A 72,089-nucleotide genomic window follows, 5' to 3' on the forward strand; every position below is an offset into this window, starting at 1 on the left:
AACCACTAGAACCCCGCTAGTCCACACAGTGTAACCACTAGAACCCCACTAGTCCACACAGTGTAACCACTAGAACCCCGCTAGTCCACACAGTGTAACCACTAGAACCCCCCTAGTCAACACACAGTGTAACCACTAGAACCCCGCTAGTCCACACAGTGTAACCACTAGAACCCCGTTAGTCCACACGCTAATCCCACGGGTGTAAACCACTAGAACCCCGCTAGTCCACACAGTGTAACCACTAGAACCCCACTAGTCCACACAGTGTAACCACTAGAACCCCGCTAGTCAACACAGTGTAACCACTAGAACCCGCTAGTCCACGCACAGTGTTACCACTAGAACCCCGCTAGTCCACACGGTGTAACCACTAGAACCCCCTCCACACAGTAACCCCGCTAGTCCACACAGGTGCCAACCACACAAATTACCACTAGAACCCCAGTGTTGGTCCACACAGTGTAACCACTAGTCCCACACAGTGGAACCCCGCTAGTCCACACAGTGTAACCACGCTAGTCCACACAGTGTAACCACTAGAACCCCGCTAGTCCACACAGTGTAACCACTAGAACCCCGCTAGTCCACACAGTGTAACCACTAGAACCCCGCTAGTCCACACAGTGTAACCACTAGAACCCCGCTAGTCCACTAGAACCCCTAGAACCCCGCTAGTCCACACAGTGTAACCACTAGAACCCCTCTAGTCCACACAGTGTAACCACTAGAACCCCACTAGTCCACATAGTGAAACCATTAGAACCCCGCTAGTCCACACAGTGTAACCACTAGAACCCCGTTAGTCCGCTGTCAGGACAAACACTGGATAGATCAACATGAAGAAATGTTCTCCTCAAGGCAGCTGTAACATTGCGAGCTACGCTCTGTGTCTATGTTGTCCTATGTCGTTGTCAAACCTGGGTCTTTAGGCTCACAAGACAACGCCACTTCCACTAGGCTACCAAACAGTCATGCACTGACTTCTTTGAGTGGCATTTTAGAAGTTGGAAGATATATATGGATGACAACTTTTTTAATTATGGAGCACGATGTTTCGATACAGGTTCTTGTATCGTTTTCAAGTATGAATGGTACAGGGAGAGAACAGGTGATATATATACAACAGAAGACTAATTACAAGTTGGAGGCGAAATATGATGATACCGAATAAAGGAATAACAGGGGATAACAGTGGATAAAATAGTCATGTACTGGACAAGGTCACAGCACTGGACGTCAAGCCACATATGAGTTGATTAAAATATCTTCTCTTCTACACATTTGTAACTTGAGAATTGTCGTGTTAAATAGTTGTGTACTAAATGTGTGCCGAACAGTCTGTCTTTTTTATCTTTATGCTAAGCGCCAGGCTTTGAAACAAGCTTATAATCTTGCGTGCATCTTTTGAAATGACGAATTTGGGATTAAACAGCCGGTCTTTTGCAGTCAGGCAGACGCTGTATCAGCTAGGCCACTGAAGCCATCTGTTTGCATTTGTAGATGAAGTTAAACAGATCAGGTATCAATCCTGACGGGAGAACACCAGCAACTGACAGCCGAGATTCTCTTTCATAATGCTATCCAGCCATCTCCATAAGATAGAGCAACAGAGGGAGAAATGTCCACGCCGACTTGTTACATAGCTCATGTATTGCGAAGTACTGTGTATGATGTCCTGGTCAGTCGAACGATTTGTGAATGATCCGTACATTGATCAATAAATAATATTATCTCATTCTTTGTCAGCATTTGAATGAAACAGTAAACATCCCGTATAAATACTCTTCTTTCCGTGAACATGTTCAGGTGTCGACATGGCGGGCCACAGACTCGGAGTCCTGCTGTGGATCTGTGTCTGTGTGCTGGACGGTGTAGCAGGTAGGTGCTGGCGACTCTACAAGGAATGGTTCTTGAAAGTTAAACATGTAACGTGAAAAATAAGGTGGCTGGCTCATTGTCATATGGATAATCGGTCGTCTCAATCAGTCCTCAACGCCGATCATTTTCCGAATGTCAGTTATTCTTGTTAGACAATTATACAATAGATTCATCAGACTTTCTCACTTTTTATCTGGCAAAATGATTATGTACATGCTTGAGTGAGTGAGTTTTGGATTTATGCCGCTTTTAGCAATATTCCAGCAATATCACGGCGGGGAACACCAGAAATGGGCTTCACACATTGTACCCATGTGGGGAATCGAGCCCGGGTCTTCGGCGTGACGAGCGAACGCTTTAACCACTAGGCTACCCCACCGCCCCTCCTGCTTGAAATATATCTTGTAACAATATCAATATTAGTGGTTCCTTAAATATACCCTTGAAATCTTAGTATTTGAAAAGAAATTGAATTATTACAATGTTTGATAGGGCTGCACATATAGAAGAATGGTATTTTAAGTCGGTAGATTAAATTAGGGACTTAGATTGTTAGTGGCTGTATCCTCGAAGGGTGTTAAAGTATTGCAAAATTATTGTCCTCCTGAGACGTTACGTAAATCCCAAAACCTTCAAAGTAATGTAGGTCTACCAATCTTTTTTAATCGCAGAATATGTGTTGCTTTAAGTAATGGTTAAAACTTGCCAGCACCTGAAGGGATCGTGTAAATCTCACTAGCGTCCATGCAGCAAACGTCCTTATCGTCACTAGTATGGTTACCTACTTTTAGTTGATGGTGATACATAGTCCGTATTATATAGTGTATTGCCTGATTGAAATCCATTTTAGAGATGGATGCTAGTTTTAATTCTTGTTTCTGTGATATTCTAATTGGTTTAACTGTCGACATGTTTTTATAATTTAACTGCATCTATCATGAATTTATAAGTAATTTTAGGCATGATATGGCTGAAATTCCTCCGATGTGACTGTAAACTTTACCTCACTCACTAAGTATACCCTTGTTTCATGTGTAGTTTTTCATTCAACCATGACTTTTGAGAGTGCGTCATCATAGTTCTCCGAATAACAAATACCAGGATGGAAATTGGGGATGACTTCACATGATGTGCATGCATCAGTCCGATCTCAAAACATCAACAGTAGAACAGAAATCTACCACAATGTATTTTTGTAATATTTACACAGACTGATGTATGGCGGTCGTAGAGTTGTGTGCTCTGTTCACATTTTTTCAAATCGTATCACCGATATGATAAGTCAGTGAGCGGAAGGTTTTATAATACAAGCTCTTTGTTCGTGTTTTTCACTTGCAGTGTGACTTGTCGTCTGTTAGCGTAGTGTAGGAAAATATTTCATAGTGATAAGAGCCACAACATCCCGGTGGAAGTGGCCACAATGTATTGAATATATTCAGGAGGAAAATGACTGCGTGTTCATTGTACAGCTATCATTCAGCCTTTTATCATAGCCTATACACCTCGTTGATTCATCATTTCACATGTTCCGTGTTGACTGAATGGCACTGAGGACGATGCTATCCGCACGCCTTTAAACAGTTACATCTGTATAGACTATTGCCAGCACAATTGCTGTATGGATGCTCAATGCTTGCAACAGGCTTGTACATATATGTCATACAGACTGCTGTTTTCTTGATGGTAAAATATTTCTCAGGTATGAATTCTGTTTTGTAGCCTACAACTCCGTCTCAGTAGGGGCGAATGTCTGAGATGATAAATGGATATGCTTAAATGTCGTGAATCTAATACATCTGGAATTAAGAAAGAAAGAAAGACTGAGTGCTGCTTAATGTTGTAATATCCGGGTTCTTTCCTGACAACAGTGGTTTGTGGGAAAAGTAACTCTTCACTTCAACGAGGGCAGGGACACCGGCATTGCTTCGGCCTTTGATACACTTTACTGCGCATGCGCCTCAAACAAATGTGGTTGCTGCACTCTGACATACTCTCCATAATACTGCATGATAGAACTGATAGGAAAAATAAGAAACAGGTGGTGGTGTATGTATAATGAATTTGTTCAAGACACAAATCCAATGTTCTTTTCAACCTCAAAGAAACTTTTTAGTCCCATCTTTCCTGTTAAATACAAATAAAACAAAGCTAACTGCTATTGACATTCATTAACATCATTCATAGTCCTGGACGCAAACCGAATTCTTTAGGCGGATATGTGATCATATTAATGAGGATATAGATATATATTCCGAAGAGGAATTTGTCTGAATGAAAATGTTCTGTTTTGTTTTTTCTTACGGAGAAACAGAAACGACAAAACTCTTTTCACATCCATAAAAAACACTAATACAAAGACGCTCTTAACCATAACTTAAATAATCACGTTGAAAAGAAAATAGTCCAGGAGTCAATACGTTAACCAGCGACTTCTTATTCTTTATTTACTGTTGGGTGTAAATGAAAATGATTTAATGAAATTATACAATGAAACGTTTGATGCATATAGACACAGCTAAACGCTGTATATTACTATACAACAGTGTAATATATTGTCATAAACGTTTAAGTAGTATGGTGATCTACCTTAGTTGTTGGCAATCTATAGCCTGTTTTTATATTGTATTGTCATGTGTAGTTGAAATACTTTAGATTTAATTACTAGTTTTAAATCTGTGATAATCTAGTTGTTTTACTGTCCTTTGTTGACTGAATTTGATAATATACCTTTAATTATTGATATATCTATAACTTGATTTAGTCACGATATGGCTGAAATACAGCCGGTGGTACTTAAAATCTTAACTCACTCACTCACTCACTCCCATCCTGTCGTTGCAGGAGGAAACGCGATTCATCGCTGAACCATGCGTTCCCGGGTTTCATGCCCTTTTCCTGTTGCACCATTGGACACGTCGTTGTCGGTGTAGTCGTGTCGGGACAGGTCTAACGTTTGGTTGCTCGAATTCCCACACCTCCCAGACGATTTCTAATGGTTTGGTCGGAAATTCCTTGAAGAACAGGCACTCTTCCATTTTGGGGACGATATTGCGTTTCTTTGGGGGTTTTGTGTGTGTGTATGAATCTGGCATAGTACAGATCCTCATAAAATGTTTTAAGACTATATACGGGGTCAAGTGGAAACCTTTGTCATCTCATATTGCATCGAGCTAATGTTTTTATCCTGGTCCTAATTGTACAGCGTGGACTCAGTTGCTGAATTTACTGTAAACAATTGGTATATAACATAATATTCAATTGAATGTTATTTCCTATACTTTCATTTCACATTCATAATCCGTGCTTCTAAACTGAGTGAAGGTAACATACTATATACGCTGTATATTTGGAGGCTGGTTGTAAGCTTTGCAAAATGGGTCATGCTGATAAGCGTCTGTAACGAAACGTGATTGTTTTTATTCAACAGTATATGTCTTTATTTCCCTTTAATACATTAAGTTAAGTAATACAGAAGCTTAATATGCAAACAGTGGTATGTTTCCTTTCATCACAAAATTTAGATGGGATAATCTCTGGCCAGATATACGAAATGAATTGTGTTAAATGAAGACTTTAGCGCTTTTAATATTGTGACAGAGAAAACGAACTAAAGGTCAAACTATTTGGTCATGAATCTTGTTTTTGCAATAGTCGAGTTGACACAATGACTGTAAACATTGTTCCTGTGGAATGTCTTCCAGAGTGGGTTAAGTCAGTACGTGATGTTGTCATTGATAGAATGCACAAACTGAAAAAGAAGAAACAGCATTGGAACAACCCATTCTGTCCCAGACAGCTTTCATTCAAAGTCTGGCGGTCCAGCATGAAACGTTTATAGTTATTCCCACTGACAAGGCCTCAAATAACATAACCCTTATATGTAAACATCATTACATTAATCGTCTGATCAAAGAGCTTGGGATAGATGGTATATCAAATAATGACACATACAAGGCCAGTATGTTAACTGAGGAAGAAATCGGCCTAAACCATTCAACTGTGCTATCAACATATGGCTTGACTCCAAAACCTGAAGACATGTCCATTTCTTTTTTGTACTGGATTCCAAAAAAACCCGTACAAGGAGAGATATATTGCTGGTTCCAGCAAATGTACCAGCAAATCCCTGTCTCAAAGGTTAACCATAATCCTTAATGCTATATATGAAGAACTTTTTCGATATTCACAGAAGGTTCTTGAGACAAGTGGAATTAATACCATGTGGATTCTCAAAAAATCAATGGATTTGCTTACGTTTTTACAATCTCAGAAACAAACGAGTTCCGTTCTGTTATACATTTGATTTTTCAACATCGTATACCACTATCCAACATGACAAACCTACATATCTAGGTCGCGGAAAATTTGTCAAAAATGAAAGTTTACCGGGAAAGCAATTTATGAAATGCTGGACTTTCTCATTGATAACATCTATGGGAATTTTGGGGTAAAACTTTTCGCCAAGAAGTAGACATCCCCATGGGCACCGATTGTGCTCCCCTCCTTGCGCATCTGTTTCTTTATGCATATGAATAAGAATTTCTGCTTGGGTTGGCAAAATCAAAACAAGATAATTTCGACCAGAAGTTTAATTTAAGTTTCTGGTACATCTAATACCGCTCAATATCCAAAGGAATATGATTACCTGTTTGATAGAGAAAACCAAGAGATGCTATTTTGTTGAGCAGTTAAATGGAGCTTCTAATGTTAAAGAAGTTTATCGACTTTCAAACAAGCTCTTGTTCAAGAAAACAGATAAAGTTCGACCAACTTTTGATGCAAAGTACTTCAAAGAGAAAATTCAAGTTATAAGGACATGTTTGGAAAATCTCCATTCTGATACCTCGCCTGCATACAGCGAAGATATAGACTGTTGTGATTTTTCCCCACTGGCCTTTTCGGTGATACAACTGAAAAGAAGTGGATGAGATAATTAAGATGAGTCCGGGTAAATCATGTTCCCTAGACCCCGTGCCAACATGGTTCCTAAAGGAGTGCCTTGACTCTGTTGCTCTATCCTGATGCACACAATAAACACATCTTTCTCAGAAGGATCAGTGCCACTGTCAATGAAGGAAGCTCTTGTCAGTCCTCTCATAAAGAAGAGCCAGCTTGACTCTGAGATAATGAATAACTACAGGCCAGTGTCTAACCTGTCGTATTTCTCAAAACTCATGGAGCGTGTTGTTGCATCAAGACTCAAAGAGCACATGGAATCAAACTGCTTGTTTGAAGTTATGCAATCTGCATATCGGCAAGGGCACAGCACCGAGACAGCGCTAGTTCGTGTGCAGAATGACGTATTGTGTGCTGTTGATTCTACAGGAGGAGCCATCCTAGTCTTACTGGACCTATCCGCTGCGTTTGACACGGTAGACCACGGCATCTTAATCTCCATCCTTGAACGTAGGATCAGGGTCACTGGTCTAGCGTTAAAGTGGATCAGGTCGTACTTATCAAACCGACGCCAGTCAGTGTGTATTAATGGGACAATTTCGGAAAAGGAAGAACTTCAATTTGGAGTGCCTCAAGGGTCAGTCCTCGGTCCGATTCTGTTTGTCATTTATACATCACCACTTGGAGACATAGCCCGATCACACAACCTTGCTTTTCACTTGTACGCAGATGATACGCAGCTCTACCTAGGTTTCAAACCTCTGCAGTCGTCATCCTGCGATGCAGCATGTTGGGCAATTCAAAATTGTATTGCTGATATCCAAAAATGGATGACCAGACATTTCCTGAAGTTGAATCAAGACAAAACAGAAATGCTCATTATCTGTTCAAGTTCAACACGACAAAGGCTGTCTTCAATATCACTCAAAATTAATGAGCGTATCATTGAACCCACTGATCATGCTCGCAATCTTGGGGTGATATTTGACAGCACTATTAGCCTTGAAAAGCACGTCAATAAAATGTGCAAGAATGCCTACTATTTCATCCGCAACATAGGCTTAATCAGGAAGTACATCAACCAGCAAACTGCTGCAACATTGATGCAAGCATATGTAGTATCTCGGTTGGACTATTGCAATGCTCTGCTGCAGGGGATTCCAGAATATCTTCTGAGCAAGTTACAGAGAGTCCAGAACTCAGCTGCCCGAGTTGTGACACGCACAAAGAAGACAGAGCATATAACACCTGTTCTGATGACATTGCACTGGTTACCCATCCGACAACGTATCCATTACAAAATATTGGTATTGATGTTCAAAGCCTTGCACAACACGGCACCAGTTTATCTCTCAGACCTTGTGCAAGAATATCAACCAACACGCCATCTGAGGTCATCACAACAACACATGTGCCAGACAGTAGTCAGCCGGACCAAGACATTTGGTGAAAGGTCTTTTCAGGTTGTCGGCCCAGCTTTGTGGAACAAATTACCCCTCTCTCTTCGATCAGTACAGACATTCAGTACTTTCAAATCCAGATTAAAAACTCATTTGTTCAGCATTGCATACGGAGTTCAGCAGCGCTCTTGAGCAGTCTTCTCAAGATTGAATATTAGCGCTATATAAATGTATATCAATGTAATGTAATAACTGTCAAATAGCCAATTGCTTTCCACAGATTTACCCACCTAAACTTAATTAAGGAGACATGTGACATCGCCTCAACTGTTTCACATTTAGATCTATGCATAGAGATTCAGAGTGACAAAAAAAAACTCTCCCCAACGCTGTATGACAAAAAGGGGTGATTTCAACTTCCCAATAGTCAACTTCCCTTTCATGTCGAGCAATATTCCAACAACTCCAGCATTTGGTGTATATATTTCACAACTTTTGAGGTACAACCGAGTGTGCTCTATTTATCAAGATGTTAAAGAGCATCATAATAATCCTGCTCAGAAGTTGTTTGATCAAGGTTACAACATCCAAGGCAGAATGAAGGAAGGGGGAAATTTCAAAATTTGTTGCATCGGCGATAAAAATTATGCAATTCCCTATTTTGACTTATACCATACGTTCCCGAATCATTTCAGGTCAACAATTGACTAGGCATATGTTTATGACAGGTGTCACCGGTTGGGCAGGATATGCTCACCTTCCGCGAACACCTGGTATCATCACTATTTCATAGTGATTCATAAACACATGCATAGTGACAGTCACTGGATTCTCCAGACTCGATTTGTTTACAAACAACATTGGACAGCTCTAACACTGCTGAAACAAATATACTTATGACATAGTCACACTTGTACCATCGACTCTGCTTTTAGCAGAAATTTCTTATGGATGTGGGAAAGGTTTTGTCTCTTCTCTTCATGGATATAAACATGAGTTTGTCACTTTTACCCACACTTCATGGATGCACTAAAACTAATGCGTCCAGCTGGAGCCCCTGCCCCAGTCTCGTATTATGCAGATAAGGGAAAAGTGTCATCTCCAATGCAAGTCCCTTATACACTCTTCAAAACAAGAAACGCAAAACCCAAATATCAATGAAAATGTGGTGTTATTCAAGGACGGTGTAGATCAGCGGAAAACAAAGATACATGAATGAAATTTTGTGGAACAATGCATTGCTATCCTGGCCATATTTCATGAGAATAACAGTCATCACAGTCATTACTGCTGTCCACCAGGTGGTTTTGAAGTCAGTACCTCGTATGACCACCTCCAGCTGCTACCACTGCCCGACACCTCCTGGGTACAGATCGAATCAGTCGTTGGATGTTTTGTTGTGGAATCCTTCTCCATTCCTCCTGCAGCATGTGGAACAACTGTTGAAGTTTCTGTGGTGGAATACGACGTCGACGTACCCGTCTATCGATCTGATCCCAAAGGTGTTCGATTGGGTTTAGATCCGGGGATCTGGAGGGCCAGGTAGTCCACGGTGGCACGTGCTGTGTGGGGCCTGGCGTTGTCCTGTTGGAAGAGCTGCCGTTGACGGTCAACAAAGTGAAGGACGTGCGGACGGAGAATCTGGTCGATGTATCGATTGGCCGTCAGATTGCTTTGGACAAGCACAAGTTCCGATCTGCGGGTGTATGAGATCGCTCCCAACACCATAACACTCTCTCCACCGAATCTGTCCATCTGTCTGAAGCAGTTAGGAGCAAAACGTTCATGACGTCGTCTGTAGACACGGTCTCTACCATCACGTCGCCTGAGGAGATAACGGGATTCATCGCTAAACCATATGCGCCTCCAGTTTGCCAGGTTCCATGGCAGCACCGTGTTACACCATCTCACTCGTCGACGTCGATGTAGTCGTGTCAAGGAGGGGCAACTTTTGGACGTTTGGCACGTATTCCTACTTCTCGGAGACGGTTCCTGATTGTCTGATCGGACACTCTTCGGACTCCAAACTGTTCTTGTGCTGTGTCCCGGGCGGTACGATGGCGGTCACATAGGTGGGTTACCCGGATGTACCGATCTTGGGCAGGTGTGGTGACTCTAGGTCTTCCTGATCTTGGACGGTCATTTGTCGTATTTGTTTGACGAAATCGATCCCACAATCGAGTTATTGTGCTGGGATGAACGTTGGAGATCCTTGCCACCTCACTCTTTGATTCGCCAGCTTGCAATCGTGCAATTGCCTGATTTCGATCGGCAGCGTTGAGACGACCCATTTTCGTGTACAGTACTTGCAAAGATCGTGGATGAAATTGTGAGATTCATTTGGGTCTTTTATAGTCACATGCTGTACTCATGCTTTGCACGTGAGAAACAATCATTGTGCAGCTACCAGTGTCACTGTCTGTTGTGGATGCAGATCATTCACATTTATAATCTATTACAGGCAGCTGCCCAAGAGGTAGATACGGCAACAGGTGCAGCTGCCAGTGTCACTGTCTGTTGTGGATGCAGATCATTCACATATATAATCTATTACAGGCAGCTTCCCAGCAGGTAGAATACGGCTACAGGTGCAGCGACCAGTGTCACTATCTGTTGTTGATGCAGATCATTCACATATATAATCTATTACAGGCAGCTTCCCAGCAGGTAGATACGGCTACAGGTGCAGCTGCCAGTGTCACTGTATGTTGTTGATACAGATCATTTACATATTAAATCTATTACAGGCAACTGCCTAGCTTGTAGATACGGCTTCAGGTGCAGCTACCAGTGTCACTGTCTGTTGTTGATGCAGATCATTCACATATATTATCTATTACAGGCAACTGTTCAAGAGGTAGACACGGCTACAGGTGCAGCTGCCAGTGTCACTGTCTGTTGTGGATGCAGATCATTCACATATATAATCTATTACAAGCAGCTTCCCAAGAGTTAGATACGGCAACAGGTGCAGCTGCCAGTGTCACTGTCTGTTGTGGATGCAGATCATTTACATATATAATCTATTACAGGCAGCTGCTCAAAACGTAGATACAGCTAAAAGTGCAGCTACCAGTTTCACTGTCTGTTGTTGATATAGATCATTTACATATATAATCTATTACAGGCAACTGCCCAGCTTGTAGACACGGCTACAGGTGCAGCTACCAGTGTCACTGTCTGTTGTTGATGCAGATCATTTACATATATAATCTAATACAGGCAACTGCCTAGCTTGTAGATACGGCTACAGGTGCAGCTACCAGTGTCACTGTCTGTTGTTGATACAGATCATTTACATATATAATCTATTACAGGCAGCTTCCCAGCAGGTAGATACGGCTTCAGGTGCAGCTACCAGTGTCACTGTCTGTTGTTGATGCAGATCATTCACATATATTATATATTACAGGCAATTGTTCAAGAGGTAGACACGGCTACAGGTGCAGCTGCCAGTGCCACTGTCTGTTGTGGATGCAGATCATTCACATATATAATCTATTACAAGCAGCTTCCCAAGAGTTAGATACGGCAACAGGTGCAGCTGCCAGTGTCACTGTCTGTTGTGGATGCAGATCATTCACATATATAATCTATTACAGGCAGCTGCTCAAAACTTAGATACAGCTAAAAGTGCAGCTACCAGTGTCACTGTCTGTTGTTGATATAGATCATTTACATATATAATCTATTACAGGCAACTGCCCAGCTTGAAGACACGGCTACAGGTGCAGCTACCAGTGTCACTGTCTGTTGTTGATGCAGATCATTTACATATATAATCTAATACAGGCAACTGCCTAGCTTGTAGATACGGCTACAGGTGCAGCTACCAGTGTCACTGTCTGTTGTTGATACAGATCATTTACATATATAATCTATTACAGGCAACTGCCTAGCATGTAGATACGGCTACAGGTGCAGCTGCCAGTGTCACTGTATGTTGTTGATACAGATCATTTACATATTAAATCTATTACAGGCAACTGCCTAGCTTGTAGATACGGCTTCAGGTGCAGCTACCAGTGTCACTGTCTGTTGTTGATGCAGATCATTCACATATATTATCTATTACAGGCAACTGTTCAAGAGGTAGACACGGCTACAGGTGCAGCTGCCAGTGTCACTGTCTGTTGTTGATACAGATCATTTACATATATAATCTATTACAGGCAGCTTCCCAGCAGGTAGATACGGCTTCAGGTGCAGCTACCAGTGTCACTGTCTGTTGTTGATGCAGATCATTCACATATATAATCTATTACAGGCAATTGTTCAAGAGGTAGACACGGCTACAGGTGCAGCTGCCAGTGTCACTGTCTGTTGTTGATGCAGATCATTCACATATATAATCTATTACAGGCAGCTGCCCAAGAGTTAGATACGGCTACAGGTGCAGCTGCCAGTGTCACTATCTGTTGTTGATGCAGATCATTCACATATATAATCTATTACAGGCAGCTGCCCAAAAGGTAGATACGGCTACAGGTGCAGCTACCAGTGTCACTGTCTGTTGTTGATATAGATCATTCACATATATAATCTATTACAGGCAGCTGCCCAGCAGGTAGATACGGCTACAGGTGCAGCTACCAGTGTCACTGTCTGTTGTTGATGCAGATCATTTACATATATAATCTAATTACAGGCAGCTGCCCAGCAGGTAGATACGGCTACAGGTGCAGCTACCAGTGTCACTGTCTGTTGTTGATGCAGATCATTTACATATATAATCTATTACAGGCAGCTGCCCAGCAGGTAGATACGGCTACAGGTGCAGCTACCAGTGTCACTGTCTGTTGTTGATGCAGATCATTCACATATATAATCTATTATAGGCAGCTGCCCAGCAGGTAGATACGGCTACAGGTGCAGCTACCAGTGTCACTGTCTGTTGTTGATGCAGATCATTCACATATATAATCTATTACAGGCAGCTGCCCAGCAGGTTGTGGATACGGCTACAGGTGCAGCTACCAGTGTCACTGTCTGTTGTTGATTGCAGATCATTTCACATATATAATCTATTACAGGCAGCTGCCCAGTAGGTAGATACGGCTACAGGTGCAGCTACCAGTGTCACTGTCTGTTGTTGATGCAGATCATTCACATATATAATCTAAAACAGGCAGCTGTCCAGCAGGTGGACACGGCTACAGGTGCAGCTACCAGTGTCACTGTCTGTTGTTGATACAGATCATTTACATATATAATCTATTACAGGCAGCTGCCCCAGCAGGTAGATACGGCTACAGGTGCAGCTACCAGTGTGACTGTCTGTTGTTGATTGCAGATCATTCACATATATAATCTAATACAGGCAGCTGCCCAGCAGGTGGATACGGCTACAGGTGCAGCTACCAGTGTCACTGTCTGTTGTTGATTGCAGATCATTTCACATATATAATCTGTTACAGGCAGCTGCCCAGCAGGTAGATACGGCTACAGGTGCAGCTACCAGTGTCACTGTCTGTTGTTGATGCAGATCATTCACATATATAATCTATTACAGGCAGCTGCCCAGCAGGTAGATACGGCTACAGGTGCAGCTGCCAGTGTCACTGTCTGTTGTTGATACAGATCATTCACATATAAATCTATTACAGGCAGCTGCCCAGCAGGTAGATACGGCTACAGGTGCAGCTACCAGTGTCACTGTCTGTTGTTGATGCAGATCATTCACATATATTATCTATTACAGGCAATTGTTCAGCAGGTAGATACGGCTACAGGTGCAGCTGCCAGTGTCACTGTCTGTTGTGGATGCAGATCATTCACATATATAATCTATTACAGGCAGCTGCCCAGCAGGTAGATACGGCTACAGGTGCAGCTGCCAGTGTCACTGTCTGTTGTTGATGCAGATCATTCACATATATAATCTATTACAGGCAGCTGCTCAAAACAGGTAGATACGGCTAAAAGTGCAGCTACCAGTGTCACTGTCTGTTGTTGATGCAGATCATTCACATATATAATCTATTACAGGCAGCTGCCCAGCAGGTAGATACGGCTACAGGTGCAGCTACCAGTGTCACTGTCTGTTGTTGATTGCAGATCATTCACATATATAATCTATTACAGGCAGCTGCCCAGCTTGTAGATACGGCTACAGGTGCAGCTACCAGTGTCACTGTCTGTTGTTGATGCAGATCATTCACATATATAATCTATTACAGGCAGCTGCCCAGCAGGTAGATACGGCTACAGGTGCAGCTACCAGTGTCACTGTCTGTTGTTGATGCAGATCATTCACATATATAATCTATTACAGGCAGCTGCCCAGCAGGTAGATACGGCTACAGGTGCAGCTACCAGTGTCACTGTCTGTTGTTGATGCAGATCATTTACATATATAATCTATTACAGGCAGCTGCCCAGCAGGTAGATACGGCTACAGGTGCAGCTACCAGTGTCACTGTCTGTTGTTGATGCAGATCATTCACATATATAATCTATTACAGGCAGCTGCCCAGCAGGTAGATACGGCTACAGGTGCAGCTACCAGTGTCACTGTCTGTTGTTGATGCAGATCATTCACATATATAATCTGTTACAGGCAGCTGCCCAGCAGGTAGATACGGCTACAGGTGCAGCTACCAGTGTCACTGTCTGTTGTTGATGCAGATCATTCACATATATAATCTATTACAGGCAGCTGCCCAAGCAGGTAGATACGGCTACAGGTGCAGCTACCAGTGTCACTGTCTGTTGTTGATGCAGATCATTCACATATATAATCTATTACAGGCAGCTGCCCAGCAGGTAGATACGGCTACAGGTGCAGCTACCAGTGTCACTGTCTGTTGTTGATGCAGATCATTCACATATATAATCTGTTACAGGCAGCTGCCTAGCAGCAGGTAGATACGGCTACAGGTGCAGCTACCAGTGTCACTGTCTGTTGTTGATGCAGATCATTCACATATATAATCTATTACAGGCAGCTGCCCAGCAGGTAGATACGGCTACAGGTGCAGCTACCAGTGTCACTGTCTGTTGTTGATGCAGATCATTCACATATATAATCTATTACAGGCAGCTGCCCAGCAGGTAGATACGGCTACAGGTGCAGCTACCAGTGTCTCCTGTCTGTTGTTGATGCAGATCATTCACATATATAATCTATTACAGGCAGCTGCCCAGCAGGTAGATACGGCTACAGGTGCAGCTACCAGTGTCACTGTCTGTTGTTGATGCAGATCATTCACATATATAATCTATTACAGGCAGCTGCCCAGTAGGTAGATACGGCTACAGGTGCAGCTACCAGTGTCACTGTCTGTTGTTGATGCAGATCATTCACATATATAATCTGTTACAGGCAGCTGTCCAACAGGTAGATACGGCTACAGATGCAGCTACCAGTGTCACTGTCTGTTGTTGATAAAGATCATTCACATATATAATCTATTACAGGCAGCTGCCCAGCAGGTAGATACGGCTACAGGTGCAGCTACCAGTGTCACTGTCTGTTGTTGATGCAGATCATTCACATATATAATCTGTTACAGGCAGCTGCCCAGCAGGTAGATACGGCTACAGGTGCAGCTACCAGTGTCACTGTCTGTTGTTGATTGCAGATCATTTACATATATAATCTGTTAGAGGCAGCTGCCCAGTAGGTAGATACGGCTACAGGTGCAGCTACCAGTGTCACTGTCTGTTGTTGATGCAGATCATTCACATATATAATCTATTACAGGCAGCTGCCCAGCAGGTAGATACGGCTACAGGTGCAGCTGCCAGTGTCACTGTCTGTTGTTGATGCAGATCATTTTACATATTAAATCTGTTACAGGCAAGCTGCCTGAGCAGGTAGATACGGCTACAGGTGCAGCTACCAGTGTCACTGTCTGTTGTTGATTGCAGATCATTCACATATATTATCTATTACAGGCAATTGTTCAAGAGGTAGATACGGCTACAGGCGCAGCTGCCAGTGTCACTGTCTGTTGTTGATGCAGATCAGTCACATATATAATCTATTACAAGCAGCTGCCCAGCAGGTATATACGGCAACAGGTGCAGCTGCCAGTGTCACTGTCTGTTGTTGATGCAGATCATTCACATATATAATCTATTACAGGCAGCTGCTCAAAACGTAGATACAGCTAAAAGTGCAGCTACCAGTGTCACTGTCTGTTGTTGATATAGATCATTTACATATATAATCTATTACAGGCAGCTGCCCAGCAGGTAGATACGGCTACAGGTGCAGCTACCAGTGTCACTGTCTGTTGTTGATGCAGATCATTTACATATATAATCTAATACAGGCAGCTGCCTGAGCAGGTAGATACGGCTACAGGTGCAGCTACCAGTGTCACTGTCTGTTGTTGATACAGATCATTTACATATATAATCTATTACAGGCAACTGCCAGCATGTAGATACGGCTACAGGTGCAGCTACCAGTGTCACTGTCTGTTATTGATACAGATCATTCACATATATAATCTATTACAGGCAGCTGCCCAGCAGGTAGATACGGCTACAGGTACAGCTGCCAGTGTCACTGTCTGTTGTTGATGCAGATCATTTACATATATAATCTATTACAGGCAGCTGCCCAGCAGGTAGATACGGCTACAGGTGCAGCTACCAGTGTCACTGTCTGTTGTTGATTGCAGATCATTTACATATATAATCTAATACAGGCAGCTGCCCAGTAGGTAGATACGGCTACAGGTGCAGCTACCAGTGTCACTGTCTGTTGTTGATGCAGATCATTCACATATATAATCCAAAACAGGCAGCTGTCCAGCAGGTGGACACGGCTACAGGTGCAGCTACCAGTGTCACTGTATGTTGTTGATAAAGATCATTTACATATATAATCTATTACAGGCAGCAGCCCAGCAGGTAGATACGGCTACAGGTGCAGCTGCCAGTGTCACTGTCTGTTGTTGATACAGATCATTTACATATATAATCTATTACAGGCAACTGCCTAGCTTGTAGATACGGCTACAGGTGCAGCTACCAGTGTCACTGTCTGTTGTTGATTGCAGATCATTTACATATATAATCTAATACAGGCAGCTGGCCAGCAGGTAGATACGGCTACAGGTGCAGCTACCAGTGTCACTGTCTGTTGTTGATGCAGATCATTCACATATATAATCTAATACAGTCAGCTGCCTAGCAGGTAGATACGGCTACAGGTGCAGCTACCAGTGTCACTGTCTGTTGTTGATGTAGATCATTGACATATATAGTCTATTACAGGCAGCTGCCCAGCAGGTAGATACGGCTACAGGTGCAGCTACCAGTGTCACTGTCCACAGGTCAATTGTAACCCTACTTCCGGTTGTTATCCTATAAGTTGTTCCAGGGGATGGTCCGGGCCGACTTGTCAGAAACGTGAGCGTCAGATATTCTTTGATTCACTGAAGTTATCACAATAGTTTGTCTGTCAACCCAGTTTTTGTGAAATATCTTCCCAATAACAGCAACTGACCACATGCCATTAACGTATATCTTAATGATCCCCTTTGATGTCATAAGAAAAAAATAGTTTCAACTTTGTTGGTCACTTGGGGAAAAAGTTCCTTAAATAACTATCATAAAAATTTCTGTTTGTGTGGGTTTATATCTTTGCTCAACATGGGGAAATTATCCTGAGGTAACAAGTCACTTGTAATTATGACCCGGGGTCATGTACATGAGTTGCGCGTTGACCTAACCCATAAGCTGTTACGTTTACTGCGACTACACTCCGTCTCTTGACACCAAAATAAACAGAAATTTTAATGATAGCCTCTTAAGAAACTTCTTCCCCAAGTGACCAACAAAGTTAAAACTATTTTTCTTTTTACGTCAAATTGGAACATTCAGATATACGTTAATGGCATGTGGTCAGTTGCTGTTATTTGGAAGATATTTCACAAAAAGGATGTCCCAAAATTTTGGTTGACAGACTATACATGCTCTAACACCGCACACTGCGCATGAACTATCCATGAGTGCATATTCGTCAAGAGTTTGTGTACATTTTGATGAACGGTGACCAAGACAAATTTTAACACTATCCTCGTTTTGACTCATTATCCATATATAAATTACTGTCAATGACCTTTTGGCTCGTCTGAAAGCTGAAAGCTGAATGCCTGCATGATATACTCAGTATGCTACATAGAAATCACCCTTTTCATATGTCCCAGAAAACATTGCTCTAAACAAGACTACATCAGCCAGTGGTGTTTTCTGGGCATCATCAAACGCCGTAGATGGAGACAAAGGAGGAGTCAATAATGCCGGCAGTTGTTTTCATTCTGCTAATGATAACAACAGTATAACATCTGCCTGGTGGAGGGTGGATCTGGGACAGAAAACCCTGGTGCATGATGTCATCATTTATTTCAGAACTGACGGTGAGTAAAGTAATTTGACCAATATTTCTTTTAATGTAGTGATAAACTCAAGGATAAAAGGAACACCACCATGTATTTGACAACTCGCAAACAACACAAAATAAGTGCCTTAATATCGAGTGTGATCACTTCGAGCGTTGAAGCTCGCCCTAACACAACGTCATCTGACAGTTTGATCAGGGAGGCGACGCCGATTCCTCCTGTAGGGCCAGTGCGAACGGAGGCTGGTGAATGTTGTCGAATCCTACTTCCAGGATGATACCAGAGATGCCCTATCTATTACATGCCAATAGCGCATGCTGGCCATATCAGGACGTTTACAAAGTTCCTGGTGAGAACAGCTGTATCAGGGGGTGGAATTATCCCGTTAATGTTCCGTCGGGTGAATAGCAGTACAATAGGTCGCAAAGCATCATCAACATAACCGATAAGCTGTGAGACTCCCATTGATAATAACCTAAACGATCTTCTTGAGCAGTCTGTTCTTCAGGAGAAGCACCCAGAAATGACGCTCTTTTTGAAGAAGTTGTGACCCTTGGTCTTGCGGTCCTTGGCCTTTCTGCTGTTCGGTCAGTTAGTCGGTGTGATGTGACCAGTCTGGCGATAGTGCATTTTGCACATCCCATTATTCGTGCAACATTGTCCTGACCATCTACCACATTGCAGTTACTTCTCTTCTCTCTGAACTGAGTCTGGGCATGTTCGTTGTGTCAAACGGGTGGCAGTGAAATAGTACAGCGATGCACGTGTTTCATGCTCGATTCTCATAATGGTAGTTTTCTGCACTCGTTGTAAGTTTCAGTAAATAAATTAAGTTTATTCGATAAAATCGTGCAACCCGTGATTTTTTTTCGTTATGTTTGTGGCGCCCGTGACATGTATTACTCGCTAATATACGGGTTTATGACCATATGGTGGTGAATGAATACATAATTACTTCTGGTGGCATTTCTTTTGCAGTTTGTGTTGGGTATAAGATATTGCATCTATGTGGGGATTCGAACCCAAATATATTACACATTAGATAACTGCATGTCCTTACATGATTTTGAACCATAATGCTTTCATTGCGCGTTATATGACTTGGAAGAATTGAATGAATGAGTCGAACAGGATACGTTTCACTAACATCACGGCCTGTCAGGGTGATGTGGCGGAAAAGCCAGAAGTGATGCAGGTGTCAGTGTTTCGCGCGCATAAATCCACGACGACCAATTCTTTCCTTCGAATGTGGGTCACTGGAGACAAATATTTAAATTTGCCACCTTCTGATGAAAGGTGAAGAGTGTACTTTGTTTTACATACTGCATTATTTGATCCATCACTGTGACGTAAAATATTACGTTGTATACATTCAGATTAGTGCATTTTCACATGTAACAGTTAAAGTTCGTCGGAATGGTGTCCAGATCTACATAGCTGACACTGTCGCCTCCCCAACTGATGGAGTCAACTGCTACAACGTGACAGGGAACAGTGACGGGACAGACATACCCGATGTTCTGAATGTCACGTGTTCTGGTGAAGGTCGCTATCTGGTCCTGTACACAACAACTGTCAACAACGAAAAGAACGTACCTGTCATGGATTTCTGTGAGGTGGAGGTTAACGGTACGAAGACGTGTTTCATGTGTATTTTCTGTACCAAACTGACGTAGTGGGTTTGATATGAGTAATTTCTAGATCCCAAGTGAAATTATATTTCCTGGAGAAATCTTACACGTGGAAACGAGTTGGATTTGGTATAGGGATGGGTGAATTTCTTGGTAATGGGTACTCATTACCAGGCGACGCCCGGGTGGCTTGTTGTGGCGCAATTATCCCGCTATAGATCCGTCTCCCTTCGCTGCCAGTCTACGTTCCTTGAGGTTAGGTTTAGGGTGAGGCTATGGCTCCTTAGGGAGCTGGCACATCATTAGTGGCAAACAACCTTACGACTCTTGAAGAGGTAGGATTCACATGACTTTTGCAAATAAGCGGGGTCCTGGGGGATATGTCATCTTTTGATGACTCGTTACCATCCGCCATAAAATAGAAACAATATGTAGGACCATGTTTCATACGACCGTCACTAGTACTTCATTTCCAGACATGGTTAGACACGACAAAGACCTTTGATATAAAATGTCATACGCTGGAGATGGGAGTACCGTAATTGCGATGCTAGTACCGATCTCTAATAGAAACAAATCTCTAATAGACGGAAGTATGGGGACCGTGATACTCTTGAAATCCGTTTCACCCACCACTGACATGGTCGTGTCCCCATTGCGTAGATCGATGCACATGTTGCGGCGTAAAACTTAACTCACTCACTGATGTTCTCAAATTTCTTAATATATTCAGGTGCCTCCTACGTTTTCTTGTATTTGAAATATAAAGATAACAGCAATGAACGACATATATATTTTTGCTTTGACTCTTTAAAACGATGCCAATAACGTATGTCATATGCTATCTTGCCGTTTAAGTCTGTGGTCCTGGTACCTTCGGCGCTGACTGTGACAACTACTGCCACTGTGACGGTGATGTGTGCAACTACATAACAGGCGTCTGCCCCAGTGGAGTCTGTCTACCAGGCTGGCACCAAGAAACATGTCACACAGGTGAGAGGATGATTAAGCATAGGTTAGTAGCTTCAGCTCAAACATTATGACTTTCTTAACAACAAGAGTGGAGATTTTACCAACATGTTCAGGCTTTTATCGATTAAAGGTATATGGCCCCCACACACATACATACGCGCACATGCACACACACTCTTCAATATTATACTTTACGGATGCTTGCACAAACATTCATCAACATTCAAATCGTGCAGATAATTAAAAAAGATACATCAATGTTCGGGAGATAAGAACATGGGATGGAGTGGTCCGTGACAATAATGATAGCAGCAATTTCTTCAAGACATCACAGTGCAAACATGATCAAATTCCATCCATCCTGCAGCTACTATTACATTTCATTTGAATCCCCCGATGTCATAAACTACATGTCTGATGAGTATATTTAAGTGGAGTTCACGTACAGACATTTGAATAACCCGATGTCATGAACTACATGTCTGATGAGTATATTTAAGTGGAGTTCACGTACAGACATTTGAATCCCCCGATGTCATGAACTACATGTCTGATGAGTATATTTAAGTGGAGTTCACGTACAGACATTTGAATGCCCCGATGTCATAAACTACATGTCTGATGAGTATATTTAAGTGGAGTTCACGTACAGACATTTGAATCCCCCGATGTCATGAACTATATGTCTGATGAGTATATTTAAGTGGAGTTCACGTACAGACATTTGAATCCCCCGATGTCATGAACTACATGTTTGATGAGTATATTTAAGTGGAGTTCACGTACAGACATTTGAATCCCCCGATGTCATGAACTACATGTCTGATGAGTATATTTAAGTGGAGTTCACGTACAGACATTTGAATCCCCCGATGTCATAAACTACATGTCTGATGAGTATATTTAAGTGGAGTTCACGTACAGACATTTGAATCCCCCGATGTCATGAACTACATGTCTGATGAGTATATTTAAGTGGAGTTCACGTACAGACATTTGAATCCCCCGATGTCATAAACTACATGTCTGATGAGTATATTTAAGTGGAGTTCACGTACAGACAATTGAATCCCCTGATGTCATGAACTACATGTCTGATGAGTATATTTAAGTGGAGTTCACGTACAGACATTTGAATCCCCCGATGTCATGAACTACATGTCTGATGAGTATATGCAAGTGGAGTTCACGTACAGACATTTGAATCCCCCGATGTCATAAACTACATGTCTGATGAGTATATTTAAGTGGAGTTCACGTACAGACATTTGAATCCCCCGATGTCATGATCTACATGTCTGATGAGTATATTTAAGTGGAGTTCACGTACAGACATTTGAATAAGATGCACGAATGCTCGGGAGAGTACATGTGTTCGATGACGTTCATGGTTCATGTTTCAGCCTGTGGTCCTGGTACTTTCGACACCAACTGTAACAACTCCTGCCACTGTGACGGGGAGACGTGTGACCGCGTGACTGGGGTATGTTCAAGTGGAGTGTGTGTACCTGGTTGGCAGACAGAAACGTGTGGCACAGGTAGGTTGTATATAGTGCTTACATCCTTTACTGTAAGTAAGTAACAGGCTGTGTGAAGTAACACATATTAGACTATCAAGGATGGTCGCTAAGTGCCCAGAACGGAAGATCGGTGGTTCAATACCCTGCTTTCGTCACTGGTCAAGGTTTCAATTTGTAATCTGCCTGGCGCTGGATATCAAGGGGAATGCCAGCCATACCAAGTCGTCAAAGAACTGTTCAGCTTCTGATGGCATGTCGTAGTGCTGTCGCCGCCGTTGGATCTGTTCCGGAGGTGTTTGTGCCGGATGTAACGGTCTTCGGTCGGTGTCGTGACTCCTGGTGTTCCCGATCTTGGGCGGTCTTTGTCTGGCCTGTTTGCTGGTAGCCGTATATCAATTTGCTGATGGTGACCTGGTTGCAGTTGAAGGTTCCTGCCAGCTGACGTTGTGAAGCCCCAATATTGGCCATGTCTTGATGTACTTGGCGTAAGTCTTGACATGTTCGTGGTGGTTGTTTGGTTACTGCATGCTTGCTCTGTCCAACGTCGGTATTTATGCCACCATCATGTACGTGCACGTTCCACAATTACGTTTTTGCACGTTTCGAAAAATGCACGATTCGTACGAAGTTTTCGGACAGCTGCCTTGTTATCGGGACTATGTTTTAGCAAATGTTTTCTCTTTGGGTTCAAACCTGTACCAGCCTTTGTTCTTTTTATACAATTATTAACAAATTGATAACTTTCTTTTACCCCAATGCGTATGTGGTTCAGTCACGTTACATCATTCAAACAACTGCATACATATATTTTTGAAAACATTTCTTAAACATAAACATCATTTTAGAATCATGAGAACCTTGGAGAGTGCATGTGTTAGATGATATTCATGGTTGATGTTTCAGCCTGTGATGCTGGTTCTTTCGGCACCAACTGTAACAACACTTGTCACTGTGACGGAGAGACGTGTAACCACACGACTGGCGTCTGTCCAAGCGGAGTATGTCTACCTGGTTGGCAGACAGAAACGTGTGACACAGGCAGGTTATAAATAAAATATATGTCTTTTACGAAACTTCTACCAGCACCCATGTGACAGTGACGAGCTTCTGTTGCTTTAAGTCAGGATGGAGTGGAGCAAATTGTTTACAGGGAAATCGAATCTAATGATAAAATATATGAACACGATAAATGGAAGATATGTTACAGATATATTGACGACACGCATTTAAGCACTTACAAAAAAGGAATAGGCCAAAGAATTGCACTCAAATAATAAATAAATGTAACACTGTCTCCTTTATGTCAAACGATATTAATCATTTTGCTTGGCTAGCTGATAATAGCAGCTATGGATCTGACTGATCAAAGACAGGCAAGGGCGACAACTCTAGTTGTGATCATGTGACCGGGATGTGTAGGCTGTAGGACAGGGTGGGATGAGACAGAGCGTATACAGGGGGAGGATCACTGATCGGTATAAGTGTTTTGGTGTGTGAATAGGTTGTGTCTTGTTGATTATTATACACGGAGTACTCGGAAACACAACGTCCCTTTGTATGGCATATGTACCAAGTGCACAACAGACATATCTCACAAAATAACAACAAATTATCAATATCCGTACTGTTATCCTTCATTCCGATACGGCTTGGATTCCAACACCAAACAATATCCTTATCGGCCACTGATAAGACAAGGTGACGATCTAAGATCTGAGTCAAATGTGGATGTTCATTTTTCGACCTTTAACCGCTTGCAAGCAGGCCAAACTTTCAGAATAAATGATACATAATCTGTTACTAAAATAATTGAAATGTTCTAAGGCTAACAAAATTGCCCATGTGCTTCCGCTGTAAAACTGACACTTCTATTTGTTAGTCATGCAGCAGGTGATAACTTCGAGCTATGGGTGTATATACATGTATGATTGGGGTAAATACTGGATACCTGATACTGAAAAGAATGTGAACCAGCCATTCTCAGCTTCTTGATATCGAGATTGACACCAGGCTCTATACACTGCCATTAAATTTATAATTTAACATCATTAACATCATTGATATATTATATCATTCGAATACAAAGAGGTGAAATTGTAATTGGATTGTTGAGGTATAGGTCCAGATACTGGGGTCTAAAAACATTTTGGAAGCAGGAGAATCAGATGAAAGAACTTATTTTTAAACATTAAGGAAATAATGATGCTTGGCAATAATGATTCGAGCTTTATATGCAACACTATTTAATTTAATTCTAGCATAGTTTTTGTTCAGTGTGCGATGTTGAAGCAGAAACTCCAAGGGCGACAACTCAAGGTGTGACCACATGACAGAAGAGTGTAGATATTATGAGGCATTTCTATATCTGTGTTGCAAATAATAGCAATGTACACAGTAATATTACAGTAGCTTTGCGAAGGCAGTTTGGAAAAGATGAGTTATTAAATGTTGTTTTGAATGCGGACTCTGATGATAGTGATCTCAATAGTCCAGTAACAATGTGACAATACGTCGAACGAATTGGTACATAGATAATTCGAGTGTTTTCAGCATGTTTAAGTTATAACTAATGAGTACTAAAAAGTCATCTCTTGAAACATGATGCTAAGTTCTATTTTGGGGGGTAAAATTGGAAAAAAATAAAATGTTGAGTAAGTAATTTTTTAAATCTAGTATTAAGACGTAAATTTACCTTTTAACGGATATTTTCAAAGGTAACACAAGGTACTACAAATAAATTGGTTAAAACAATCAAATAATGTTATGCGAAGTTCTATTTTGGGGTAAACAATGTATTTATGTATATTGTTTACATAACTATTTTAAATTATATAAACAGAAAACCATTTCTGTACCAATTTTTCTTAGGTTCAGTGCTTTTTCCCACTAATTTGACTGGACTACAAGGAAACTGGCATTTGATTGCAAAGAGTTGGAGCTGCTGCTGCAAAAGGTCTTTGTCCCATGTTAGTTCTTGTGCTTGGTTGTGTCAGATTGCGATTGTCCATGGATCGAAGTGGGCGTGCTCGAACATGTTGGATATCAAGGTTTCTGAGGTAATCAGGTGTGGCTGAGTTGTAGATGCAGTTGTGTCCCAGAAGAAGTATCTTGTATTGGATCCTATACTGAACTGAAAGCCAATGGAGGGAATACACAATGGGCGTGATATGCTTAGTTCTGTGAGTTCTGGAAACGACACGAGCAGCTTGGTTTTGGATTTATTGCAGTTTGGAAAGAAATGATCCTTAGATATTGTAGAAAAGGGAGTTGCAATAGTCGAGTCGAGATGTCACAAGTGTTTGAATGAGAATCTTGGTTGTCTGGGTATCTGACAGGTAACGGATTTTACTGATGTTATGGATATGGTAGTAGCAGGATTTGTCTGTCATGGCAGACTGAAAAATCACACCAAGGTTTGTAGCTGAGGTAGATGCTTTAACTTCGTCATTACCAATTATGAGAGAAAGATCAGGTTGTAGTTGTTGCTTAGACCCTAAAATAAGAAATTCTGTCTTGTTGTCATTACCTTTAAGGTAATGTACTCTCATCCATGTTCTGATTACTAACATGCACAATTCAAGTTTCTGAATGCTACAAGTTGCTTTCGGGGGTTTGATGGATACATAGCTCTAGTTCCCATCTGGATAATGTGGAACTTAAATCCACGGTTCCTGACAATGACAATGTAGAGGCTGAAAAGCATGGGTCCAAGAACCGAACCTTGAGGAACTCATAAACCATTTGTCTGGATGTTGAGGACACATCACCGATCTTGACAGACTGGGCACCGTTGCAGCGTATGAGCGTATCCACCCCAGCGCTGTTTATGTGATGGCAAGTCTTGCCTGCAGCCGATACAGGGGGACACTGTGGTCAACAGTGTCAAATCCTGCAGACAGATCAAGAACCAAAAGTGGAATGTTCTGCTGGTCCATTGCTGACATCATATCGTTGTGAGCACACACACGTGCGGTTTCAGTACTGTGCTTACATTTACAGGCAGATTGGAATGTTTCTGAGAGCTGGTTCCTTGGAGATGGTCGAGCAGCCTGCTTTGCACAATTAAATTATATATCACCTATTTCAGCTATTTTAACTGCTTAAAAATATGCATCACCTCTTTGTTCATATCAAGATGGATATTGAACTAAAATGATTTGGTAAGAGAAAATACGCAATAGGAAAACATGGGAGCCGGTATGCATACAAACACACGTGTGTAAAATTCAATCTTTCTTCACAAACAACTTCAACACATGCACCACAGTTCTGTTAACTATATACTTTATAATGTCAAAATGACGACATATACTTTTCCGAGTTTTAGACGATCATAATCTGACATTCAAGAGATATAATTGCTTGGGTTTAATTGGGTAAACATGCGCACATTCTGATTGGTGTGATGTTTTTAGCTCCTAACATTTATCGAGTCTCCTTGAAGGGTCGAGTGCCATTTTGTTCGTTATAGAGTGTAATGCTGGCAGCTATGGAGCAAACTGTGCCGAGACGTGTTCAAGTAGAAACTGCAAGGGCGACAATTCTAGCTGTGACCTCATGGCTGGAGAGTGTGCTGAGGGTTGTAAGACGGGATGGTATGGAACAGACTGTACACAGGGTAAGGCACATTGATCTAAGATATTGATCATATATGTCAAAGCATGTACTTTGCGGACTGACCGACAAGTAGTTCTGAATACATCAGCCATTTACTACAATCCTTAAATGCAACGACTTTGTAGAAAGTTGAAAGAAAATCTTTGATTTCGACTGTTCTGAACAAATACCGCATGGATATGACAAAATAAACTTTTACAGCCTTTCAAACCAACGAACACCAACGTCAATATATAAATATTCTGATCTGGGCATCACAAAGACACCAACAAAGCCATTTTCACACTAAAACAAAGGCCGCATGTTGATGAATTTGAAACAATGGAGTTGATTACTTGAAACTAAAGTAACACCGTTACACAAAAATCTGTTTCCAATACTTTGTACCCACACTTTCCGAGTCAAGCACCTTATCGCCAGCACACAAAGTCTGCCATGTAACCAACCCTCAAAAATGGAATCCCAGGCGGGTCTCAACCAATCAAAAGTGTAAATATAACATTTGACCCCTCTCTACATGACATTATGTATTCATATTTTCGCCCAAGATTTGCTGCATTCGAGCGATTTTTCGAAATACCTTAACTTTATTAACTATACGTCTGAAGCCTTAATGCTGAAAGACAATGAATAACTATGACGATTTAAATAATCGTGTCAACTTCTCCTTTGCATGAATAGCACTCACCAATACACAGAGACATTGCATATACACATAAAAAAACAGCTGAACATGACATCAACCTTACTTACTTCAGTAGTGTACAAGTATTTGCTACACAAGTCTTATAACTCTCTCAAACATTCATCACATTTAAATCATGGAGATAATTAAAGAAGATGCACCGAAGTTCGAGAGATATGAACTAGGAATGGAGTGGTTTTTGACATTAAGATACAAGTAGTACAAGTAACAGGACGTGATAGTGTGGTCAATATCAAACTTCATCAATCCAGCAGCTCATAATCATTTGAGTCACCCGATGTCATGAAATATGGATGGCGAAGTAAAAGTACATAAATAATGAAATTCATGTTTGATGCTTCAGCCTGTGATCCTGGTACTTTCGGCACCAATTGCAGCAACTCCTGCTACTGTGACGGGGAGACGTGTGACCACGTGACCGGCGTCTGTCCAAGTAGAGTGTGTCTACCTGGTTGGCAGACAGAAAGGTGTAACACAGGTAGGTTGTAGTTATGTTATGTTCTCATCTTAAAGCCTGAATACGCGGATGATTATTTACGGTGCATAGTCATAAAGGTGATATGGCTGTGTTGTTTCACCCTATGACTCGCGCTTACCGTTAAACTGATGATTTCAGTTTGCAAGTCCAGCAGCTATGGCACCAACTGCTCCCGGTCGTGTTCACAAAGAAACTGCAAGGGTGAAACCTCTGTCTGTAACCACGTGACCGGGGCGTGTCTGGGTGGCTGTCAGTCAGGATGGAGTGGAGCAGATTGTGTACAGAGTAAGCAAATAGTGAACGCTCAATAGTCAACGTCATATAAAAAACCCTTCATATACAACACTTATAGGACTTACTCATGACATTGACAGAAATGTACAATCGATTCTTTCTTATGGATGAGTTTTTTGTCGCTTCTTTATACAAGCTAAATTATAATTAGAAACATGATAAAAGCAATATATCTCTATGTCGATTTATATATGTCTATATATATATAAACTCTAAAATGTGTATTCCTCTTACATCAATCAATGTTCCTAAAAGCAGTTACGTCAGCATGTATTACTGTTTTTCTAATAAAGAAAGACCTTTTTATGGTGAAACACATTTATAGTTCCGGAGTTTAGAATAACGACACCTGTTTCCAGTGATTTCGTATTGAATGTATAAGCAGGGAACCAAACTTCCTGTTAGTGTTCCAACAGACTGCATGATCGCCGTATTTTGAATTACTTCAGAAATGAGGCATTTCATCATTTAAATATGGACGCAACTGTAAGTCGTTACTCAACACGGGCTTCCATTGTACCATTGTGACATATGAATATACCATACATACATCTGTTTCCACTTAATGTGAATGTCATGCATTGCTTGTTTTTTTTTATGTGAACCTGTTTGTTTTCAGCCAATAATGTTGAAACAGCAGTCCTTATCGGAAGCACCGTAGGTTCTGTTGTTGCTGCCACCGCAGTAGCGGTCCTCGTTGTTGTGGTCTTCCTGAGGTATTGAACACCGAAGTCACTTTTTGTTCAGAATACGCGATCATATATACTTCCCATCAAAAGTTTAGACTCACTAGTGTAAATATAGCCACTTACTTCAGGCAACTGTTCTTAATTAAATTTTGCAAAATATTCCATACTGTTTACACATGAACTGATGTATTGTAAAACAAATTCGTAACGTTGAAAAGATTGTTGTCATGAGTTCAATAAATGTCAAAAATCAGGGGGAAATGGTGACAGTACTAAATATTTCCATTGCTATTTGTGAACATACCACAATGAAGAAGATCAAAATCCTCTTCTTCAGAAGGCAGAGGAGTCAACCGACGCAGTCTGGTGATTGCACAGACATGTTAGAAATAGACAAAGGTTCGTATCAGGAATGTGATTATGACGCTAAAGAATTTATCTGAGAAATCCAATCTACAAAAGAAAAGAACTACCATGATTTTTTAAATTCTTGTTCAATGTAAATGGTATGCCATTACTTATTATGCACTTAGTGGAGATGGCGCTAGAGGAAGGAGCTGACAACTCTGTGCAGGTTGTCGAGGACGAAGCAGGGGAGGACAACAACGACACGTACTACAACATTGGGATGGATCCTGCTGTGACGGTGGTGGCTGTACATCAGCTGGGGGAACTGATCAAGGAGCTGCAGGCGTCAGTCGGAGGATTCCAGGCAGAGTTTCAGGTCAGTTGGATGAAAGTTGAGTGAGTGAGTGAGTGAGTGAGTTTATCACGGCGGGGGACACCAGATGGTGAATGGTTAGTCACGTCTTCATAAACATATATTGCATTTAAAATTACTTAATTCTGATTATCATTTGTATGCAGATATGGCAAATACAAGTGGAAGTAATGTTATTCAGTCACATTCTGAATTTTCAAGATGTCACTTTGTTTTCTCTTCTAATGTCTGAGTAATGCAGATGCGATTTATCCAGATTTGCTATTTCTCAAAGCATATTGCTTGTTCGGAAGTGATAATGCCCAGCGATTAGACATTGTATCGTTCATTATTCGCAGAGGTTGCCCACTACCTTCACTCAGCCCTACAATGTCGCCAAGCTGGAAGAAAACAAGGGCAAGAACAAATACATAAGCTATTATCCATGTGAGTGTTTCAGCGCTGTTTTGTGTTGTTGAAACTCAGCGTATGGAATTGGAATTGATAAAATAACGTTGTGTGCTCATAAGCAGGAAAACCCGTTCCATAGTCAGAGTAAAATCTCCTGAAAGCCCATTGTACGATATTAAAAACATGTATCAGCCAATGGCAAAGTTGAAGTTACAATTTGTAAAAGGTCATTATCAAGTGTATTTTAATCACTAGCAAAGAGGGACTGTATCATCTCTTCAGGAAAAGATAAGCGCATTCTGTTCAACTGGCGGCACTTATCACAAACACATGCAAAAGCTTGTCAATCATTCACCAGAAAAGCACGGGAACATATGGCTCAAATCAAACTAGAAATTGTATCGGAAAGTAATTTTTCAATGGGGGATTTTGAAATCTCCAAATGTCTACCATAACGAAAGCTTTATTGTTAACTTGAATATTGTAATCTTGATCAAACAACTTTTGTGCAAGACCCACGTTAAAAATGTTAGTAGACAGAGCATGCTTGAATGTTCCTCAAACGTGGTGAAATGACAAGACCAATGGCTGGAATATTGCCCGAATTCAAGGGTAGACTGTTGGAAAGTCATTCATCACAAACGTATGTGGAGAGTGTTTTGAATGCGCATATTTATATAGAACATGAAAAACACATGAGGCAGACTTACTGGCTTCCTGCATTTCTAGTTGAGATGGGTAAATCAGTGCACGGGAATTGGCTATTTGACATGTACCTGAAACCTTAGTTTCAACTTCTTGGACAAATTCTCTTGCTTTGACTTTGCCAAGCTGATTCATGAGAACATGGACACACGGTTGTCGTAGTAGCGATGGCTCAGTGGGTTAGATGAGTTTGCTGGATTCAGTGAGACCGTGCCTGACTCGAGTGTGGGTTGAAGTCATCTCTATTGTAAAGTAAGACCAGTACATATATATTCAATTTCCAAACAACTCACTTATAATAAAGCAGCATATTATGAGCTCATTCGGTTACAATCTGAGCAAGACAAAAGTAATGATGCATAGACCCCCCTGTATTACAGACGATGCCACTCGGGTCGTATTGCAGGAGCTGCCAGACCAGCCTGGTTCCGACTACATCAACGCCAGCTACATTGATGTAAGTAAGGTTTACTTTTTTCATATATGTATTTGTGAAACTCATTTATGACTTTTGTTATTTCAGTTACTATAATGAAAATTCATCACAATGCACCTCCTTTGATTAATTGGCATATCTTTTTTATAGGGATACTCTCAAGCCAAAGTCTACATAGCCGCCCAAGGTAAATCTGCAAATATTTCTGGTCTAAATGCTGCTTTGTTAATTCGTGATTATAAGAATCAGGTAAATACAAAGGTTGGAAAAACATAATTTATAATGGTGATAAAGGCACACTGGGAAGTACCGTGATCTCATCAAATGATAAATACAGAGCTCAATCTGGAGATATGTTATTACACATGTATAAGCCATAAAGAAGCTTCACATAAAAGTCATAGTCTTACTAAACGGTGATGTACAGCTCCTACAACGAAGACCCTGACTGACTTCTGGAGGATGATCTGGGAACAGAACTGTACAAGAGTCGTCATGGTGACACACCTGGCGGAGTTGGGAAGGGTACGTCTTCATGGCATTTTTCGCTCTGTGATAGAGAGTTCTACTTATGGAAATGACTGAAACTGTCTGACATTTTGTACTATTTATGTGCAGCATCTTATTATTTACACGTACGTTTTAAGGTCAATGATATGAAACATCCATGCATGCTGTATGAGAAGATGAAAATGAATGAAGTTTGTGAAGATTCCTTGCAAAGACCACAGAGTGATCTAGTTTTTCATTATAGGTGAAGTGCGAGGCATACTGGTCAGATGCATCAGACATGCATGTAGGCGACTTCATCATCTCTGTGACCGAGTCCAGTATCCGAGCTCACTGGGCCTTCAGGGAACTACAGGTTACAGACAGAAAGGTACACCATTCATTTGATTTAACTTCAAGCGTTAAATTAATTTTTGAGGTCCCAAAACCATTGCTTTAACTTGAGAAGTTCACAATCAAATGTACAAATGCATTTGTTTGACAGGAAAACACAACAAGGTGTATTTCCCATTTCCACTTCACAACATGGCCAGATCATGGAACTCCGGAGGAGATGGCCTTGACTGAATTTCTGTGGCTGGTCAGGACATCACGTAACACACAGGATGATCCGCTACTGGTACACTGCAGGTGAGAGACTCATCAGAAAAGAAATGTTTGAAAATGGTACCTTGTAGTTCCAGGTATTCAAGTTATTAAGGGTATTAAGGATGTGTTTTCAGACAGAAAGGTTTTGAAAACCCTTTTTAGGACAGAACTATTTCACACGAACTTTATAGTTTTTTTAATAGTTTTCTTGAATTGAACAATATATACTGGGCTAATATAGTATATCACAGAAGAAAACTCTTTTGACAATGCCCTATTCCAGGGGCTCAGTTGATAGATATTTGATGAAATGGTATGCAGATTCACATGCTGTTGACCTGTTCCTAGTGCTGGGGTCGGCCGGACAGGAACCTACATCGCCCTGGACTACCTGCTGGACCAGGCTCTGGCTGAGGATGCGGTGGATGTGTTTGGTTGTGTCTCGGGGATGAGAGACCAGAGGAAGGGCATGATACAGACCAAGGTAAGGACCTGTAACCACATATAACACAATGTGTAACATTGTGATGTTTAACAGGTCTTTTCAATACTATACATGTATCTAGAATCAGTATAGATCATACCTGAAGGCACGATGTGTACATGTTCAGTTACTTAGCACTGATGGATAGAGCAATGCAACCAACAATGAGATCGACTTTCATACAAAACAATTTTACCGATGATAAATGGTCGTCTCCGTTTCACTGAGAAATGCCGACATCAGTTTCGCATATTTGTTGAAACGCAAGGCCTTAAAAGGAATAATCGTTATGAATTAAAGATGCATAAAAATCAGCGATGAGTAAACAACTGCGAAAACAAGTTGCCACTGTCATGACATATGTTATATATTCATACAACGCTCAAACATTCATATATTAGCTGGGCGGTGTGGTAGCTTGATGGTTAAAGCGTTCGCTCGTCACCCGAAGAGCCGGGTTCGATTCCCCACATTGCTTCATTGTGTGAAACCCATTTCTGGTGTCCCCTGCCCTGATATTGCTGGAATATTGCTACAATCGGCGTAAAACTAAACTCACTCACTCATATATATGCTTGCTTATTTTGAAAGGTCAAAGGAATAAAATACATAGTCATTTGAAGTTCATTTCTTCTTTCATCTCTTGAATGTCTCATTGCTTCAGGAGCAGTACACGTGTGTTTACATGGCCCTGTATGAAACACTCCAGTTTGGCAACACTGTCATCGGCGTTGAGGAATTCAGAAGAAGCCGAGACATTGAAGGGACATTCTCCACAGGACGGATGGCAATTACAGAGTTCATAGAGGTAGTTGCTTCGTCATGATACAACTTTATGATTGATTTTTGAAAAAATGTACTTATGATAATAACTGGGACTTACAAACGCCTTCGCATTTTTATATTTAAATATCAAAACATTTGTTGTAGACCGTGAACACTCAAAGGAAGGCACAGTCCCAGGGTGAGTATGAACAGGGATGATAGGATCTCATAGGATAGCTTCAGGTATCTATACACATAGTGCTTATCAAAACGTCCTTAAGTATCACTCATTTCCTTAGACGACTCATCCGACGAATTCATATCATCTACTTCTACAATGACGAAAGGCAGCTGTGTGTAACATTAATGAACTTTATCAATGAAACAGATTTAAATGTTTGTGTGCAAACAGGAGGAAGTTGGCACCGTTTGTGGGTCAAAGTCTAGTTGCCTGAGTCTAATGTAATAAAATACACTGTATATCAGTGGAAATAATAACAGAATCAGTTGCCGAAAGACTGATATAATGAAACTGTTTTTTTTAAGGAACCAGCATGAGGGGTCGTGTATGGATAAATGGACGCTCGGATATTCTAGCTGTCAGCTTACGGGTCAGCATCTTTATATGTTTAACGGGGGATCGAGAAAAAACCTGGAAACAAAATTCTGTTTCGCCAGGGATTTAGAAGTATCTGTAATTGGAAGGGAGGCTCACTAACAAAGTAGAATTAATTTTAGTTTTGTCATATCAATCAATACATTCCTAATTTCAAAATATGACAATCGATTTAGAATGGTAAAGCGAGTTTAGTATTCTGTTTATTACTCTCCAACATGAATTGATAGAAACTGCCTTCTAACAGTGTGATGTCTTTCAGCTTTCCGCGAGTCAAGCCAGGTCTAATACCATTGTGATAGAGATATAAGCATTGTGATGTCATAAATGTAAACCATTATGACGTCATACGTCTAGCAGCATTACACTAGTGTGATATTGATGTAAAAATATTACTCTGCAGTATCTTCCACGGGAGAGTAATAAATAGAAATTACATAATTATTGCCCAGGGGCGATGAGGTAGCCTTGTGGTTAAAGCTTTCGCTCGTAACGCTAATAATCCGGGTTGGATTCTATACATGGGTACAATGAGTGCAGCCCATTTCTGGAGTCCACCGCCATGCTATTTCTGGAATATTGTCAAAAACTAAACTCAATCATTCACTCACTCACTTTTATTCTGCCTTATCCTGCCTTCAGTCCCACCTGTCCATGAATGGCTACCTGTTAACAGAGGCCCCCTCCGTCACCACGGCGTCTCTGTTCTGGAAACTCACAGAGGAACAGGAATCTTCCACCGTCATTGTCCTGCCAGACTCGCATCAGGTGGGCAATTTCATGCCAGCTGTGACATTACCTTCTGCTAATACTCGAAGTGCTACGTTTCCAAACTTGAGTCTTTATGTTTCAGAGTCTGTCCAGTTTTGTTCCCACCCCAGGAGACAGCCTGGATCTGGGCCCTGTGACTGTAAGATGTTCCACAGAGGTCCCCGTCAACACTGACATCACCCTCCTGAACGTCCACAGACAGATGGAGGTAGCCTCACATTACATTACTGAACATTTTTTTTACATTTACAAAATGGACATACTGATAATGAAACTGTAGCTAGTTGCATAACTTGTGACGACAGATAATGTATCCCCATGCCTTCAGCCTACAATATAGTTCCGTTCACATTGGATTTTAGAGTGAAGATGAGGTAAAAAATACAAATGAACGCAAAATGTGTCTATCTGCACACACCAAATGTTTAACTCCTTTCTAATTTATCCAGTCTCTCAGGATGATGAGTGTACTTAATAAATACAAACACTTAATGTAGCTGGAGGTCATGACTTATAACTTCTAACTTCATCTGCTCGACAGAATGTTCCATCAACACCTGTACGTGTGTACATCTTGAACATCTTACCCGTGGGATCCCCGTCGACTTTCTTAGAGCTTCTGGAACAAATCGACCAACACACGGGAGATGTCAGTCCCAATACAGTTACCGTCATATACAGGTAAGTCAAACAGACAATCGGATATCAAACAGCATTTCTTTTAAAAGCATGGGCAACATGACAAGCCGGATGTGTATCGTTCTCCATGATGCATGTTGCCTGATAAATACATGTGATAAGAGAGAAAGTGAAATAAATACCAGTTGACTGAATATCAGACATAATTTACACAATAGATATTGAACAGTAAAATCTTCACAACAAATTCAGAGTCTCGAATAGAAAAGTCACTGAATTCACATTCAGATGAACACAATGAATCATACGCGTCGATTGTATATCTCCATGACAGTTATATTGTACGTGGAATTCCTGAACAAAAATATTTGACTGTGAGTATCTCTCACTAACGCCTTCCGGCATTCAAACATGGTGTGGATTCCTGAATTGTTCACCAACAAGGTGCAACAAGGATCAGGTGATTATTGTCTGTAGCCTAGACTATGGTGTGTTATCGAACCTCTATCGCTGCGGAACGTGCGACAAACCGATCTGACTGATCCATGATAGGTGACTTCGTTAGATGGACCATTTTGAACGTGACGTACAAATGAACCACACATTGTTGTAAAGTGGCTTCAGTTAGTTTCGGTTTATGACACCCCTCCCTCGAATTTTGCTTCACCCTGTTTGTTACAGTGATGGCGGCAGGCAGAATGCAGCCATGTTGTGCATCCTGAGGAATATTGTCCAAGGCCTGAAGTATGACAAACGAGCTGAGATCTACAACAACATGAGAGCTGTGGGCCACTGTCTGGATCAGGACATCACGGCGGTATGTCCACATGTAGTTGCAATACATCGCTTTTTGAGTCATCATACTAAATGTGAATATTTACGTGCCTTTTCTACTTGTTAAAGAGGAACATATGTTATTTGGATGCTGTGGTAGACTCTGACGATTTGATGGGGCAGACTTTTTTCGAGATCCATGTTGTCACCACTATATTATTACTATTACTTAACATGTTTCCATGTAATCATAAGTTAACAAAATGAAGATGTCTTATTTATTAAAATAATTAGTCAATGCACTGACGCGTCAATAGACATTATTGTCCTTCACTTGACTGTCTGGTCTGTTGACCGCCGCCCCTACCTTTGTAAGTACCACTTACTGCACACATGCATCTCCTCTCTGTGTTCCAGGCTGACGTTGCCCTGTGTTACGACGTGGCCGCAGCCTACCTGGAGTCCCAGAACATCTACGCCAACACATGATGACAACCCCGTGGATCGCACAAATGTTGTACCGATACATTATGACTCTTCAGAGATATCAATCTCAAGAATACAGCTTGATTGTTCCAATTTTTGAAATAATTTAATCTTTTGTTTTTTTATTTATAATGTCGTAAAATAGAATTTTATTATTATGCTCTTTATTTTAAAATAATGTTTTGTATTATATTTTCGTAATCCAACTTTATATCTAGAATGTAAATAAATTGTCAAAAATAATATTACACATTGACAGTTTTCTGGCTTGGGAAAGAATCGGTCTAATAATGCTAACTTTATATCTATTATGTAAATAAATTGTCATCAATAATATTACACATTGACTGTTTCTGGTTTGGGAAAGAATCGGGCTAATGATTCTTTGAATAAAATTGAAAGACAATTAGCGTTTTCAGGAAACTGAAATTAGAAATGGAACATGAGACATTAAATAATATTGGTAATTGTTAATTGAAAAAGAAAAAACCCAACAACATATAAGCGAAAAAAGTAAAGTGGATTGGATTGGGCTATTTGGAACTGAAACTGCGCAAGAAAAAGGATGCAAATAGAAGCTAAATAGAATTATGCTGAAATCAATTGATTCACAGAAATATCTCTTGTGGACAGTGTTGTTGCATAACGTCTATTCAGTCCATTCTGCCCTATCCATCTGTCATCCATAATTCTTATCAAAGTCAAGAAAGAACTAACTAGTGTTATATTAACAGAACATATTTGAGTTAAGCGGAATTAATGCCATGTGGATTCTCAAATGATGTGCTTGACTTGCTACAATGTACATGTCAAAATATTGATATTTCACCTTTGAACACCACCGCGTTTGAACAAGAAATTAATCAATATGTGAAATGCCTTCCCCACTGATAACATGTATGTAAAATGTGGGGTAAACATTCACGAAATGCGTAGGCATCCCCATATACACTAACTGTTTGTGCTTCCCTCCTTTTGAGACTTTTTCAATATGCATATGAAGCAGAATTTCTGTTTGGTTTGGCAAAGTCAACAGAAGGTAGTTTGGCTACGACGTTTAGCTCCAGCTTCCGATATATCCATGATCTACTATCGTTCTATGACCATCCAATAACCAAACATCTTCCACTGATGTACCCATTAGGAATCTGAAGCATTTCGAGTTTACATTGGACAACGTGTCAGTAACACTCGAGCGTGCTGCTTGTTTCAAGGCCTCGTTGAGTCTTCTTCTTGCTCAGAAGTTGTTCAGTCAACGTTACAGCTGCCAAATGCACGCAAACCTTTCGAAACGTTTATGTTGGACATGAAAAGGATATTTCCACACATTTGGAGGCATCAGGGACAAGCATGTCCGAGCATCTTCCCTATTTCCACCATTAAACGATTTAATACATATACTGGTATCCTGATTCTCCCTCTATTTTGCATGTCTGACAGAACGGGCATATCAATAACGTCGTATCATGCATTGAACACGTATATGCGCTAAGAGAATAGTTTCCAGTTGTAAACAATGCAGCTCTCCGATCAATGTACTCTACATTGGCTACTCCACCACCACTCTTAAGCAATGTTCTGTCCTGTCACATGTACTTCAGTAAGCATTTTTGTCATATGTTTCTTGAAACTGTGGGACCCGTGAAGGGCCGGGTTAGAATATTGATCTTCAGTAGCCCATGCTTGTCGTAAGAGGCGACTAACAGGATCGGGTGGTCAGGCTCGATGACTTCGTTGACATATGTGATCGGTTCCCCATTCCGCAGATCGATGCTCATGCTTTTGATCACTGTATTGTCTGGTCCAGGTTCGATTATTTACAGACCGGCGCCATATAGCTGGATTATTGCTGAGTGCGGTCTAAAACTAACTCACTCACTCACTCACTTGAAACTATGGTGCACCATTGAATAGAATTCTTGATTTCATGTTATGCGGAGGTGAGTTGTGTAATAACCTCTAACAGTGTACACTACACCTCTGTGGTCAATAAACACATCATTATTGAGCACTCACTGAGCTGTAATTACCCATGAACTGCTGTTGTTATCTCCAGACATTCCCCTTTTGAATGCATAGTATCACATAGTGTTGTGTTAACTAGCCAAACACAATACCCAACTTTCCTTACAGGAACAGTTTGTAACGTATCATATTCACCTTGCTTTTGTACTTCAGAAAACTATTTTCTATTAATTTACGAGTTCCTTTTGCTTGTGATAATATTTTGTATACCAGAATAAACATCATGCTTTATAGTGATAATATGTTGTGATATTTATGGACATACAGCATTTATTGACTGTTAAACCACTTATATGTTTTCTTTTGTTACTTTTACGCATCGACCTGCAATATAATATTTCCTTGAAACTGGTGCATTGATTGCATGGAGGTTATGGAAGCGATGTGTCCTGGTAACGTGAGCTGGGGTTTGAAGTTAACCACGCTCAGCTTTACACGAATCTGTGTCGGGGTTAGTAGGGCGAGCAGTCGTCCTATATTAAGATCAGTGGTCTGTCTATTTTTCTGTAGGTAACGTGCTTGAGATAGGTGTAATTGCCAACCTGGTGATGTCTGTTTTCCTGTAGGTCCTGAAGGTAACGTGCTTGAGATAGGTGTAATTGCCAACCTGATGATGTCTGTTTTCCTGTAGGTAACGTGCTTGAGATAGGTGTAATTGCCAACCTGATGATGTCTGTTTTCCTGTAGGTAACGTGCTTGAGATAGGTGTAATTGCCAACCTGATGATGTCTGTTTTCCTGTAGGTAACGTGCTTGAGATAGGTGTAATTGCCAACCTGATGATGTCTGTTTTCCTGTAGGTAACGTGCTTGAGATAGGTGTAATTGCCAACCTGATGATGTCTGTTTTCCTGTAGGTAACGTGCTTGAGATAGGTGTAATTGCCAACCTGATGACATGGATGCATGCACTGTGAAGTGAAAGGGGACAACGCGATGTGACGTGTACTACCGTTTGAGGTCACATTCAAGTAATATCGGGAAAGCAGTCAGCTTGAATATATGTATATTTTTAAGCCACAACACTTTATCAAAGAAAACATTAAGACACATAGCAGTATTTTCCAAACATTACAGCAGATTGTATTCGTTATGACACGTTGAAAAAAATTAATATGCATTTATTTATCGTATCCACCGGCGTGAGGGTTATATATATAAGGAGGAAAAGGTACCATTAATTGAATTTTAGTATCCTTACTATGCTTGCGAAAACTGTATGACACACTGTGAATTCATGTTGGAAGAATACACTGGATCACTTTGCTGTGTTTTAACACCTTTGCTCTTTTTGAACACATTTTCGTCATATTTTGCCAAACCGACGACCTGTTCTACACATCATTTACCTTACTGGCTATACATCCATCAAGCGCTGTCTAGAAAATTTGTGTTACGAGCGTTGCACGTGACTCCATTAGAAATAACATTCATTATGAATGTCATACTTTCAAGCAGACTGCATCAATTTATAGACGAAGTCATGTAGCCGATAGGCATGCTAAATACGTTGCATAAGACTTTCTAAAGGCTCTCTCTGAAAAGCTGTCGAAGCTGAGGGCTTGAAGAATAATTAAAATCCCGCAAAGAAAGTTAGTGAAAACAGAAAATTCGATCAGCATCTTGTTCCCTATTGCTTCAACCTGCCTACCCTGCTTTAAGAGATGCCATGCTGATCTGGAAAACCATGATTGTTGTTTGACTCAAGGAAAATATGGAAAAGGCTGTGATGAAATTAAAGCATAAGCATTTTTAGATTATTTTCCAGAATTTAGACAACCTGTTGAAAACCCATGTTTTGAGCCGTTATATTGAATTAGTTTAGACTAGTGATATTTGTTTCATTTATAACTATCTGATCTTTTGGAAACGTTCCACAGCAAAGGACCTGTGTTAATACCAGGTCCTAAAGATCACCATTATATTATTATGTGTATAGAAAGAAACAAACCAGTAACCCTAATTCTATTTTCATCATAGCGAGTCCTATGACTTTTACAATATTACTACCCTTTGAGTCAGACGTCCAGATCTCAACACAGCTCAGCGCTTATAAGCAAACGGTACTTGTATCAGAACCATAGCTATACAAACAGTGTAGAAAAGCAAACATGCCCTCATGATAAATCCATCAAAATACCCATGTTACGAATTCAGCATGAGTCATCAGATCACGTGGTGCTTGCTTCAGCCATTGACACAGACTCACAGACACAGATTGTGTGTCAGACAGTTCGGCATCGTACATTTGGTGGCTGAGAGCAAATGGCGGGACCAAAAACATTACTCATGGACCCATGCACAAGTCAGACAGGAAATAATTACAAATAACGTTTAAAAAGGTGAACAAAATAGCCAACTAGCTGTGATAGGTATGGGTGTAAATGAACGTCAATGACCTCCACTTTGTTCAAAAACTTCATATAAATATACTCATGGAAACGAATAAGGGATCACATGAAAGTACAAGTGTTCCCTTATTGTTTTCCAGGTTTCTTCACAAGGTATGTATTGCACAGTGGGTGAAATTCTGGAAATAAATTAAGGAAAATGTGTACTTTCATGTGTTATCTTTCCGTTCCAAGAGTATATATAAATGTTATTGTCACCCATAGATACTCCTTACAAAAGTAACTGTTACTCAAATGTTACTCACTGCTTCAAATGATAATATTTGTATGATGATAATGAACGAAATGGGGAAGACAATTCTACTGGTAATGAAAAACAACTATCTTGAAAGACGATGGGGTAGGGTTGCAACGGTAAAAGAAGACGGTTATGGATCAATCGTGCGTCAAACTAGGACAGTCATACCGCCATTGAGGCCTACTGCTACTATGAGTCTCGCAATGACTATTCGAGGGTGTCCTGTCAGTCATCTTGCATCATCTGGCCAATACATGTTCAGTGGGGCAAAGGTCTGTCTTCTTTGCTGGCCGTGGTATTCTATGGATTTGTGATTCTGGAGATGACCACTGACGATTCGTGCACGGCGAGCAGGGCTTCTAGAGATGAGCACTGACGATTCGAATTCCTGTTCGGCGAGCACAGGCTTCCAGAGATGAGCACTGACGATTCCTGCACATCGAGCACGGGCTTCTAGAGATGAGCACTGACGATTCCTGCACGGCGAGCACGGGCTTCTAGAGATGAGAACTGACGATTCCTGCACAGCGAACGCGAGCTTCTAGAGATGAGCACTGATGATTCGTGCACGGCAAGCACGGGCTTCTAGAGATGAGCATTTACGATTCGTGCACGGCGAGCACGGGCTTCTTGAGATGAGCACTGACGATTCGTGCACGGCGAGCACGGGCTTCTAGAGATGAGCACTGACGATTCCTGCACGGCAAGCATGGGGGTTCTAGAGATGAGCACTGATGATTCCTGCACGGCAAGCACGGGCTTCTAGAGATGAGCACTGACGATTCGTGCACGGCGAGCACGGGCTTCTAGAGATGAGCATTGACGATTCCTGCACGGCAAGCACGGGCTTCTTGAGATGAGCACTGACGATTCCTGCACGGCAAGCATGGGCTTCTAGAGATGACCACTGACGATTCGTGCACGGCGAGCACGGGCTTCTAGAGATGAGCACTGATGATTCGTGCACAGTGAGCGTCGGCTTCTAGAGATGAGCACTGACGATTCCTGCACGGCGAGCACGGGCTTCTAGAGATGAGCACCTACGATTGGTGCTCGGCGAGCACGGGCTTCTAGAGATGAGCATTGACGATTCCTGCACAGCGAGCACGGTCTTCTAGAGATGAGCACTGACGATTCGTGCACGGCGAGCAGGGCTTCTAGAGATGAGCATTGACGCTTCCTGCACGGCGAGCACGGGCTTCTAGAGATGAGCACTGATGATTCGTGCACAGCGAGCACGGGCTTCTAGAGATGAGCATTGACGATTCGTGCACGGCGAGCAGAGGCTTCTAGAGATGAGCACTGATGATTTGTGCACAGCGAGCACGGGCTTCTAGAGATGAGCATTGACGATTCCTGCACGGCGAGCAGAGGCTTCTTGAGATGAGCATTGACGCTTCCTGCACGGCGAGCAGAGGCTTCTAGAGATGAGCATTGACGATTCGTGCTCGGCGAGCATAGGCTTCTAGAGATGAGCATTGACGATTCCTGCACGGCGAGCACGGGCTTCTTGAGATGAGCACTGACGATTCGTGCACGGCGAGCATGGGCTTCTAGAGATGAGCATTGACGCTTCCTGCACGGCGAGCACGGGTTTCTAGAGATGAGCACTGACGATTCGTGCACGGCGAGCACGGGCCTCTTGAGATGAGGACTGATGATTCGTGTACGGCGAGCAGAGGCTTCTAGAGATGAGCATTGACGATTCCTGCACGGCGAGCACGGGCTTCTTGAGATGAGCACTGATGATTCGTGCACGGCAAGCGCGAGCTTCTGGAGGGAGAGAAAAATGTATATAAGTCAAACATCACGCCTTGCCTTCCAGACAGAGAATGTACATTGTCCTGATATTGCTGTCCACTCACCCTTTCTTGCATAGTCTGCTGACCGGAGAGTGCAGAACCAGCACGCCACTGTGCTTTAATTTCCAGTATAACAGTAATAATACAGTAATGTTCTGCCTTTTGCAGACGTTACACCATTTGTTCTGACAATATGATACGTTTGTCGCCAACACTTATCTTTCTAACATTATTTGTTGTATATGTACACACAAAGTACAATGTTAAGCTTTCGCTAGGTGTGATACATTACCTTAACAAGAGTAATAAATATATATATATATTATTTTTCGTATCCAATATTTGTATCCTCTAATGTGCATGTTTGTCACAACTCGATAATGTCGTATCCTTGAACAAGTATATGTACAAGGAATACTTTGTACAATGCAGTTCTATGGCTATGTACATTGCCAACACCATTGATTAAAAAAAAAATGTTGTAAAAACAGTTGAAATGTTTAATGGTAAAATGGGTAAAGGCTTGAAATTCACCAAGTTCAGTTAGGAGACAGAGCTGATGTGTGAACAGACAGCATGGACCGGGGGAACAGTCATACAATATTTAGGTCAGGGGTCACTGAGCCAACACCAGGTGAGGTATACCACCAGATATAACCTGATACCACCTGACATATGTGGAAAGCAGACAGCTTGAATATGCATATCTTTTAAAGCTACATTTAATCAGTAAAAACGTACAAACGCATCCTTCAATAATTTTCAAAATTTCGTCAGACTATATTCATTATTACGTGTTAGCTTTGATCAAATAGATATATTCTACGTCAGTTTAAGTGATTACAATAATCCAACTGTAATGTTGGATATATTTAGAACATTGGATATTCTTTTGAAAACTGTATATCCCACACCGTATTACGGTTGGAAGAGTACAGTGAATATTTTGGTAAGTTCTGTGGCCGTTGTATATCTAACACGACATTTTCGATGTATTTAACGAATGCGACTACTTGTTCTGTGCAGCATGCTCTGCAGGGACTATAGATCCCTCAAACGCTGTCTGAAGTGAAGAGGTTTACGAGTGCAGCACGTGACTTTATTTATAAATACTTTCATCACCAGTGTTCGGCCCAACCAGTAGCCATATTAAATATGTTTTATTACAGGTAAATAAATAAGGGGAACAAAACCTATTTCATAATCATAAGAAATATCTGCTAAAAGTAGAGTACACTGCACCGGACGGTACCATCAGCATTTGTTGGTGATTCTACCATGACGTTGAAACGGGGTATCCTTTTTCCCCATTGGTGATAATTTTAGATTAAGCCTTATTGCACAAAAACCTCATGCGTGTGAATGAAACATATATCTGTCTACGCATCGACACATAACACAACAGTTTATCAAAAATGAATAAATAAGAATTAATTAAACAACAACCCCAGGTTTTCCACCGTGTCAGTGCTATCTAATCATCGTCCATGCTCTCTCGTGTATGCCTTGACAGATATAATTCTGTAAGGTGCGGGGATTATTTTAAATTAACAACTATATACTAGTAAAACGTAACAAAATATAATCCGGTTATTGAAAAGAGTTATTCGGAGAATAAATTACATCAGCATCCTTTTAAAACTGTTTCTGCAACCTAATAATGTCGATTTCCAAACAAATACGAGTCTGGTTGATTTCTTAAAGAAATGACGTGAGGTTTCGTTTCCATGAAAAGGTTGAGTGCAAGCCATGCATATTTGCAACAGGTTGCTATTTATCTATATTTAGAGCCAAATCGTCAGAAAGGCGCAATGTAGTGGAATGTTCTAGGGTCACAGGTATGACCTACTTGGATATGTCATGTTATAAAACACCCAGTAGTCTCAGTGTAGAACCTCAGTTGCCGGTATGCCTGAACCACTATGGAGTTAGTCGCTGTGGCTGTATTTCTCATACTGCTTTCGCAAACTACAGGTAGGGGAAACTTACGTAATGATTTACAAAACCTGCTCTTCTGTGCTCCATCACAAGGGATAACTATTTCAATGAAAAAACAATGAGGAATCTGTTTAATCATCTTGCTCTTCATTTAATCCTTGGATTTTATAAAGAAATTGAATTAATTGATAGATTTTGATATTGTGTAGATAGTTGATTTTTATTGGTAGAGTTTAAGTTACAACTTAGAGGGTCAGAGGCTGTATCCTCGAAGGGGGTTAAAGTATTGTAAAATTATTGTCCTCCGGAGAGGATACGTTAGTCACAAGATTTGCAAATTTTAATTTCGACCCACAAAATTTTAATCGTAGAATATTTGCTGTTTTAAATAATGGCAAAATTTCACTACAATCACCAGTAGCTGAAGGAATGGTGTAAATCCAGCTAGGGTCCATGCAGGTCGGATATGCACTGTAAGTCCTCATGGTCCCTAGTATGGTGATCTAGCTTCAGTTGCTGGTATAGCCTGATTATAAAATGTAATGTCCTAAATCGCATATACTTTTAAGTAACATGCTAGTTTTGAACCTCTAACTGTGATACTCTAATTCGTTTACTGTCCTTCGCAGACAGATTTTAAGATATATTATATATTATTTAAAAATAACCCTTTTAAGTCACGATATGGCTGACATATTGCCAAAGTGTCTATACATTTTAACTCACTCACTCATTCTTCTGTGATAGTGCTACTATCGAAAGCTCATTTGATGTATAATGTATTATTTTTGTTTTTGCTATAGTTCACGTTATATTTACTCATCCATCATGGTATTAACACAATACAATACCAGACAACTATTTTAACCTAACATCCAGGAACGTTAAAATCTTAACTGTTCAGTCAGTGTGTAATATCTGGCTTAACTCAGCTGTTTCCCTCCAGCACACACGTAATGTAGATCGATGCTCAAGCTTTCATTTACGCTGTACCAATTTCATGAGTATTTTCTACATTGCACATTGACAACTGTGATACTTAGCTTCATTTGTTCACTAACTCACTCACTCACACACAGACGCTTAACCTCTTTCTGACTTCTGTAAATGGTCTGTGATATACTGCCACACTCACAGACGCTCAACCTCTTTCTGACTTCTGTAAATGGTCTGTGATATACTGCCACACTCACAGACGCTCAACCTCTTTCTGACTTCTGTAAATGGTCTATGATATACTGCCACGCTCACAGACGCTCAACCTCTTTCTGACTTCTGTAAATGGTCTGTGATATACTGCCACGCTCACAGACGCTCAACCTCTTTCTGACTTCTGTAAATGGTCTGTGATATACTGCCACACTCACAGACGCTCAACCTCTTTCTGACTTCTGTAAATGGTCTATGATATACTGCCACACTCACAGACGCTCAACCTCTTTCTGACTTCTGTAAATGGTCTATGATATACTGCCACACTCACAGACGCTCAACCTCTTTCTGACTTCTGTAAATGGTCTGTGATATACTGCCACACTCACAGACGCTCAACCTCTTTCTGACTTCTGTAAATGGTCTATGATATACTGCCACACTCACAGACGCTTAACCTCTTTCTGACTTCTGTAAATGGTCTGTGATATACTGCCACACTCACAGACGCTCAACCTCTTTCTGACTTCTGTAAATGGTCTATGATATACTGCCACACTCACAGACGCTCAACCTCTTTCTGACTTCTGTAAATGGTCTGTGATATACTGCCACACTCACAGACCTGCATGAAACCAATACCGGTTACATGGTCAGTATCGCACTCACAACCAACATCGACTGAACCCTTCCCAGTAGCACGAATATATAACCTTGAACATAGCAAAGTGCGTCGGACATTATTATTGTCACTGCTGTGTCCAATTAGCAAATTGGGTGTCCAGGGATGGATGTTGGATATTGATTGTAATTCTAATCCAGTACAGTATAGAGAATAGCAGAGTCTTTTGTTCGTGCTGAGATACCAACTTAAGATTATGTGAGAGACGAACATCAGCTTTACAACATTATTCTCATATAAACGTTGTCTCAAATACGAGCATGAAATTTGATGGATAACAGATGTACGTTTAGCAACATTGTTTCATATTATACCACGTTACATGTTTTATGGTAAAGGTATTTCGGCTTCAAAACTTAGGCTGCAGTTTCGATGAAATTTGGAAAAACCGACGGATACAGCATGTCGACAGTTATATAACAGTGTTTTATCATATGAATGTTGACATAAACTAGACTGGTGGTTCGAAAATGTCATATTCTCTGTTTACAATTTCGTTCCATGTGGAACTTTACATAAACCATATCATAGTTAACAGTGTCTGTCGAGCGTTAGCCTAGTTCCCAGGAACCTGTCACCAATTAAATATAGAATAAGGTCGATATTGTGTATTATATATGCAAAATAGTAGATAGGACATATTTATCGAACCATTTCTAGTATTTGTTCATTCATCATATAAGATATGGCTGAAATATTGCCGAGGTGACGTTAAATTTTAACTCACTCACTCAGTCACTCATCATATAAGCCCCATTATTACGTAACTATTGTAAAACTATTTATGACTATCCAAATGCTGTATCTGTCTGTCGGCAACGAAGTCACCAAGCCTGCCTGTCCGATCCAGTATAGTACGTGACAGAACACATGGCGCTGGGATTGTCCAGTGTCATAGAATGGGATAGCTTCGATCATCATGCTGACAAGCAACATGTCACAAAACTGTTTGAATGTCTTCAGTCGGTGCCTGGAAGGACGCGTTACGTGAACAGGCCATTGGTGGAGAAACTTAAATTGAAAAATGTATCTATCACCAAAATGTGTCTGAATTCAAGGTGAATTTTATGGCATACTGATAAGCAACTATACATCTGTGAAATGTAAATGGCGAAAGGCTAATGATACATTACCCTTCATAAAGAGTCTTCAATATCTTCTTTATGTTGAACATCCTCATCATCAATATACTGTAGTTGCTTGGTGACAATTATGTGATAAATTACACCAAGGTTCCTCCACTTAAAACCTTCTGTGCTATGAAACACACGTAAAGCCCTAAAGTTCCAGCACATCTTTAGACTCCATAGTTTAATGCCATGTTCTGCTGGACCAACTGCAGCCAACCATGTGAAATCCATTCAATGCATTCTCTCTACTGTTGGAATGACCTTTTCTGTTATTTATATCGAATTCGTTTCGTTTTATAAACAACTTATCGTGAGATGTATAAACCATCTTGGCCAATGATAGTAATTTCTTGTGCATCGTACTGTCTATTTTCTTAAAAGTAATACAATTTATGTATCTCTAGCCGGGTATTACACACACCACGAGGTGTGATGTGTCTTCCCTCATCCAAGACCTTCATTATAGCGCGGAACACAGGAAAATACAAGTCAGAAAATTCGTGCTGATCCCTCTGAAGGGATGTGTGTGGTGTGTGTGTGTGTGTGTGTGTGTGTGTGTGTGTGTGTGTGTGTGTGTGTGTGTGTGTGTGTGTGTGTGTTCCATTCCATTCCATTGCATTATGATGAATATCGATAATTATTTTTAGTCACATACAGCATAACAGTTCCTCCCATGAAAGCGAAAGACATATTCAGTAACCGCCTACATTCACGCGTCCTAATACATACATCAGTGGTATCGATATCCTTCTTCATATAGCAGCGTCTATGTGTTGTAGACGCATATCTACTGTGATGTGAGTACCTATATCTGTACTGTTGCGATCAAGTTCACATTTTTGAATATTTCATGTTTGAAGGAAACATGTCAACACTATGCACTAACGGGAACCCTTTCCTCGTTCAGTTACAGCTGACTGCCCATCAGGAACATATGGCTATAACTGCAGCTACCAGTGTCACTGTCCTCCAAGCAGATGTAACTCAACGTCTGGCTGTGACCCTTCAGACTGTTCCCAGGGATGGTCCGGTCCGACTTGTCAGATAGGTCAGTACAGGAATTCGATTGCTCTATTGAAGAAACTAGACAGTGCATTGAAGTACAGTATTGCATAGTCTTTGGCCTAATTTGTCCATGTTACGTGCTCTTTGACTCTTTGTTTGGCTTAAAATGGTTCGAACTTATCACTTGATAAATAGTGAAACATTTTTTAACTGTTTGAGAGGCATTCTAGAAGTTGTAAGTAATCAGATTGACAAGTCTTTATGGACAATCAGCTTCTTTATTGCACGTTTCGGTATAGATACTTATACCGTTTTCAAGCATCCTTCGGTATAGATACTTATACCGTTTTCAAGCATCCTTCGGTATAGATACTTATACCGTTTTCAAGCATCCTTCGGTATAGATACTTATACCGTTTTCAAGCATCCTTCGGTATAGATACTTATACCGTTTTCAAGCATTCTTCGGTATAGATACGTATACCGTTTTCAAGCATCCTTCGGTATAGATACGTATACCGTTTTCAAGCATCCTTCGGTATAGATACTTATACCGTGTTCAAGCATCCTTCGGTATAGATACATATACCGTTTTCAAGCATCCCTCGGTATAGATACTTATACCGTTTTCAAGCATCCTTCGGTATAGATACTTATACCGTTTTCAAGCATCCTTGAAAACGGTATAAGTATCTATACCGAAACGTCGACACTGTACAATAAAGAAGTTGATCATCCATAAAGACTAGTCATTCCTGAAACGTTTTTTGTTTCGAGCCATTATCCATACACATATACTTTTTCCTTACACTTTTCAATGTTAACGACATTAATAATACTTTATTCTAATACTGTTTATGATTTAATTCACTTTATGTCACAGAAAATGTAGCCCTGAACAAAACCACGTCATCTAGTAGTGCACATTTACCGTCATCAAACGCCGTCAATGGCAACATAACCGGGGAGGCCGAGTCCAGCTGTTTTCTTTCTGCGTTTAATGACGCCAATATAACATCAGCCTGGTGGAGGGTGGATCTAGGACAGAAAACCCTGGTGCATGATGTCATCATCTACTTCAGGACTAACTGTAAGTAAAGTAATTCATTCTATGTACTGTATTAATAATTCTACACGGCACTGTCACGTTGTTGTTGTCCTATTGTTTGTTTGTTCTTGACCTGATGACACATGCTTCCAAGAAAAGAGCATAACAAATCTTTTGGTGCCCTATACATTCTTGAAAACTACGTTTTGCATAAGCTTGGTTGTTTGGTGTGTTGTTTAACGCCACACTCAGCAATATGCCAGCAATATGGCAGCGGTCTGTAAATAATCGAGTCTGGATCAGGCCATCAAATGATCAACATCATGTGCATCGATCTGCGCACTTGAGATACGATGAAATGTATCAAACAAGTCAACGAGCCTGACCACCCGATCCCGTTTGTCACCTCTTACAAAAGTACGTTATATGCAGAATATGTGAGGGGAATTTTTGTATTACTTACCGACGCTGGTCACCTTTTACTGAATAAATATGTTAGGATTGTGCTAACGATTATTATTTTCGACACTTTAATTTGCAAATACGATAGTGCATCAGGTGTTCGCGAAATCAAGTCATGTCCTTCAAGTCAAGGTGGAGAAGGTCACAATGAAATAGTTGACTTGCAATGTCATAGGTCCAGAAAAAGAATACCAGAAAAATAACTATACTCATGCCAATAATGGTTGTCGAAGTTAAATACGGAAAACACATGAGTGCAAATAAGGTGTTATTATACTCATGCCAATAATGGTTGTCACCCCCTTCAATTTCGTTTATTGGAGAGGGTGTGTGGGGTGTGTGGGGTGTTGGGGTGGGGAGGGGTGTGACAACCATTATTGGCATGAGTATAATAACACCTTATTTGCACTCATGTGTTTTCCGTATTTAACTTCGACATTAAAGGCTAGCGCTGTGGCATACCGATACCTGTTTTTACATCACCAGTAGGAAGACAACTGTTGGTCTGCAAATCAGGGTGAACAAGATGAACAAGACATTCAATCAAATATATTTCGAAATAGATTAAATAAATGATGTTAAACTACATTTTTAAAATAGTTCAAATTCGTGAATAAATGAGATTTGTTCTTGTACACTTCCCCTTTAAATGATCTGAAGGTGAGTGAGTCTTCCTAGCGTGTTTCTATCATACCCATATCTCGTCTCCAAGAGTGAGAATGATTTTGTATCCATGTAGAAAGTGAACTCCCATGTTTAGCATACAATACAACTGCAAGTGGTCACGCCTTTAACTAATATGAATTACACATTGCATGATGTTCCATGGCCATATATTAAATATTATATATGAAATATTATATTTATTACATACTTCCAATATTAGTTTCACTCAGTTCATACAATAGTACACTTCGATTAAGAAACAAAATCCAGATTATCTCAAACTGTAAACCCAAAAATGTCCCTTTCTTAGTTCAAGCACGCAGATAAGACATAGTTCGGTATTTGAAAATGATATAAATGTCGAGACTGCACATATTTGTTGCTGTATTTATGGTCTCATTGCATAAATAGATCTTAATAATATCCATCAAACGTTCCTTTCTTCGTTCTAAGCGGAAGAAGAACCCAAAATAAACATGACGCACCGTGAGATAGCGATGAACCCGATTGAGAAAAGCAATCAACCATTTACAGTGTCAATAAACATATTGACGGTTGCCCATCGATTCGAATATAGACACATGCTCATAAAATGTCAGTTTTGAATGCTGACCAACTCTGTTCTGAACAGAGGTCAACACTCGCCACAACGCAACACAATATGTTTTGTTTTGGGACTTGTGGCGTCCGGAAAATCCCAAACCGTATTCGTAATCATTTGGTTCCCAGCAAACGTGTTCTGAGGTAACTACCCAGCTGTAGCTAAACGAGTAAAAAATTCCTTCGATTGCTGTAACTCACGGCTCAATGTACTCGTTCGGTCATGGCCAAATGGTGCTTTGCCGTTTCTCATCTCGACACACGTTTCTCGTGAACGAGTTTTTCATCCAAGTCAATGTAATAGGGACACAGATATTCCAATATTGCACACTGGTAATAAATAATTAATAACCTGCATTTGAGGTAGTTGACACATTAACAAAGCAGTGAACGTATCTCCTCCGAGGATCAGCAATAACCTACTCACCTTCCCATCTACCCATCTACCCACTCAGATTGTTAGTGGCTGTATCCTCAAAGGGGGTTAAAGTACTGTAAAATTAGTGTAATCCTGAGAGGCTACGTAAGTCCCAAAACATTCCAAGTAAATTAAAACTTTCCACTTTTTTAATCGTAGAATATGTGTCTTTTTAATGTATGGCTATCCGTGTCTAAATTGCTAACAGCTGAAGGGATGGTGTAAAGAAACTGTACTGTCAGTCCCCATGGTCCCTAGAATGGTGATCTACCTTCAGTTGTTGGCAATCTATAGCCTGTTTTTACATTGTCTCGTTATTTCTAGTTAAAATGTTTTAGATTTAATTATTAGTTTTAAATGGATATCTGTGATAAACTAGTTGTTTTACTGTTCTTCGTCAACAGGCTTGTATTTATTAATTGTGCTCGTCATGATATGGCTGAAATATTGCCGATGTGACGTTAAATATTAACTCACTCACTCAATCCATATTGACATTACAAAAGCCACTGAAGTGAAGAGACTGTGTCATGTTGCGATTCTTCAACAGAGATACTAGATAGCATGCTAGATAACTAGATCACCCCGATGTTTCATTTGCAACAGTTACATATGGTCGGAATGGTATCCAGATCTACATAGCTGACACCATCTCCTCCCCAACTGATGGAGTCAACTGCTACAACGTGACAGGGAACAGAGACGGGACAGACATACCTGATGTTTTGAACGTCACGTGTTCTGGTGAAGGGCGCTACCTGGTCCTGTACACAACAACTGTAAACGACGATCTCAACACACCTATCCTGGCGTTCTGTGAAGTTGAGGTTAAAGGTCGGAACATGTCTGGTATTTTCTGTTCTGGAACATACAGATCAAAATATGTTGGTCACGTAATTGAACAAAGAAAACAGATGCTTTGGTATGGTTATTGATTTCTCATCTGGTTGTTGCATTGTTGTGGATCATATAGCTTGTTAATATTGAATTCTTGCTGTAAAAAAGCAAGACATATTATTTGAATTCTGCTATCGATATTATCATTTACGGACTTCACGGCAATGTATTGTCAAATTCCGTATGTATTATCAGTACTTTACTTTGATGATGTATTGGATTACAAGTACTTCTCCATTTGACGGTCGTTGTTATAGCTATAAAATGGAATGATGATCAACTTGTAAGCATCCTTTGTATATTCGTCTTGAACAGCTCTGTTTCTCTATTCACATGATCATAAGCGTTACCTGATTTGGATGTCTTGTATATTTAAGTGTGTGGTCCTGGTACATTCGGTGCTGACTGTGACAACTACTGCCACTGTGACGGTGATGTGTGCAACTACGTGACCGGCGACTGCCCCAGTGGAGTCTGTCTACCAGGCTGGCAAACAGACAGGTGTGACGCAGGTTTGTAGTTGCAGGTTTGTAGCCATTTTACCCATCTACCTATTGACATGCTTCTCTTCACAGAACCACTATTTCCTGTCACATGTACTGATTTGAAGTATTAACAAGTACATGGTTTAATTGTGCATTCTATTTATGTTCATGCCCTAAACGGGAGAAGACAGAGATAACACAAAAGGGGATTCACATTGTCAAGTATTTATATTATTACTTCCGTGTAAATGGGAATGGGAATAAACTTTATCACCCACGTGGTCAACGTATGGGTAGTTGCATACTAATCTCGTACGTCACACGAGTGTCGTATCGCGTTGACCTGTGTCGTAACGACTTCACCTGAGATTCTAACGATTTGATTGGATAACCGATGACCTCTCAGTTAGGTCACGTTGTGACGGAACTACTTGTTCATTCATAACAAACACGTGAATTCATTCATTCTACAACTTAGATGCATTGTGGGAATGTAAATATTGCGAACGTTGCCGTGTTGCTGCTTACTTGTTAGTCCAACTGAGACATTATATCCGTCGAAAAACATAAACGCAAAGTTTCCACCAGTGATGTTAGCCGAGTGAGGGAGTTGCAAACCAAGACACGGGCTGATGCGGAGTAGTTTACTGTAGGAGGCTGTACGAGGCGATGACAACTCAGATGCATCGTGACGTCGGTTACCAAGGAATGGCGTAGTGACGTCAATGCAGTGTGATATCATGCAAAAGTGTACTTTAGAACAAAATTCTTCCGCAACCTCTTTATGAAACCGGTTTCGGTTTGAAACAATAACAATAACAAAAATACGCTATTTTGTCAATTCAATGCAAGGAAGACGTGGGTAATAAATAAAATACCACACTCGGTCTCATTACATACGAAGTATACGAAATTCGTGCCCTTCCTATGGTTTGTACCATAGGAAGGACACTCGATTCGTATATTTCGTATGTAATGAGACCTCGTGTAGTATTCTCTATATATCCAAAACTGTAGGAGCATGTTTCCTACTCTGCATTTAGATGCTGCTTTTCATAGAACCATTTTGTGCAATAGGAGCTGAATTGAAGTTATACCTTGTCTGCGATTGGTTTGGTTTCACTTTTTATTTACAACTTGTATTTCTTTCAATGACAGCATGTATACAAGGGTTGGAATATGGAGCCAACTGTACGGGTAACTGCAGTGCCCGGATGTGTGAGGGAGGGAATGCCACCTGTCCTCAGGATTCAGGCCGCTGTGAGAACGGATGTCAGCCAGGATATATGGGGGAAGACTGCACTATTGGTAAGCGACATTCACAAGTCTTTATTGCCTTTAATTTGGCTTAACATTATTCAAGGAATGTAATGAAAGGTCGAATAAACATAAACTGCTACAATTTCGCCATCCCCAAATTGACATGCTTCTATTTGGATGAACCATTGCTAATAAAGTATGAAATGAGTCTTAAAAGTAAGTAGTCTGGGTTTGGTTTTCTTTCACCTTTGGTATACAGCATGTACTTTATTCATTGACAGCATGCATACAAGGGGTGGAATATGGAGCTAACTGTTCGGGTAACTGCAGTGCCCGTATGTGTGAGGGAGGGAATGCCACCTGTCCCCAGGATTCAGGCCGCTGTGAGAACGGATGCCAGTCAGGGTTTAAGGGAGAAGACTGCACTACTGGTAAGGCCAATCACAAGTGTTTAGAATGGTTACTTTGTGTGTACCATTCTTTCAGAAATGAGAATAAACTATATCTAAAACTGTAGATGCATGTTTCCTACTCTGCATTTAGATGTTGCTTTTTATAGAACCATTTTTGTGCAAGAGGAGCTGAATTGAAGTTATACCTTGTCTGCGATTGGTTTGGTATCCCTTTTTATTTACAACTTGTACTTCTTTCAATGACAGCATGTATACAAGGGTTGGAATATGGAGCCAACTGTACGGGTAACTGCAGTGCCCGGATGTGTGAGGGAGGGAATGCCACCTGTCCTCAGGATTCAGGCCGCTGTGAGAACGGATGTCAACCAGGATATATGGGGGAAGACTGCACTATTGGTAAGCGACATTCACAAGTCTTTATTGTCTTTAATTTGGCTTAACATTATTCAAGGAATGTAATGAAAGGTCGAATAAACAAACTGGTACAATTTCGCCATCCCCAAATTGACATGCTTCTATTTGGAAGAACCATTGCTAATAAAGTATGAAATGAGTCTTAAAAGTAAGTAGTCTGGGTTTGGTTTTCTTTCACCTTTGGTATACAGCATGTACTTTATTCATTGACAGCATGCATACAAGGGGTGGAATATGGAGCTAACTGTTCGGGTAACTGCAGTGCCCGTATGTGTGAGGGAGGGAATGCCACCTGTCCCCAGGATTCAGGCCGCTGTGAGAACGGATGCCAGTCAGGGTTTAAGGGAGAAGACTGCACTACTGGTAAGGCCAATCACAAGTGTTTAGAATGGTTACTTTGTGTGTACCATTCTTTCAGAAATGAGAATAAACTATATCTAAAACTGTAGATGCATGTTTCCTACTCTGCATTTAGATGCTGCTTTTCATAGAACCATTTTGTGCAATAGGAGCTGAATTGAAGTTATACCTTGTCTGCGATTGGTTTGGTTTCACTTTTATTTACAACTTGTACTTCTTTCAATGACAGCATGTATACAAGGGTTGGAATATGGAGCCAACTGTACGGGTAACTGCAGTGCCCGGATGTGTGAGGGAGGGAATGCCACCTGTCCTCAGGATTCAGGCCGCTGTGAGAACGGATGTCAACCAGGATATATGGGGGAAGACTGCACTATTGGTAAGCGACATTCACAAGTCTTTATTGTCTTTAATTTGGCTTAACATTATTCAAGGAATGTAATGAAAGGTCGAATAAACAAACTGGTACAATTTCGCCATCCCCAAATTGACATGCTTCTATTTGGAAGAACCATTGCTAATAAAGTATGAAATGAGTCTTAAAAGTAAGTAGTCTGGGTTTGGTTTTCTTTCACCTTTGGTATACAGCATGTACTTTATTCAGTGACAGCATGCATACAAGGGGTGGAATATGGAGCTAACTGTTCGGGTAACTGCAGTGCCCGTATGTGTGAGGGAGGGAATGCCACCTGTCCCCAGGATTCAGGCCGCTGTGAGAACGGATGCCAGTCAGGGTTTAAGGGAGAAGACTGCACTACTGGTAAGGCCAATCACAAGTGTTTAGAATGGTTACTTTGTGTGTACCATTCTTTCAGAAATGAGAATAAACTATATCTAAAACTGTAGATGCATGTTTCCTACTCTGCATTTAGATGTTGCTTTTCATAGAACCATTTTTGTGCAACAGGAGCTGAATTGAAGTTATACCTTGTCTGCGATTGGTTTGGTATCACTTTTTATTTACAACTTGTACTTCTTTCAATGACAGCATGTATACAAGGGTTGGAATATGGATCCAACTGTACGGGTAACTGCAGTGCCCGGATGTGTGAGGGAGGGAATGCCACCTGTCCTCAGGATTCAGGCCGCTGTGAGAACGGATGTCAACCAGGATATATGGGGGAAGACTGCACTATTGGTAAGCGACATTCACAAGTCTTTATTGTCTTTAATTTGGCTTAACATTATTCAAGGAATGTAATGAAAGGTCGAATAAACAAACTGGTACAATTTCGCCATCCCCAAATTGACATGCTTCTATTTGGAAGAACCATTGCTAATAAAGTATGAAATGAGTCTTAAAAGTAAGTAGTCTGGGTTTGGTTTTCTTTCACCTTTGGTATACAGCATGTACTTTATTCATTGACAGCATGCATACAAGGGGTGGAATATGGAGCCAACTGTTCGGGTAACTGCAGTGCCCGTATGTGTGAGGGAGGGAATGCCACCTGTCCCCAGGATTCAGGCCGCTGTGAGAACGGATGCCAGTCAGGGTTTAAGGGAGAAGACTGCACTACTGGTAAGGCCAATCACAAGTGTTTAGAATGGTTACTTTGTGTGTACCATTCTTTCAGAAATGAGAATAAACTATATCTAAAACTGTAGATGCATGTTTCCTACTCTGCATTTAGATGTTGCTTTTCATAGAACCATTTTTGTGCAACAGGAGCTGAATTGAAGTTATACCTTGTCTGCGATTGGTTTGGTTTCACTTTTATTTACAACTTGTACTTCTTTCAATGACAGCATGTATACAAGGGTTGGAATATGGAGCCAACTGTACGGGTAACTGCAGTGCCCGGATGTGTGAGGGAGGGAATGCCACCTGTCCTCAGGATTCAGGCCGCTGTGAGAACGGATGTCAACCAGGATATATGGGGGAAGACTGCACTATTGGTAAGCGACATTCACAAGTCTTTATTGTCTTTAATTTGCCTTAACATTATTCAAGGAATGTAATGAAAGGTCGAATAAAGAAACTGGTACAATTTCGCCATCCCCAAATTGACATGCTTCTATTTGGAAGAACCATTGCTAATAAAGTATGAAATGAGTCTTAAAAGTAAGTAGTCTGGGTTTGGTTTTCTTTCACCTTTGGTATACAGCATGTACTTTATTCAGTGACAGCATGCATACAAGGGGTGGAATATGGAGCTAACTGTTCGGGTAACTGCAGTGCCCGTATGTGTGAGGGAGGGAATGCCACCTGTCCCCAGGATTCAGGCCGCTGTGAGAACGGATGCCAGTCAGGGTTTAAGGGAGAAGACTGCACTACTGGTAAGGCCAATCACAAGTGTTTAGAATGGTTACTTTGTGTGTACCATTCTTTCAGAAATGAGAATAAACTATATCTAAAACTGTAGATGCATGTTTCCTACTCTGCATTTAGATGTTGCTTTTCATAGAACCATTTTTGTGCAACAGGAGCTGAATTGAAGTTATACCTTGTCTGCGATTGGTTTGGTATCACTTTTTATTTACAACTTGTACTTCTTTCAATGACAGCATGTATACAAGGGTTGGAATATGGAGCCAACTGTACGGGTAACTGTAGTGCCCGGATGTGTGAGGGAGGGAATGCCACTTGTCCTCAGGATTCAGGCCGCTGTGAGAACGGATGTCAACCAGGATATATGGGGGAAGACTGCACTATTGGTAAGCGACATTCACAAGTCTTTATTGTCTTTAATTTGCCTTAACATTATTCAAGGAATGTAATGAAAGGTCGAATAAAGAAACTGGTACAATTTCGCCATCCCCAAATTGACATGCTTCTATTTGGAAGAACCATTGCTAATAAAGTATGAAATGAGTCTTAAAAGTAAGTAGTCTGGGTTTGGTTTTCTTTCACCTTTGGTATACAGCATGTACTTTATTCATTGACAGCATGCATACAAGGGGTGGAATATGGAGCTAACTGTTCGGGTAACTGCAGTGCCCGTATGTGTGAGGGAGGGAATGCCACCTGTCCCCAGGATTCAGGCCGCTGTGAGAACGGATGCCAGTCAGGGTTTAAGGGAGAAGACTGCACTACTGGTAAGGCCAATCACAAGTGTTTAGAATGGTTACTTTGTGTGTACCATTCTTTCAGAAATGAGAATAAACTATATCTAAAACTGTAGATGCATGTTTCCTACTCTGCATTTAGATGTTGCTTTTCATAGAACCATTTTTGTGCAACAGGAGCTGAATTGAAGTTATACCTTGTCTGCGATTGGTTTGGTTTCACTTTTTATTTACAACTTGTACTTCTTTCAATGACAGCATGTATACAAGGGTTGGAATATGGAGCCAACTGTACGGGTAACTGTAGTGCCCGGATGTGTGAGGGAGGGAATGCCACCTGTCCTCAGGATTCAGGCCGCTGTGAGAACGGATGTCAACCAGGATATATGGGGGAAGACTGCACTATTGGTAAGCGACATTCACAAGTCTTTATTGTCTTTAATTTGCCTTAACATTATTCAAGGAATGTAATGAAAGGTCGAATAAAGAAACTGGTACAATTTCGCCATCCCCAAATTGACATGCTTCTATTTGGATGAACCATTGCTAATAAAGTATGAAATGAGTCTTAAAAGTAAGTAGTCTGGGTTTGGTTTTCTTTCACCTTTGGTATACAGCATGTACTTTATTCATTGACAGCATGCATACAAGGGGTGGAATATGGAGTCAACTGTTCGGGTAACTGCAGTGCCCGTATGTGTGAGGGAGGGAATGCCACCTGTCCTCAGGATTCAGGCCGCTGTGAGAACGGATGTCAACCAGGATATATGGGGGAAGACTGCACTATTGGTAAGCGACATTCACAAGTCTTTATTGTCTTTAATTTGGCTTAACATTATTCAAGGAATGTAATGAAAGGTCGAATAAACAAACTGGTACAATTTCGCCATCCCCAAATTGACATGCTTCTATTTGGAAGAACCATTGCTAATAAAGTATGAAATGAGTCTTAAAAGTAAGTAGTCTGGGTTTGGTTTTCTTTCACCTTTGGTATACAGCATGTACTTTATTCATTGACAGCATGCATACAAGGGGTGGAATATGGAGCTAACTGTTCGGGTAACTGCAGTGCCCGTATGTGTGAGGGAGGGAATGCCACCTGTCCTCAGGATTCAGGCCGCTGTGAGAACGGATGCCAGTCAGGGTTTAAGGGAGAAGACTGCACTACTGGTAAGGCCAATCACAAGTGTTTAGAATGGTTACTTTGTGTGTACCATTCTTTCAGAAATGAGAATAAACTATATCTAAAACTGTAGATGCATGTTTCCTACTCTGCATTTAGATGTTGCTTTTCATAGAACCATTTTTGTGCAAGAGGAGCTGAATTGAAGTTATACCTTGTCTGCGATTGGTTTGGTATCACTTTTTATTTACAACTTGTACTTCTTTCAATGACAGCATGTATACAAGGGTTGGAATATGGAGCCAACTGTACGGGTAACTGTAGTGCCCGGATGTGTGAGGGAGGGAATGCCACCTGTCCTCAGGATTCAGGCCGCTGTGAGAACGGATGTCAACCAGGATATATGGGGGAAGACTGCACTATTGGTAAGCGACATTCACAAGTCTTTATTGTCTTTAATTTGCCTTAACATTATTCAAGGAATGTAATGAAAGGTCGAATAAAGAAACTGGTACAATTTCGCCATCCCCAAATTGACATGCTTCTATTTGGGTGAACCATTGCTAATAATGTATGAAATGAGTTTAAAAGTAAGTAGTCTGGGTTTGGTTTTCTTTCACATTTGGTATACAGCATGTACTTTATTCAGTGACAGCATGCATACAAGGGGTGGAATATGGAGTCAACTGTTCGGGTAACTGCAGTGCCCGTATGTGTGAGGGAGGGAATGCCACCTGTCCCCAGGATTCAGGCCGCTGTGAGAACGGATGCCAGTCAGGGTTTAAGGGAGAAGACTGCACTACTGGTAAGGCCAATCACAAGTGTTTAGAATGGTTACTTTGTGTGTACCATTCTTTCAGAAATGGGAATAAACTATATCTAAAACTGTAGATGCATGTTTCCTACTCTGCATTTAGATGTTGCTTTTTATAGAACCATTATTGTGCAATAGGAGCTGAATTGAAGTTATACCTTGTCTGCGATTGGTTTGGTATCACTTTTTATTTACAACTTGTACTTCTTTCAATGACAGCATGTATACAAGGGTTGGAATATGGAGCCAACTGTACGGGTAACTGTAGTGCCCGGATGTGTGAGGGAGGGAATGACACTTGTCCTCAGGATTCAGGCCGCTGTGAGAACGGATGTCAGTCAGGCTATATGGGGGAAGACTGCACTATTGGTAAGCGACATTCACAAGTCTTTATTGTCTTTAATTTGCCTTAACATTATTCAAGGAATGTAATGAAAGGTCGAATAAAGAAACTGGTACAATTTCGCCATCCCCAAATTGACATGCTTCTATTTGGATGAACCATTGCTAATAATGTATGAAATGAGTTTAAAAAGTAAGTAGTCTGGGTTTGGTTTTCTTTCACATTTGGTATACAGCATGTACTTTATTCAGTGACAGCATGCATACAAGGGGTGGAATATGGAGTCAACTGTTCGGGTAACTGCAGTGCCCGTATGTGTGAGGGAGGGAATGCCACCTGTCCCCAGGATTCAGGCCGCTGTGAGAACGGATGCCAGTCAGGGTTTAAGGGAGAAGACTGCACTACTGGTAAGGCCAATCACAAGTGTTTAGAATGGTTACTTTGTGTGTACCATTCTTTCAGAAATGGGAATAAACTATATCTAAAACTGTAGATGCATGTTTCCTACTCTGCATTTAGATGTTGCTTTTTATAGAACCATTATTGTGCAATAGGAGCTGAATTGAAGTTATACCTTGTCTGCGATTGGTTTGGTATCACTTTTATTTACAACTTGTACTTCTTTCAATGACAGCATGTATACAAGGGTTGGAATATGGAGCCAACTGTACGGGTAACTGTAGTGCCCGGATGTGTGAGGGAGGGAATGACACTTGTCCTCAGGATTCAGGCCGCTGTGAGAACGGATGTCAGTCAGGCTATATGGGGGAAGACTGCACTATTGGTAAGCGACATTCACAAGTCTTTATTGTCTTTAATTTGCCTTAACATTATTCAAGGAATGTAATGAAAGGTCGAATAAAGAAACTGGTACAATTTCGCCATCCCCAAATTGACATGCTTCTATTTGGGTGAACCATTGCTAATAATGTATGAAATGAGTAGAAAAAGTAAGTAGTCTGGGTTTGGTTTTCTTTCACATTTGGTATACAGCATGTACTTTATTCAGTGACAGCATGCATACAAGGGGTGGAATATGGAGTCAACTGTTCGGGTAACTGCAGTGCCCGTATGTGTGAGGGAGGGAATGCCACCTGTCCCCAGGATTCAGGCCGCTGTGAGAACGGATGCCAGTCAGGGTTTAAGGGAGAAGACTGCACTACTGGTAAGGCCAATCACAAGTGTTTAGAATGGTTACTTTGTGTGTACCATTCTTTCAGAAATGGGAATAAACTATATCTAAAACTGTAGATGCATGTTTCCTACTCTGCATTTAGATGTTGCTTTTTATAGAACCATTATTGTGCAATAGGAGCTGAATTGAAGTTATACCTTGTCTGCGATTGGTTTGGTATCACTTTTTATTTACAACTTGTACTTCTTTCAATGACAGCATGTATACAAGGGTTGGAATATGGAGCCAACTGTACGGGTAACTGTAGTGCCCGGATGTGTGAGGGAGGGAATGACACTTGTCCTCAGGATTCAGGCCGCTGTGAGAACGGATGTCAGTCAGGCTATATGGGGGAAGACTGCACTATTGGTAAGCGACATTCACAAGTCTTTATTGTCTTTAATTTGCCTTAACATTATTCAAGGAATGTAATGAAAGGTCGAATAAAGAAACTGGTACAATTTCGCCATCCCCAAATTGACATGCTTCTATTTGGATGAACCATTGCTAATAATGTATGAAATGAGTTTAAAAAGTAAGTAGTCTGGGTTTGGTTTTCTTTCACATTTGGTATACAGCATGTACTTTATTCAGTGACAGCATGCATACAAGGGGTGGAATATGGAGTCAACTGTTCGGGTAACTGCAGTGCCCGTATGTGTGAGGGAGGGAATGCCACCTGTCCCCAGGATTCAGGCCGCTGTGAGAACGGATGCCAGTCAGGGTTTAAGGGAGAAGACTGCACTACTGGTAAGGCCAATCACAAGTGTTTAGAATGGTTACTTTGTGTGTACCATTCTTTCAGAAATGGGAATAAACTATATCTAAAACTGTAGATGCATGTTTCCTACTCTGCATTTAGATGTTGCTTTTTATAGAACCATTATTGTGCAATAGGAGCTGAATTGAAGTTATACCTTGTCTGCGATTGGTTTGGTATCACTTTTTATTTACAACTTGTACTTCTTTCAATGACAGCATGTATACAAGGGTTGGAATATGGAGCCAACTGTACGGGTAACTGTAGTGCCCGGATGTGTGAGGGAGGGAATGACACTTGTCCTCAGGATTCAGGCCGCTGTGAGAACGGATGTCAGTCAGGCTATATGGGGGAAGACTGCACTATTGGTAAGCGACATTCACAAGTCTTTATTGTCTTTAATTTGCCTTAACATTATTCAAGGAATGTAATGAAAGGTCGAATAAAGAAACTGGTACAATTTCGCCATCCCCAAATTGACATGCTTCTATTTGGATGAACCATTGCTAATAATGTATGAAATGAGTTTAAAAAAAGTAAGTAGTCTGGGTTTGGTTTTCTTTCACATTTGGTATACAGCATGTACTTTATTCAGTGACAGCATGCATACAAGGGGTGGAATATGGAGTCAACTGTTCGGGTAACTGCAGTGCCCGTATGTGTGAGGGAGGGAATGCCACCTGTCCCCAGGATTCAGGCCGCTGTGAGAACGGATGCCAGTCAGGGTTTAAGGGAGAAGACTGCACTACTGGTAAGGCCAATCACAAGTGTTTAGAATGGTTACTTTGTGTGTACCATTCTTTCAGAAATGGGAATAAATTATATCTAAAACTGTAGATGCATGTTTCCTACTCTGCATTTAGATGTTGCTTTTTATAGAACCATTATTGTGCAATAGGAGCTGAATTGAAGTTATACCTTGTCTGCGATTGGTTTGGTATCATTTTTTATTTACAACTTGTACTTCTTTCAATGACAGCATGTATACAAGGGTTGGAATATGGAGCCAACTGTACGGGTAACTGTAGTGCCCGGATGTGTGAGGGAGGGAATGACACTTGTCCTCAGGATTCAGGCCGCTGTGAGAACGGATGTCAGTCAGGCTATATGGGGGAAGACTGCACTATTGGTAAGCGACATTCACAAGTCTTTATTGTCTTTAATTTGCCTTAACATTATTCAAGGAATGTAATGAAAGGTCGAATAAAGAAACTGGTACAATTTCGCCATCCCCAAATTGACATGCTTCTATTTGGATGAACCATTGCTAATAATGTATGAAATGAGTTTAAAAAGTAAGTAGTCTGGGTTTGGTTTTCTTTCACATTTGGTATACAGCATGTACTTTATTCAGTGACAGCATGCATACAAGGGGTGGAATATGGAGTCAACTGTTCGGGTAACTGCAGTGCCCGTATGTGTGAGGGAGGGAATGCCACCTGTCCCCAGGATTCAGGCCGCTGTGAGAACGGATGCCAGTCAGGGTTTAAGGGAGAAGACTGCACTACTGGTAAGGCCAATCACAAGTGTTTAGAATGGTTACTTTGTGTGTACCATTCTTTCAGAAATGGGAATAAACTATATCTAAAACTGTAGATGCATGTTTCCTACTCTGCATTTAGATGTTGCTTTTTATAGAACCATTATTGTGCAATAGGAGCTGAATTGAAGTTATACCTTGTCTGCGATTGGTTTGGTATCACTTTTATTTACAACTTGTACTTCTTTCAATGACAGCATGTATACAAGGGTTGGAATATGGAGCCAACTGTACGGGTAACTGTAGTGCCCGGATGTGTGAGGGAGGGAATGACACTTGTCCTCAGGATTCAGGCCGCTGTGAGAACGGATGTCAGTCAGGCTATATGGGGGAAGACTGCACTATTGGTAAGCGACATTCACAAGTCTTTATTGTCTTTAATTTGCCTTAACATTATTCAAGGAATGTAATGAAAGGTCGAATAAAGAAACTGGTACAATTTCGCCATCCCCAAATTGACATGCTTCTATTTGGGTGAACCATTGCTAATAATGTATGAAATGAGTTTAAAAAGTAAGTAGTCTGGGTTTGGTTTTCTTTCACATTTGGTATACAGCATGTACTTTATTCAGTGACAGCATGCATACAAGGGGTGGAATATGGAGTCAACTGTTCGGGTAACTGCAGTGCCCGTATGTGTGAGGGAGGGAATGCCACCTGTCCCCAGGATTCAGGCCGCTGTGAGAACGGATGCCAGTCAGGGTTTAAGGGAGAAGACTGCACTACTGGTAAGGCCAATCACAAGTGTTTAGAATGGTTACTTTGTGTGTACCATTCTTTCAGAAATGGGAATAAATTATATCTAAAACTGTAGATGCATGTTTCCTACTCTGCATTTAGATGTTGCTTTTTATAGAACCATTATTGTGCAATAGGAGCTGAATTGAAGTTATACCTTGTCTGCGATTGGTTTGGTATCCTTTTATTTACAACTTGTACTTCTTTCAATGACAGCATGTATACAAGGGTTGGAATATGGAGCCAACTGTACGGGTAACTGTAGTGCCCGGATGTGTGAGGGAGGGAATGACACTTGTCCTCAGGATTCAGGCCGCTGTGAGAACGGATGTCAGTCAGGCTATATGGGGGAAGACTGCACTATTGGTAAGCGACATTCACAAGTCTTTATTGTCTTTAATTTGCCTTAACATTATTCAAGGAATGTAATGAAAGGTCGAATAAAGAAACTGGTACAATTTCGCCATCCCCAAATTGACATGCTTCTATTTGGATGAACCATTGCTAATAATGTATGAAATGAGTTTAAAAAGTAAGTAGTCTGGGTTTGGTTTTCTTTCACATTTGGTATACAGCATGTACTTTATTCAGTGACAGCATGCATACAAGGGGTGGAATATGGAGTCAACTGTTCGGGTAACTGCAGTGCCCGTATGTGTGAGGGAGGGAATGCCACCTGTCCCCAGGATTCAGGCCGCTGTGAGAACGGATGCCAGTCAGGGTTTAAGGGAGAAGACTGCACTACTGGTAAGGCCAATCACAAGTGTTTAGAATGGTTACTTTGTGTGTACCATTCTTTCAGAAATGGGAATAAACTATATCTAAAACTGTAGATGCATGTTTCCTACTCTGCATTTAGATGTTGCTTTTTATAGAACCATTATTGTGCAATAGGAGCTGAATTGAAGTTATACCTTGTCTGCGATTGGTTTGGTATCACTTTTTATTTACAACTTGTACTTCTTTCAATGACAGCATGTATACAAGGGTTGGAATATGGAGCCAACTGTACGGGTAACTGTAGTGCCCGGATGTGTGAGGGAGGGAATGACACTTGTCCTCAGGATTCAGGCCGCTGTGAGAACGGATGTCAGTCAGGCTATATGGGGGAAGACTGCACTATTGGTAAGCGACATTCACAAGTCTTTATTGTCTTTAATTTGCCTTAACATTATTCAAGGAATGTAATGAAAGGTCGAATAAAGAAACTGGTACAATTTCGCCATCCCCAAATTGACATGCTTCTATTTGGGTGAACCATTGCTAATAATGTATGAAATGAGTTTAAAAAGTAAGTAGTCTGGGTTTGGTTTTCTTTCACATTTGGTATACAGCATGTACTTTATTCAGTGACAGCATGCATACAAGGGGTGGAATATGGAGTCAACTGTTCGGGTAACTGCAGTGCCCGTATGTGTGAGGGAGGGAATGCCACCTGTCCCCAGGATTCAGGCCGCTGTGAGAACGGATGCCAGTCAGGGTTTAAGGGAGAAGACTGCACTACTGGTAAGGCCAATCACAAGTGTTTAGAATGGTTACTTTGTGTGTACCATTCTTTCAGAAATGGGAATAAATTATATCTAAAACTGTAGATGCATGTTTCCTACTCTGCATTTAGATGTTGCTTTTTATAGAACCATTATTGTGCAATAGGAGCTGAATTGAAGTTATACCTTGTCTGCGATTGGTTTGGTATCACTTTTATTTACAACTTGTACTTCTTTCAATGACAGCATGTATACAAGGGTTGGAATATGGAGCCAACTGTACGGGTAACTGTAGTGCCCGGATGTGTGAGGGAGGGAATGACACTTGTCCTGAGGATTCAGGCCGCTGTGAGAACGGATGTCAGTCAGGCTATATGGGGGAAGACTGCACTATTGGTAAGCGACATTCACAAGTCTTTATTGTCTTTAATTTGCCTTAACATTATTCAAGGAATGTAATGAAAGGTCGAATAAAGAAACTGGTACAATTTCGCCATCCCCAAATTGACATGCTTCTATTTGGATGAACCATTGCTAATAATGTATGAAATGAGTTTAAAAAGTAAGTAGTCTGGGTTTGGTTTTCTTTCACATTTGGTATACAGCATGTACTTTATTCAGTGACAGCATGCATACAAGGGGTGGAATATGGAGTCAACTGTTCGGGTAACTGCAGTGCCCGTATGTGTGAGGGAGGGAATGCCACCTGTCCCCAGGATTCAGGCCGCTGTGAGAACGGATGCCAGTCAGGGTTTAGGGAGAAGACTGCACTACTGGTAAGGCCAATCACAAGTGTTTAGAATGGTTACTTTGTGTGTACCATTCTTTCAGAAATGGGAATAAACTATATCTAAAACTGTAGATGCATGTTTCCTACTCTGCATTTAGATGTTGCTTTTTATAGAACCATTATTGTGCAATAGGAGCTGAATTGAAGTTATACCTTGTCTGCGATTGGTTTGGTATCACTTTTTATTTACAACTTGTACTTCTTTCAATGACAGCATGTATACAAGGGTTGGAATATGGAGCCAACTGTACGGGTAACTGTAGTGCCCGGATGTGTGAGGGAGGGAATGACACTTGTCCTGAGGATTCAGGCCGCTGTGAGAACGGATGTCAGTCAGGCTATATGGGGGAAGACTGCACTATTGGTAAGCGACATTCACAAGTCTTTATTGTCTTTAATTTGCCTTAACATTATTCAAGGAATGTAATGAAAGGTCGAATAAAGAAACTGGTACAATTTCGCCATCCCCAAATTGACATGCTTCTATTTGGATGAACCATTGCTAATAATGTATGAAATGAGTTTAAAAAGTAAGTAGTCTGGGTTTGGTTTTCTTTCACATTTGGTATACAGCATGTACTTTATTCAGTGACAGCATGCATACAAGGGGTGGAATATGGAGTCAACTGTTCGGGTAACTGCAGTGCCCGTATGTGTGAGGGAGGGAATGCCACCTGTCCCCAGGATTCAGGCCGCTGTGAGAACGGATGCCAGTCAGGGTTTAAGGGAGAAGACTGCACTACTGGTAAGGCCAATCACAAGTGTTTAGAATGGTTACTTTGTGTGTACCATTCTTTCAGAAATGGGAATAAACTATATCTAAAACTGTAGATGCATGTTTCCTACTCTGCATTTAGATGTTGCTTTTTATAGAACCATTATTGTGCAATAGGAGCTGAATTGAAGTTATACCTTGTCTGCGATTGGTTTGGTATCACTTTTATTTACAACTTGTACTTCTTTCAATGACAGCATGTATACAAGGGTTGGAATATGGAGCCAACTGTACGGGTAACTGTAGTGCCCGGATGTGTGAGGGAGGGAATGACACTTGTCCTCAGGATTCAGGCCGCTGTGAGAACGGATGTCAGTCAGGCTATATGGGGGAAGACTGCACTATTGGTAAGCGACATTCACAAGTCTTTATTGTCTTTAATTTGCCTTAACATTATTCAAGGAATGTAATGAAAGGTCGAATAAAGAAACTGGTACAATTTCGCCATCCCCAAATTGACATGCTTCTATTTGGGATGAACCATTGCTAATAATGTATGAAATGAGTTTAAAAAGTAAGTAGTCTGGGTTTGGTTTTCTTTCACATTTGGTATACAGCATGTACTTTATTCAGTGACAGCATGCATACAAGGGGTGGAATATGGAGTCAACTGTTCGGGTAACTGCAGTGCCCGTATGTGTGAGGGAGGGAATGCCACCTGTCCCCAGGATTCAGGCCGCTGTGAGAACGGATGCCAGTCAGGGTTTAAGGGAGAAGACTGCACTACTGGTAAGGCCAATCACAAGTGTTTAGAATGGTTACTTTGTGTGTACCATTCTTTCGAGAAATGGGAACAAGCTATATCTAAAACTGTAGATGCATGTTTCCTACTCTGCATTTAGATGTTGCTTTTATAGAACCATTATTGTGCAATAGGAGCTGAATTGAAGTTATACCTTGTCTGCGATTGGTTTGGTATCACTTTTATTTACAACTTGTACTTCTTTCAATGACAGCATGTATACAAGGGTTGGAATATGGAGCCAACTGTACGGGTAACTGTAGTGCCCGGATGTGTGAGGGAGGGAATGACACTTGTCCTGAGGATTCAGGCCGCTGTGAGAACGGATGTCAGTCAGGCTATATGGGGGAAGACTGCACTATTGGTAAGCGACATTCACAAGTCTTTATTGTCTTTAATTTGCCTTAACATTATTCAAGGAATGTAATGAAAGGTCGAATAAAGAAACTGGTACAATTTCGCCATCCCCAAATTGACATGCTTCTATTTGGGTGAACCATTGCTAATAATGTATGAAATGAGTTTAAAAAGTAAGTAGTCTGGGTTTGGTTTTCTTTCACATTTGGTATACAGCATGTACTTTATTCAGTGACAGCATGCATACAAGGGGTGGAATATGGAGTCAACTGTTCGGGTAACTGCAGTGCCCGTATGTGTGAGGGAGGGAATGCCACCTGTCCCCAGGATTCAGGCCGCTGTGAGAACGGATGCCAGTCAGGGTTTAAGGGAGAAGACTGCACTACTGGTAAGGCCAATCACAAGTGTTTAGAATGGTTACTTTGTGTGTACCATTCTTTCAGAAATGGGAATAAACTATATCTAAAACTGTAGATGCATGTTTCCTACTCTGCATTTAGATGTTGCTTTTTATAGAACCATTATTGTGCAATAGGAGCTGAATTGAAGTTATACCTTGTCTGCGATTGGTTTGGTATCACTTTTATTTACAACTTGTACTTCTTTCAATGACAGCATGTATACAAGGGTTGGAATATGGAGCCAACTGTACGGGTAACTGTAGTGCCCGGATGTGTGAGGGAGGGAATGACACTTGTCCTGAGGATTCAGGCCGCTGTGAGAACGGATGTCAGTCAGGCTATATGGGGGAAGACTGCACTATTGGTAAGCGACATTCACAAGTCTTTATTGTCTTTAATTTGCCTTAACATTATTCAAGGAATGTAATGAAAGGTCGAATAAAGAAACTGGTACAATTTCGCCATCCCCAAATTGACATGCTTCTATTTGGATGAACCATTGCTAATAATGTATGAAATGAGTTTAAAAAGTAAGTAGTCTGGGTTTGGTTTTCTTTCACATTTGGTATACAGCATGTACTTTATTCAGTGACAGCATGCATACAAGGGGTGGAATATGGAGTCAACTGTTCGGGTAACTGCAGTGCCCGTATGTGTGAGGGAGGGAATGCCACCTGTCCCCAGGATTCAGGCCGCTGTGAGAACGGATGCCAGTCAGGGTTTAAGGGAGAAGACTGCACTACTGGTAAGGCCAATCACAAGTGTTTAGAATGGTTACTTTGTGTGTACCATTCTTTCAGAAATGGGAATAAATTATATCTAAAACTGTAGATGCATGTTTCCTACTCTGCATTTAGATGTTGCTTTTTATAGAACCATTATTGTGCAATAGGAGCTGAATTGAAGTTATACCTTGTCTGCGATTGGTTTGGTATCACTTTTATTTACAACTTGTACTTCTTTCAATGACAGCATGTATACAAGGGTTGGAATATGGAGCCAACTGTACGGGTAACTGTAGTGCCCGGATGTGTGAGGGAGGGAATGACACTTGTCCTGAGGATTCAGGCCGCTGTGAGAACGGATGTCAGTCAGGCTATATGGGGGAAGACTGCACTATTGGTAAGCGACATTCACAAGTCTTTATTGTCTTTAATTTGCCTTAACATTATTCAAGGAATGTAATGAAAGGTCGAATAAAGAAACTGGTACAATTTCGCCATCCCCAAATTGACATGCTTCTATTTGGGTGAACCATTGCTAATAATGTATGAAATGAGTTTAAAAAGTAAGTAGTCTGGGTTTGGTT

The 72,089-nt window shown here is 41.0% G+C and overlaps 3 protein-coding genes and 1 long non-coding RNA gene across 4 annotated transcripts; all 4 read left to right on the top strand.

Annotated features, from left to right (window-relative positions):
* The first annotated feature begins 20,052 nt into the window (after positions 1 to 20,052).
* Positions 20,053 to 28,770, top strand: LOC124269696 (multiple epidermal growth factor-like domains protein 10). The gene is made up of 5 exons (XM_046704731.1): positions 20,053 to 20,164; positions 21,025 to 21,159; positions 27,130 to 27,276; positions 28,325 to 28,459; positions 28,598 to 28,770. Exons 1-5 carry the CDS (start codon positions 20,137 to 20,139, stop codon positions 28,768 to 28,770), a joined length of 618 nt encoding a protein of 205 aa, XP_046560687.1. The 5' UTR covers positions 20,053 to 20,136.
* Positions 28,771 to 29,980: 1,210 nt separating this feature from the next.
* On the top strand, positions 29,981 to 32,279 carry LOC124269697 (receptor-type tyrosine-protein phosphatase epsilon-like). The gene is made up of 5 exons (XM_046704732.1): positions 29,981 to 30,166; positions 30,502 to 30,589; positions 31,639 to 31,715; positions 31,845 to 31,881; positions 32,122 to 32,279. The coding sequence occupies exons 1-5, from the start codon at positions 29,981 to 29,983 to the stop codon at positions 32,277 to 32,279; spliced, it is 546 nt and encodes a 181-aa protein (XP_046560688.1).
* Positions 32,280 to 32,724: 445 nt separating this feature from the next.
* Positions 32,725 to 37,359, top strand: LOC124269700 (receptor-type tyrosine-protein phosphatase kappa-like). The gene is made up of 10 exons (XM_046704734.1): positions 32,725 to 32,834; positions 33,141 to 33,276; positions 33,941 to 34,084; positions 34,207 to 34,240; positions 34,588 to 34,652; positions 35,300 to 35,425; positions 35,511 to 35,636; positions 35,970 to 36,109; positions 36,749 to 36,884; positions 37,259 to 37,359. Exons 1-10 carry the CDS (start codon positions 32,758 to 32,760, stop codon positions 37,328 to 37,330), a joined length of 1,056 nt encoding a protein of 351 aa, XP_046560690.1. The 5' UTR covers positions 32,725 to 32,757; the 3' UTR covers positions 37,331 to 37,359.
* Positions 37,360 to 50,729: 13,370 nt separating this feature from the next.
* LOC124269702 lies at positions 50,730 to 54,272 on the top strand. Its single transcript, XR_006896582.1, has 3 exons — positions 50,730 to 50,797; positions 53,508 to 53,735; positions 54,176 to 54,272. It is a non-coding gene; the product is annotated as an uncharacterized LOC124269702 (long non-coding RNA).
* The last annotated feature ends 17,817 nt before the right edge of the window (positions 54,273 to 72,089 follow it).

This window comes from Haliotis rubra, unplaced genomic scaffold (assembly GCF_003918875.1).
Source record: "Haliotis rubra isolate DU_JTF1 unplaced genomic scaffold, ASM391887v1 Scf1466, whole genome shotgun sequence".
Classification (NCBI taxonomy): Eukaryota; Metazoa; Mollusca; class Gastropoda; order Lepetellida; family Haliotidae; genus Haliotis; species Haliotis rubra.

Excerpts from the sequence above, each read along its gene's own strand:
- LOC124269696 (XM_046704731.1), top strand. The coding sequence starts at position 20,137 with ATGGATTTCTGTGAGGTGGAGGTTAACG. Across the intron at positions 27,277-28,324 it reads TGGAACAGACTGTACACAGG|CCTGTGATCCTGGTACTTTC; the intron begins GTAAGGCACATT and ends TTGATGCTTCAG. Across the intron at positions 28,460-28,597 it reads GACAGAAAGGTGTAACACAG|TTTGCAAGTCCAGCAGCTAT; the intron begins GTAGGTTGTAGT and ends TGATGATTTCAG.
- LOC124269697 (XM_046704732.1), top strand. The coding sequence starts at position 29,981 with ATGGCGCTAGAGGAAGGAGCTGACAACTCTGTGCAGGTTGTCGAGGAC. Across the intron at positions 30,590-31,638 it reads ATACATAAGCTATTATCCAT|ACGATGCCACTCGGGTCGTA; the intron begins GTGAGTGTTTCA and ends CCTGTATTACAG. Across the intron at positions 31,882-32,121 it reads AGTCTACATAGCCGCCCAAG|CTCCTACAACGAAGACCCTG; the intron begins GTAAATCTGCAA and ends GGTGATGTACAG.
- LOC124269700 (XM_046704734.1), top strand. The coding sequence starts at position 32,758 with ATGGCCTTGACTGAATTTCTGTGGCTGGTCAGGACATCACGTAACACA. Across the intron at positions 32,835-33,140 it reads CCGCTACTGGTACACTGCAG|TGCTGGGGTCGGCCGGACAG; the intron begins GTGAGAGACTCA and ends ACCTGTTCCTAG. Across the intron at positions 34,653-35,299 it reads TTCTAGCTGTCAGCTTACGG|TCCCACCTGTCCATGAATGG; the intron begins GTCAGCATCTTT and ends TCCTGCCTTCAG.